A 60,948-nucleotide genomic window follows, 5' to 3' on the forward strand; every position below is an offset into this window, starting at 1 on the left:
TATGTATTTTACTGTATATAAATTATAAGTCAATAAAGAAGTGAAAATTAAACCTGTTGCTAAGAATGATTATCTCTTCACTGTGATTCACACCCTCCAACTGATCAATTTGGGATGAAGGTTTGACAAGCACCTACTGTATACAGATTCTTGCACTAATCACTGGTGTAGCAAAAGGGGAGGGGGTGGGAGTGCAGGGGAGCCACCCTGGGCCCTAGTTCCCAAGGAGACTTCTCCAGCTCCAGAATCAATACCTGGAAGTCCTCAAGTCACAGCCACTGAGCCAAATTGGACCCAAAACTAACAGCTCCTTATTTAAGAGACTTTTTGACACCTGGGAAGCCATGTTAACCCGTCATGTTTCCACAGAGGCAGCTGTTGCCTGGTTCCTTCGAGAACTAGCCAGCCACCAGATCTGCTCAGCTGCTGGCAAATTCCACCAGGGCAAACAAGAGGGAAACGGGAAAGCCGACGCAGAAAGTCTTAATGAGATATTAAACTGTGCAATCCTGACCTTAAAGACTCCCTCTACTCAAGCAAAAGAAGCTGAAAAACAAATTACGCCCACATTCCAGCAGTTAGGTTTTCCATGGTATGCGGAATTAACGGAGCTGTTAGCACCTTGGCACAGAAATGAGAAATGCCCCCCCAGGTGGCTCCCACTCCTTTCTTTCCTGATTTTGGCAACGCCGATGAGATGCAGTCAGACCCCACCGCAGAAGCATCATAAACAGGAGCAAAATCTACGTGTTCCTCCCCAGGGAAAATTGTGCCATTTCACTTGGGGATCCTAGGTTTTTTGCAATTGAAAAAAACAAATGTTCTTTTCATAAAATCGCTGACATTCTAGAAAAGGTAAACCCGAGGCATGCCTGCCACCCATCTTCCACCCGGAGTCCTTAGCAGATGTTCTTCATTGAATGTTGTTCACCATTTGTCATTGAGCCCAGTTCTAGAAGCAGTGATGTGTTGGAGCCGCTGGGACCAGCTCATGAGAGCCGACGGTTAAATTTCAGAAACCTTGGGACTTCCCTGGTGGTCCAGTAGTTAAGACTCTGAGCCCCCAATGCAGGGGGCATGGGTTTGATCCCTGGTCAGGGAACTAAGATCCCGCATGCTGTGTGGAGCAACCAAAACATAAAAAAAAAAAAAAAAAAATTCAGGAATCTTGCTAGCTGCTTGTTAAGCATATTCATTATTAAAACTTAAATGATATAAGTTTATACTTAAACGAATTACATTAAAAGAAAAAGTAATGGGTACTCAAAATTCATCCCTTCCTAATTGTCTTATCACATTTTATTATTATCTATGTGCCTGAGGTTACTTACAAATATGGTATCTGCAATACTACATGATGGCGTTCTACTGTACATCTCTTCCAAACTCTGTGTTGACAGATATAGTATCCGTAGCTTGAAATATGTCACCATAATAGTATTTACATCAGAGAAACCAGCAAATCCTACAAGTCAAGGCATCCTCCCCACTCCCCTGGCAAGAGCCAGTTGTTAAACATCTACCAGCACACCACCATTGGATGTCAACGTCAGATGATGAGAGACCCCCGAGGAGGCAGACTGAGCCAACCAAATTCCTGCTGCCTGTGATGGGGGAAGGAGTGTTGGTCACCATGCCTTTCCTTTAGCATGGAAAGATACAACTCTGAGCACTCATAGAGGAAATCGAAGCAAAGATGGAGAGAGTCCTTAGATCCAGCCATGCCTGAAAGCCAGCCAGATCTGCTACATTTCTTACTAATGTGAAACTTGCCTAGGGCCTTTGTGTTCTCACTCTCACAAAGACACACAGCTTAGCCCAGGAGGGGACAGGTAATTGTTTGCCCTGGAGTCTTCCATGAGAGTGCCAGAAGGAGTCAGCCAAGGACCACGGGCCAAGGTCAGTCAAAATCAGAAGCAAACATGGGGTGTAGCAGCTGGAGAGGCTGGTCAGAAGGAGGGCATTTGGGAAGCCGTGAAACTGGAGAGGGGTGCAGGCAGGGGTGTGAGGCTCCCGGGAGCTGATCTGGGAGTTCTTGCTGGGCAGTCTGGCTTGGCTACAAGGGGTAGCAGAGGCTAAAACATGGGCAGAGAGCAGGCCCAGGTCTCAAAGAACTTGCTCACAGAATTGTAACGGAGATAGTTTTTTCTTAATTTCAGGCAGTGAAACACACAAAGGGGAAACATCCCCACAGTCGGGGCCAAACAAGGGCACTATGGATAAGTGTAGGAGCCTGAAAGTCTGCCTGAGTCAGCGACTCCAACAAGTGCTTACCTCTCACAGCTTCTTCCCTTTTGTTTTTCCCCCTTACTTATTTTGACTTAAAATCCTGCTTTAAAATACTGGAGCCCGATCTTCGCCATGCATCAGAATCACCCAGGTACCTTTCCTAAAACGCAGATTTGGGGGCTGTGCCCCTTGGAAATGTGGTTGAGAGATTCCAGAATTAGGCCAGGAATTAGCCAGGATATGAGTCCCTCGGGTAAAATTTCTCATTTTATTGTCAGTTTTTTCCATAATGGCACCCCTGGCAAAAGCAGCATAAGTGAATCTGTTTGGGTGGAACGAAGGTGGAGGGGTGCCTTTGGGCTGAGTGGCAGGCAGGACTGGCCGCGGAATTTGCAGGGCCTGGCATAAAGTAAAATGCAGGGCCCCGGGCTTCCCTGGTGGCGCAGTGGGTGAGAGTCCACCTGCCGATGCAGGGGACACGGGCTCGTGCCCCGGTCCGGGAAGATCCCACATGCCGCGGAGCGGCTGGGCCCGTGAGCCATGGCCGCTAAGCCTGCGCGTCCGGAGCCTGTGCTCTGTAACGGGGGAGGCCACAACAGTGAGAGGCCTGCATACCGCAGGAAAAAAAAAAAATGGAGGGCCCCTTGTTCAAAAATTATTAAGGAGTTCAAGATGATGACAGCAGAAGTGTTAAACCAAGCATGGACCCTTCTGAGCAGGGGCCCTCAGTGAGTGCCCCTGAAAACAGCCCTGGTAGCAGGGCACCATTTGCCTGTGGGGTTCCTGTGTCATCTAAGTATTTGTGTTACTGACCAGGGTTCTTGGCCTCCTTAATCAATAGAAATTGGTCAGAGACCAGACAAGAAATTCAGGCAAGGCTTTATTGGGGCCCCTGCTGCAGCAGGAAAGATCGAGAACAAGTAACAGGTTTCCTTGCTCACTCACTCCTCAGACGGGGGCAAGCTGGTTCCTTACATGGGGTGAGGGTAGCGGTGTGTCCAGGGGTCGGGCCAGAAGGGCGACTCAGGTGGTTTGCCCACCTCTATGGTGGTGTTGTGTGCAGGGGGCATGCACAGTACCCTGCTTTTTCTCCTGACACCCTGCTTTTGCTCCTGGCTCTTCAGAAGTGGCAGTTGTGTTTTTCGTCTTTTTGTATCTTGTTGTCCATAATTGCCCCCAACTGTGCATGTGGGCAGTTATTTTTAGTCCCTTAGAGTTTCTTTGTATTTTGTTGCTGAAGGAGACATTTTTCCAGGTGCAAGCATTGCAGCAAAGGGCCCCAGGTCCCAGGTCCTGGCCTGTTTCATTCGTACCCCAGGGGCTGCCCACTGGCTTTCAAGGACAAAGGCTCCAGGCAAAAGACAGTGAGTCTCCAAGCCCTGTGCCTTGACTTTGGAGAAAAGCCATGGTCCTACAGCATCTGACAGAGCAGATCTTCAGAGTTTGGGGAAGTTCCACTTCCTCCCAGGTCCCAGAGGCCCCAGAGCTCTGGCTGGGCCCCTGCTGGAATCCGGAACAGACACAGAAATGTCTCAGGGAGATGGGAACAGAGGTGGGGGGAGAGGACCCTGCATCTGGCAGCCCAGGTAGAAAGGAAGACACAGATAAACATCCACAGAGGGTCAAACGTGCTCGGCTTCAGGCCTGACTCACCCTTTCCACTCTCTGATCCTGTCTTGAGACGAGACTAAACCATTGGGGTGACCAACTCATCCCAGTTTGCCTGGAACTTTCCTAGTTTTAACAACGCAAGTCCTGTGACCTGGTTAGCCTCGGTGAACCGGGTTGGCTAATCAGCCTCTGTAAATCAAAGTCACAAAAAATGCCCACAGGGGTCCTGTATGCAAGGGCTCGGGTATTCCTGTGGGCAGGTGTCCTCCAAAACTCATTGGCTTAGTTCCCACAATCTGATGCAGCAGGTCAACAGCTTCCCTACCTGCAGGTTCATATTTCCTCCTTGTTCACCAGGATTTTCCATCACTCACAATCAGATCCAGCAAGGACAGCTTACTAACTGTGGCTATGGGCAGTGACTGGTAGCAGCTGCTTTGGGTTTTTCCACCCAAAACAATCCCATGCTTTGAGCAGTGGTCTCCATCTCTGAGGACACATTAGAATCCCCTGGAGGACTGGACTTCAGTGTTGTTCATACCTCCAAGGTTGGGGCTTACTTGGTGGCTCAGTGGTTAAGAATCTGCCTACCAATGCAGGGGACACGGGTTTGAGCCCTGGTCCGGGAAGATTCCACATGCTGTGGAGCAACTAAACCTGTGAGCCACAACTACTGAGCCCGCGTGCCACAACTACTGAAGCCCGTATGCCTAGAGCCCGTGCTCTGCAACAAGAGAAGCCACCACAATAAGAAGCCCGTGCACCGCAACGAAGAGTAGCGCCTGCTCACTGCAACTAGAGAAAGCCCACACTCAGCAACGAAGACCCAGCGCAGCCAAAAATAAATAAATAAATAAATAGATAAATAAATAGATAAATAAATAAATTTAAGGGGAAAAAAAAGCTCTAAGGTTATTCTGATGCATAGCCAGGGTTAAAGACCCACAGCACTAAGACCTAGAACACTGGGCACTTAATTTCCCCTCTCTAGGGAACCCTCTTGCAATGTTGGTGGGAATGTAAATTGATACAGTCACTATGGAGAACTGTATGGAGGTTCCTTAAAAAACTACAAATAGAACTACCATATGACCCAGCAATCCCACTACTGGGCATAGACCCTGAGAAAACTATAATTCAAAAAGAGTCATGTGCCACAATGTTCACTGCAGCTCTATTTACAATAGCCAGGACATGGAAGCAACCTAAGTGTCCATCAACAGATGAATGGATAAAGAAGATGTGGCACATATATATACAATGGAATATTCCTCAGCCATAAAAAGAAATGAAATTGAGTTATTTGTAGTGAGGTGGATGGACCTAGAGTCTGTTATACAGAGTGAAGTAAGTCAGAAAGAGAAAAACAAATACCATATGCTAATACATATGGAATCTAAAAAAAAAATGGTTCTGAAGGACCTAGGGGCCGTACAGGAATAAAGACGCAGACATAGAGAATGGGCTTGAGGACACGGGGAGGGGGAAGGGTAAACTGGGATGAAGTGAGAGAGTGGCATGGACATATATATACACTACCAAACGTGAAATAGATAGCTAGTGGGAAGCAGCCGCATAGCACAGGGAGATCAGCTCGGTGCTTTGTGACCACCTAGAGGGGTGGGATAGGGAGGGTGGGAGGGAGGGAGGTGCAAGAGGGAGGAGATATGGGAACATATGTATATGTATAACTGATTCACTTTGTTATAAAGCAGAAACTAACACACCATTGTAAAGCAATTATACTCCAATAAAGATGTTAAAAAAAAAATTTCCCCTTTGTCCAGAACAGTTTTTTTCAGGACAGTCTTCACTCTGTGAGGGGTCTCCTTCAGCTCACTTTTCTGCAGCTGTGGAACGGGCCTGCACTCAGGCATAAGTCCTGGTTTAAGCAATATTTTTTTTAAACCAAAAAGAACATCTGCCCTATATTACATTTTCTAGATTATCAAAGCATTTGGCACTGTCCTTTCTGATAAATGCAGACATTTTATCTCCAGGTACCTGTCATTTAAAGATGAAAATCCTGAACTCCAGGGTTCATGGGCAATGACCAGGAAGATCTATTGATTGTCCAGTTGGAACATTCTTATTCTTTGGGTACTGTGAATCTGATGACCAACCATGTTCCCTTCCTTACATTGACTGCTAGGAAGCTCAGAGTGGCTTACTTTTGCAATTGCTTACATATTTTGTGTGTTAACTTTACTTCTGGTTTCATCTTACTCCCTAAGCTTACTTTTCCTTTGACCCAGTGTCCTTAGCTATTTATTCTGTCCTATTGATTTGAATGTACACTCAAGCCACCACAAATCCTTTCCAAAAAAGGAGACTAATATATTGATAAAAACAAAGTGCAGGGCTTCCCTGGTGGCGCAGTGGTTGAGAGTCTGCCTGCCGATGCAGTGGACACAGGTTCGTGCCCCAGTCTGGGAGGATCCCACATGCCGCGGAGCGGCTGGGCCCGTGAGCCATGGCCGCTGAGCCTGCGCGTCCGGAGCCTGTGCTCCGCAACGGGAGAGGCCGCAACAGTGAGAGGCCCGAGTACCGCAAAAACAAAAACAAACAAACAAAAAAAATCAAAGTGCAAATGGTAACTGCTATGATTAGGAAGAAGCAGGGCACGAAAAGTACTGCAGACTCTACAAGGCAGATCATGCTGACCCTCATGATGCAAGACTTCCAATCTCGGATGCATGCTTCTGCCCCACAGCCACCTCTACCTCGTGGAAAAAGTATTAGTGCTCAGACACCCAACCCAGGGAATTCCCCGCGGCCTTCTCTCTGAAACTGTCTCCTGGCCTCTCCACACAGTCCCAGCTGAGGAGCTGACAAATGCCTTCAACAGCACACTTATCCTTCCCAATCAAGGGCACAATTATCTTGATTGGTTCATAAGCTCAACTCTGTGCTCTGTAGGGGTGATATCACTGCTGGGTCAGAGTGCTACCAGAGTCAGTTGTTCTAATGAATTCATTTACAGAGTTGCTGCAGGGCCTTTTGAAATCACTATGCAAATGTCACTTAAAACTTGCAGCAATGTTTTGAGCCAAGAGCGTGGGCCTTTTTATTGGGAATGCAGGGTAGTCTTAAACACCTGAAGTAAAGCTCTTTGTGGCTGATGACTTGGTTCTCTGTGGGGTTATATTTGTAGAGGCCAGGAAGTTGGTTATTCCAAGAATGCTTTTGCTCAGAAGGCAGGGAGGCTGGGTGGGATATTTAAGGTTTCTTCATTTTCCTCCAGCTGTGTGACTATTGGGAGATTCTGTGTAAATGGCTCAGGCACAATCTCCATTTTATAATGCATGTTCAGTTTCCACCATAGTGCTGAAAAATCTCTGGAGAACATTTAATCCAGCCCTTTCCTTCCATGAATATATAGGGACTTGTCCAAGTTCACACAGAGAATAAGTTGCAGAATTTGGACTGGGATCCAACGTCCATCACACCTGTGACCACCCCAGAATCAGGTGCGTTACCTTCAGTTCTAAGGCAGAGGGATAAATTAGGAGTTTGAGATAGAAATGTATACACTATTATATATAAAACAGATAACCAACAAGGACCTACTGTATAGCACAGGGAACTACATTCAATATCTTATAATAACCTATAATGGATAAGAATATATATATTTATATATATGTATAACTGAACCATTATGCTGTACATCTGAAACTAGTACAACTTTGTAAATCAACTATATTTCAATAAAATTTTTAAAAAATAAAGTATTAAAAAAATTCAGTTCTAACTTCTTAAGACAAACTTCATAGACTTCCTCCAAGCCCTACCTCCAATCTATTCAATATTCAAGGTACATTCATGAAGACGTCCATCCTCCAAGCATTGCAGAGTTGCCTGGGGCATCTATGCCTCCAACCATCTGCATTAGCAGCCTTCTGAACACATAACTGAACACGAGTCCTGATGGAGGTTCCCACAGACCACGAGAGTTCTCTGTCAGGAATCCAGCCCTGCCTTCCCTCTACAGCCAGCAAAGGCCTACATTTCTATCTGCCCCACTCTTGCTTATTAGCAAAACACTTTTGTCAAGAGCCATCTCCAGCTTTGTATACACTCTCTTTCTCAGGGATCATGTCATGTTTTGCAAAGAGATTGCACAAGGTTTTCAAAAGGCTCCTTTAGAGATAGTCCCACCCTTGCAAATTGGGACACAGCACAGGGCATATCCAAGGGGTAAAGCCCAGCCACCATCTTGGGAACTGTTGTCCTCATGGCCTTCCTCCACCCACGTGTCCTACCACACGACACCCTCCCCTATCAGGTCTTTCACAGTGTTTGGGGAGAGTTGGGTGCTAAACTGACAGCATCTGGATCACATCAGATCTTTAAATGTCAGGCTAAATGTATTTCCTAGTCTTTCCCTGAGGGCTAAGATTGGACTACTCATAAATTCATCTCCTCTCTATCTGCATGGATTTTACACTGTAAACGTTCACAGATCAGCCATTTCCAATGCCTTCCCATCTCAAATGGCATATAAAAATGGAAGAGCTCAGGCTCAGCCAAGCTGCCAAGAAGTCACGAGCTGTAGGCATGTGACCCATTGTTTGGGTGCTCAAGATGATAGTAATGCTGGCTGGAGTTTATTTCACATAGCCACCCTGTTGTCTCTGGTTCTGGTCCAGCCTACAGAAGGGAGGAAGAAGCTTTGAAAAATGATAATAAACTATGAGGTCACAGACCAGAACATCCCAGCCCCACTGGACCCAGCCAAACCAAAACAGTCTTAGTGGCAACAGAAGCCCTGTGGGTCACTATGAGTCAGGGAATCATGGCTGGTAGTACCAACCAGACTGGGACTCACAAATTGGGGGATCCACTTAAGAGTCATGGCTTAGAATGGAAGAATCTCAACACCAGTCTCAGACTGCCTTCTATCCTAGGTTCTAATCTCTAGCACCTCAAGCAGTGCCCAGCACACAGCAGGTGGTCAATAACCCCAGCTGCCTTCCCTGTTGGGCTGTGATTCCAGAACCCAACACAGCACCCGGCATATAATAGGTAGTCAATAAATGTTGGTAGACTGATTTCATTCAGAGAAAATTTACTGGATGGACAGATGCATGGAAGGAAGGAAGAAAAGAAGGAAGAAGAAAGGAAGGGAGGGAGGGGGGAGGGAGAGAAGGAGGAAGGAAGGATGTTATTAAATCTCTGCCTAAAGCTAACAAGTCAAAAAGTTGGGCTCAGTTCCTCACAAGGCAATCCCTTCAGCTATTGGACATTTACACTAAATGTTATAAAGTCCTCCCGTTGATGGAGCCCAAATCTGCCATGTTGTAACTCACTCTTGGCAGTTCTAGTTTTCTCATCTATGTCTTCCTGGATCTTTCTAGAGCATCCTTCCCAAAAGGAATCAGACCTTCCCTTCTGCATTCTCTTTCTGTTAGCATTGGAAAACTAGCAAGAACCCACATAAGGTTTTAGCTGTAGAATCACAAGAAGGGAGGATCTTAAGAAATCAACAAGTCTTGTTTCCTCTTAGAATTTGTCTGGTTTGTTCTGGTTTTGTTCTGGTTCCCCGGGCAGCTGTGGAATGATTTCTTTGGAAAGACCTAGGTCTGCCAAGCTTGTTCCTGACACCAAGAGCAAACTTCCCTATACCAAGATAGTGACCACAGAGCACTGAAGCCCATGGACATTTTGATGACTTCATGATGTATCAATTAGCTAGACTGATCTACATTTCCCAGAATGCTCATTTTTACACATTTTCAGTGGGGTTGGTTATATTGTTTTCCCCAGTTCAGATATTTGAATGGATTCTCCAGACTCCACAGAGTATACTTATGTTAAGACTTTTATTTAAAGGCGAAAGATCCAGTGGAGGGAGAGAAAGAGAATGCAGGGGAACAGTGTAGTTTCTGAGAGACAGAATTTGTGCATCGGGGCCCAACATTTGTCCACAGAGACCACACTGAATCTCTGGATTCAACAGCCAAGATCTGTGTGAGGAACCTTGGCTTTAGGAGAACTCACTGAAAAGAGCCAGGTGGCTTTTACAGGAAAGTAGGATTTATTGGTGGGTGTGAGTAAGGAGAGGACACAGCCAGCCAAGGGGCTCTTTAAGTCATCCAGCCAGGCTTCTCAAACTGGGGAGGCCATTGCAAATCGCCAGTAAAGAAGATAACCCTGAGGTTTGCCCGGAGAGTTTCAGACCTCAGACAGCATACCACATATCCCATTGCCTTTATCTTGGTCATACATCAAAAGTCAGACACTCAGGCACCCCCAGAAGTGAAGACAGAGCTGTTCTAGTATCTCCACAGTGGGGCACAAGAGTGACTCTTGGGAAATCTGGAAGGGCAGAAGGGAAGCAACAGACATTATGTAGCTCATACTACACAATGTTGCTGATCTGCTGACTCACCTCATTGGCCGGAAGCGGTAGGACTTGCCCTGAATCCTCCTTCAGCTGTTCTGCTCCTGTGTCTGGGCCAGGGGTCTGCGTTTAGCTCCAGACCAAAGGACCCTGGCTTCTGCAGGATACTCATACCACTTACATAGAGGCAGCAAGGATGGACATGGGTTTTAGTCCACCTCACACTGGGGTTCCAGCTTGGTCTTGATTTCCCCCACTTTGTATCTATCTTTCCTTCGTAGCTGCCTGTCTTGTGGACTTCAGGCTTCAGCATCAGATGTGAAGCCACCAGCTTTGCAGAGACCGCTTGCCAGCTCCCACGATGATGTGAGATCATATCTCTGTAACAAGTCATGTATCTCCCATTTATGTCTCTTGGTGGATCTGTTTCCCTGGCTGACTCCTGACCCCTGGCTGCCAGGTGCGCTGCCATTCCCTGGGAGCACAGCCATTGGCTTCTCCCTCCCTCTGTGTTGCAGAAAATGCCAGATGGTGGCCAATTCCCTGGGCCCTGTTTCCCCACACACTACCATTCGACTTGCAAGCTCCTCTGACAATCTCTAGTCTGTGTGCAGGTGGAAGGCTGGGCAGGCAGCCCTGTTCTTAGTGATGGAGTGGGCTGACCGGCTGTGCAGATGAGCAGATGCCAGACGAATAGCCCAGGAGGCTCAGCTAATTTCTCACGGGGGGAAAAATGCCAAAACAGTGACAAGAAATCGCTGGAGAGCTCCTGTAGCCACAAGGAATGGTGGTCCTTGGACTTCTAATAAACCTCGAAGCAGGAGAGTGAGGTGAGCTCACCGGACAGACTACAGGGACACCTAGCCACGTGGATGTCAGGGCAGACTTCTAGGCATCTCTTGGCACTCCCAGAAGGCTTAGCATGCACAGGAGATGACGATCCATTTTCTCCAGGCTCATACCCAACAGGTGGGGTTTTGCACACCTTCTATCAGAGAGATTGCAGACTGGTGGTCCGTGGGCTGAAGTTGGCCTGCCGCCATGTTTTGTTTGGCCTTCACGGTGTATTTGAAGGTTTTTAAATTCACTGCCAGCTTTTACAAATTTAGGATTTCACATTTAAAAAAATCTGAATTTCCCACTTTTCTTGAAAAACCAGAAGATTTGGCAAGTCTCGGCCTATTTTCCTGCATGGCAAAAATTGGCCATAGCTGAGGAACAGCTCTTCTTGTTAGACAGGGAGAGAAACTCTCGGCTCCTGCAGTCCCCCTCAGCCTACTGCTCTTGCTTATATTACCTGCCTGGCTTCTGGAGGCGTCTGAGTTTACAAGCCCTGGCCATGCCATCTGCAGCAGATGCTTGGATCCTCTCCCACTGTAGTAGAAACCGAGGCTGGACTTCAATCACCAGTGTCTGTACCTCTCTGCCTGAGGACTTCCTTTGGCATTCAGTGCCTCTGTCTGCTCCCCAGCATGCCCTGAGTGCCCCTCCCCAGCAGACCTCGGCTGATGGGGGGTTGGTGCATAAATACCCCAACCCTGAGGCATGCTCTACTGTGGCTCCCAAACAACCCCAATGATATTAAGCTCTAGGTACCCACAGTAATAGCTGTCCTGATGACATGCTCTTCAAAGACTGCCTTCCCTTCCCTATCTCTCTTCCCCCTCCCCTCCATGAATAAACTACTTGTTCAGTTTTTTTATACAGTAACAAGACTTCGTAGGAGTGATGTTCTACAAAGTTGCTATGAATACTGAATTAGCAAATACAGAACCACTGCTCCCTGGTCTTCTGGTCAACCAATCAATACATAACCTTGTTTTATATGTTTATGTTCAAAGACACCTTAATATATACTGTGGATTCATTAACATTGAACTCACGGCCAACAGCACTAGAAGTTACGCTGGAAAGAAGCTCATCTAACACATGCATTTTCCCCGTAAGGCTCATCACAGCCTTCTGCGCTTACGACCCTAGACAGCACTTCAGCACTAGGCTTGGGGGCCATTTTAAGCAGCAAAATCACCAACACAAAGCACAAAAAATGTGTAAACATAGCACTAGATAGAACAGGATACTTGTTTATAATACGAGAGCTGGAACAAGGTCAGAGTGTCACCTGTGTGACCTTAGCTGGGAATGTGCACATCACATAAGTCAACATTTTTGCCACTCTGCACTCGTCCACCAATGATTGTGAAAGTGACACAAGTATTAATTTCAAGGTTACAAATAAATTGTAGCAAGTAGGCAAATTCACAAAACCAGAACGCATCAGGATCAACTACACCCCAGAGCCCGCTACTAGGGGACTCCAAATGAAGACAACATCACAGAAGTGCTTTCCTCCTCAAGTAATTCAGAGGCAACTAAAAACCCTGGAAGAAATATAAAACAATAGTTTCAGGAATTGTCAGTTAGATAACAGGGAGAGTGATCCCTGAGAGAGGGGAAACAAATGAGGTGAGACCTGTGAGTGTGTTGCCTGGAGACCATTTCCAGGCTACAGTGTAGGAAGGGGATCCCAGGTGGAGCAGGGTGTGGCCCTGGCTTGAGGAGATAGAACTGGGAGACTGAGGAGGCCAAGGGGGTTAGAGCATGCAAAGCAGAGACCTGGGGAGCAGAGAGCTACACACAGAGAGCTCTGGAGATGGGCAAGGATCCCAAGTCTTCACAGGAGTTCTGATCAGAACATGCCTGTGGGTAAACAACTCAAGGCCAGAGAAAGAACCACCCAAAGGAGCAGAGGGAAGAGTCCTCAGAGCTCACACAGGGCGGGGAATAGTCAGCGGCAAGAGTGGAAACGCGCCATTCATGGGGCGTCAGGCCGAGTACTCAGAAGGTCTTGCTTCAGTAAGTGGGGGAAAATTGGCCCTTAGCTAAAGACTGCTCAAAGATCAGACCATTTGACCTTCCAGAAAAAAAGCTCAACAATATTTATAGAAATACGAACATATCCAATATCCAACAAGATAAAATTCACAGCATCTGGCGTCAAATTGAAAATGACTAGGCGTGCAAAGAACCAGTGAAAGGTGACCCGTAATGAGGAGGAAAATGAATAGAAACAGATCAAGAAGTGACACGGATGAGGATGTTACTCATCGAGTATTGAGAAGAGCCATGGAGACACGGAGAAAGCAGAGGGGAAGCAGACAAACAATGCCACATGTGGAAGGAGGGGTTCTGATGGGAAGAGGTGGGTGGGGGGCTCTCCCTGAATAGGCGATCTTGGAGTTGACATCAAAGTGGAGAAGTGAGCCATATGGCTGGACTTCTGGGGAAAGAGCCATCCAGCAGAAGGAAGGCCAGGTAAAGGCCCTGAGGTGGGATGAGGCTGGCAAGTTGGAGGCCAGTGTTACCCGAGAGGGTGGAGGAGGGCGCTCTGCCCGAGGGTGGAGGCTGTGCACCCTTAGGTCTCCGAAAGCTTCCTGGAATCAAAACTCTCCATCCTATCATCCTCGTTAACCCCCAGATGTCCTTACATTCTAAACCCCATCTCCCAGAACGTCTGCCTCTTAAACCTGGAAGTCATACAATTCCCACCCCCCCAGCACATCCTGATGTGGGATATGGAAAATACAGTCCAATCTGGCAGTTCCTATGAGCTGTCCATTGGGCGCCGTGCTGGGCTGTCAAAACAATCGTTTAGGACCTACTCTTTCACCTCTGACTCTGAGTGGCTTCAGGGAAAACAAATGTGAACACACACACACACACACACACACACACAGGCTGGAAGCAGCAACTGAATCCAAAGGAAAAACATTTTTTTCCCATGAGATGTTTATGCTCACAATTTAAGATTAAAATCAAGTCAGAAACAATGAGCAATTCATCCAGGAACCCTGCAGTGACAGCCCTCCCCACCCCACTCCTGGTTCCTCTTCAGACATCAGGATGGTGGCATCTCATGGTGCCAGCTACCCACCCTCCATCAATCCGGTCCACCTGACGCCTGAGGCCTCTGAACTCGCTGGCTCCCCTCCTCTCTCCCGTCTCCTTCACTCCCTCCAGGATCTTCAGGTATCATCTATGTGCTGCTGGCGTCTGGCTGTTTATCTTCAGGCCAGACCTGTCCTCTGACCTCCAGCTATCATATATCCCCACGTATCCATATATCCAGCTGCCCACCCTTCCCCTCCCCTTGGCTGTTGAAACGCCATCTCCAACTATGCGTGTCCCCAATGGAACCACTGCTTTCACTGCCCTCTCCATGCTCCCAGGCTTCCCCATCCTCCTTGACGGCAACTTGATTCTTCCAACTGCTCAGACCAAAAACTTGTAATCATCCTTGACTCATCTTTCTCTCACACTGGACGTTAATTCACCAACCAATCGTATAGGTTCTTCCTTAAAATACTTTCAGAAGCCAAGCACTGCCACCTCCAGGGATGCCCTTATCATGTCTCACCGCAGTAACACCTCAGTTGGTCTCCCTGCTTCTGCCCTGTTCTCCCCGACTGTCTAACCTCAGCATAGCAGCCAGAGTGGACCAGTTAACGTCCGAGTTGACTGTGTCTGTCTTCTGCTTACAACCCTCCAAGGGCTCTCATCTTACTCAAAGGAAAAGCCAAAATCCCGACCTTAGCCCCCCGAGGGCCTAAGTAATCCCCCCTCTTGCCTCTCTCATTCCATTCCCACCCTGCCCACTCTGTTCCAGCCACACGGGCCCTCTGCGGGTCCTCAGAAGGCCAGGCATGCTCTTGGTCTCAAGACCTTTGTACCTGCTGTGCTGTCTGCCCCAAATGCTCACCCCACTGAGCTGCCCAGTCCTCCTTGTTCACAAATGCTTCTGAGAGCCCTTCCCTCACTCAGTGTCAATTGTCAATGCCAGCCCCTGTTCCCCAGCCCCCTTCCCTGCTTTATTTTTCTCCTTAGCCCTTATCACTGTCTCTCCCACTGTATATTTTATTTTTTTATTATTAATTTTCAAAATATTTATTTATTTATTTGGTTGCACCAGGTCCTAGCTGCGGCAGGCAGCCTCCTTAGTTGTGGCTTTTAGGCTCCTTAGTTGAGGCATGGATGTGGGATCTAGTTCCCTGACCAGGGATCGAACCCAGGCCCCCTGCATTGGGAGTGTGGCGTCTTAACCATTGTGCCGCCAGGGAAGTGCCTCCCACTGTATATTTTAATTATCTGTCTGTCTGTTTGTCTTTCCCACTAGGATGTAAGTTCCACACATTTTGCTGTTTTATTCGTTGCTATACCCCCAGTCTCCAGGATAGTTTTGGCACATAGTGGGTGCTCATCAATAGTCACTGGTTGAACGAAGGACATTTACAACTGAAGGAGCATGCCCCTCTTCTTCTGACCGCCAAGCCCTCCCCCACCCCCACCACCCCACCCCCACCCCCCCACTCCCCCCCCCCCACCCATCAACCTGCTCAGAGGCCAGTGCAGAGCAGGCATTCAGGTGCTGTTGTGGGCAGGAGGGGCTTGTGACAAGAGCATCTCCCCCAGCTCCACTCCTTTTCAGAAGGTTGAGGACGGTGGTCCTCAGACCTGTGGGAGGCTGAGTGTGTAAATAGCCAGTGAGCTCCCTGCATTTCCATCCCAGGTACAGCCTTCTGGAAGTTAGGAGGGAATACTCTTTCCCGCCCCTTTGGGTGGGGAAAGAAGCCTTCCTGTGAAGGAGATTCAAATCAGAACTCCTGGGATGTTCCTGTTGGGTTTGGTCCTGGCGGTGACGGCGTTTGTTTTCCCCGGAGTCGTGTTCCTCTGGTTGCACAAAGCCTGGGAACAGTGAGGGCGTTAGGACCATGAGCAAGGCGCACGCCTGCGGCGTCTGGCGGAGCTTCTCGGGCTGGCTGAGCGGGGAGCTATGTGTGAAAGGAAATTAGGCTGCTGCCGGCTTCACATCTGTTGAGCTGACCCGACTTGCAGGGTCCAAAAGAGGACGGCTGTCAACTTTGCCAGACTGAGGACCCACCGGCTACCCCCAGACATCTCATAGCAGCCTGACAATTCGTGCAAGGGGGGGAAGCGAAACACGTGGGACTAGACCCCTGAGCAGAAAGGAATCATTATTTTTCCCAAAGAGGAAAAGGGCATCAAAGGGTTGGGGTGGAGGGAGGCGCAAACAGTTCAGTCTGAAGTCCCTGTGAACGGGCTTTTGGAAGGCAAGTAAAGACGTCCGCTCAGAGAGGACCTGGGCTGCTTGGGTCCGTGGCTTTCTGATTGTAAGTGGAAGCCGGTCTTACACACCCTGCTGGCAAATGTCAGCCGGGGAAAAAAGGAGCAGGTTAAGTGACCGGCAAAAAAACCTTCCAGGTGGACCCAGGAAGCCAGGTTCTGCTGCCAGCTTGGAGGAAGCCGGAGCAGGAGGAAACAGTGAATTTGAACATGACCTGTTGCGTTTGGCAAGTTCCAGCCACATGCTGCTAAGGAAGCGATGCAGGCGTGGACCTTGCAGGCTGCAATTCCTGCTGCTGGGATGTGTGTTGCTGATGCTGGCCGTGCTGCACCCTCCCCTGCCTACCCTGCCCCAGGCTGTCCCACCTCAGGTCGCCGAGCACGGCCCCGAAGCCGGGTACCGCCTGGACTTTGGGGAAAATCCCCAGGAATTGGTGCTGGAGTCCAAGGACGAGGACCAGGAATACGGCCCTCTGGAGGGCTTGCCGCCCTTCATCTCGCTGCGGGAGGATCAGCTCCTGGTGGCTGTGGCCTCTCCCAGGGCGAGAGGGAACCAGAGCCAGGGCAGGAGAGGTGGCAGCTACCAGCTCATCAAGCGGCTGAGCAGGAGGCCGGACGAGGACGCCCCAGAGAGGGACTGGGCGGCCGAGGAGGAGGATGCGGGGGCATCTGAAGAAGAGGCACTGACCTCGCTCAGCCTGGAGGAGGCGCTCAGTGCCCGCATCCCCCTGCAGAGGGCGCTGCCGGAGGTACGGCATCCGCTGTAAGTAGGCCCTTGCTTCCCCTTCCCCCGTTCCTGGAGGGCAACCAGCAAACTCAGGGATGCAGACGTTCTGCATTCTGCTTCCACTGCCTCGGGGCAGCGCTTCTCCACGTGTGGTCCCTGGACCAGCGGCGGCGGCAGCAGCAGCATGCCCTGAGGACGTGTTAGAGATGCAGAGGCAGAAACCCTGGGTGGGGTCCAGCGATCTGTCTTTAACCAGCCCTCCAGGGGAGAACCACCGTCCTAGAGACAGAAGAGGAGGAACCCTTCCTTGTCCCTTCTCTTCCCGTCCTGGGTTCTAGTCCTTCTGTCTCTGTGGATTGTCAGGTCAAACAGCTTTATCTCTATAACCCAGAGGGGCCTAGAGTGGATGTTCTCCAAGACACTTCCAGTTCCAGCACATTTTAATAGTATGATTGTTGGGTTTACTTTTATTTTGGATGAAGGTAACAATTGCAGCTAACCTTTATGTGGCTCTTGCCATGTGCCTGACTTTAATCAAAGAGCTTTTCATGTATTGACTCAAAAATCCTTACAACTTATAATGATGGGTGCTAGCACTACAATCATGCCTATTTTATGCGTATGAAAATGAGGCACAGAGGAGCCAAGTGACTTACCCACAGTCACACAGCTAGTAGGTGCCAAAGCAGGGATTTGCTCCAAATTGCCTGAGCCCCCCACTCTACGCCCCCTTCCTTAGTTGGCGAAACTAAGGGGACAGGTCCAGGACCCAGGATCTAGAACACTGCACTCAAGAAGCCTGACCTGGCAGGGTGCCCCCACCCCCAGGAGGTAAGCTGGGAAGTAGGATGACATAGGCTGTGCCCAGGGAAATGGTGGGCTCGTCCTGGACCCCCTGCCCTCCCCACCATTACCATGGCGGGTGCAGAGGAGGGGTCTCGTTACCAGCATCCAGGAGCAGTGCAGCTGGGTAGTTGGATGACTAGGTCCTTTCCCTATAAGCACTGCTCTTCCCAGAGCCCAGAGTCTCCCGGGAAGCAAACCCATCCTCCAGCCCTCTGGGTGGGAGGACTGGAGTGAAGCAGCAGCTGGGAGCAGGACCACATACTTCTCAGACTCCTGATGGGGCTCCTCTGAACCTGGCCACTCAGCCTCTCGCCCTCAGGGGCGTGCAGATGCAGTTGCCTGGAGGGTGAAGCCTCCTTAGACTGTGTACCTCAGAGTCTCACTCATGTCACCAAAGCCCCGGCCCTGATGCTCCGACTCCAGGTCTTGGCTGAAACAGCTCTTTTCAGGCAACTCCCAGACCCATCCAGGCCCCGCCCCCTCATCACAGGTTTGTGCTGTCTGCAGCCTTAAATTGTAACACTCATGACAACCGAAGCTAAATGGTCATTGATGTATCAGTTTATTCAGTGCCTGCTTCCCTTGCCATGCAGTGAACCTGTAGTCTCAGCACACAGTAAAGAAACGATTGCTGAATGAATCAATATATCATTTTCCAATTCTTTTGATACATCTTTTCATTGGCCTGGAGCAAGGATGTTTTACCAACCAGACACACGGCCTCGATCAAAAGTCTCTGGCTCCCAGGGGCTTCCCTGGTGGCGCAGTGGTTGAGAGTCCGCCTGCCGATGCAGGGGACACGGGTTCGTGCCCCGATCCCGGAAGATCCCGCGTGCCGCGGAGCGGCTGGGCCCGCGAGCCATGGCCGCGGAGCCTGTGTGTCCGGAGCCTGTGCTCCGCAACGGGAGAGGCCACAGCAGTGAGAGGCCCGCGTACAGAAAAAAAAAAAAAAAAAAAAAAAGTCTCTGGCTCCCAAAGCTGTGAGTGTGTGTGTGTGACTCTGTGTGTCCGCATCGTGCAAGTGTGGGTGCATTGTGTTGTGCGTGTGTCAAATGGATGCTGTGCATGTCTGTTGTGTGTAGTGTGTTAGTGGTGCCCGTGTGCCTGGTGCCTGTGTAGGCTGTGATGTGATGTGCACGGGTGCAAGCTGTGTGGTGTCTTTTCATGTGTGCATGCGTGTTGTTGATGTGTCAATGTTCATGTGTGTATGCATCGTGATGGCGTGACACGTGCACGTATCATGTATGTTGTGCACATGGCATTGTGCCTGTGTGTGTTGTTATGTGGTGCTTGGGCTGTATGTTTTTGTGGTACGTGTGTCATGACTGTGTGCACATGTGTGATATGTATGATATGCTTGTGTGTGTGGTGTGTTTTACCCATGCGTTGTGTGAGTGGTGTGAAGGGCATGGGTGTATTGTGTGTGTGTGGTTCATGTGTGTATGTTGTGTATGTTGTGCACGTGGCGTGATGGGCACGTGTGCATGTCTGCATGTGTGTGTGCTGTGATGTACGGCTTGTTTGGCATGTTTGTGTGGTCTGCATACATGCATATTTGTTGTGAGTGTGCTGCACATGTGCATTGTGTGGTGTGTGCTCCGTGTGTTATAAATGTGTTGTGCAAGGGGTGCGTGTGTACTTTTGCAAGTGTGTTGTCTCTGTTATGCTTGTGGTGTGAAGTGCATGGGTGAGTGTTGTGTATGTGTGTGCATGTGTTGGTACACTGTGTCATGTATGTGATGTGCACGTGTGTATGTGTGCATGCGCGTGTGTGCACCACTTCTGAGGGTGCCTCTTCCAGCCAGGGTGACCAACTAGTCTCAGTTTGCCGGGACTCTCCCATCGCAGTAACCCCTCGGTCCCAGGCTCACCGGGCTGGTAGGTCCCCCGCCCACAGCTTGGCTCTGTCCGGCAGGATGTGGCGCCCTCTTCTGGCCTCATCCTGTCCCTGCAGCCTGTGTGCCCCACCTGAGACCCCAGACTCCCCTCCCCCAGAAGCACACAGGCACTGGCGCCGCCCCTTCCTGGCAGGCTCCAGGATGCACAAGGGATTCTCTGCAAAGTAAGGCCACAACCCTCCCTCCAGGGTGCCAGGACTCTCCTTCTCCCATCACTCTATTTATTAAAAAAAAATTTTTTTTATTGGAGTATAATTGCTTTACGATGCTGTGTTTCTGCTGTACAGAAATCTGCTGTATGTATATACATACATACATACATACATATATCCCCTCCCTCTTGGACCTCCCTCCCCCCCATCCCACCCATCTAGGTCATCACAGAGCACCGAGCTGAGCTTCCTGTGCTTTATAGCATGTTCCTGCTAGCTAGCTATTTTACGCATGGTAGTGTATATATTTCAATCCTAATCTCCCAATTCATCCCACCCTCCCCTTCCCCCAACCCCATCGTGTCCACATGTCCGTTCTCTACCTCTCCGTCTCTATTCCTGCCCTACAAATAGGTTCATCTGTACCATTTTTCTAGATTTAAAACTGGGCCCAAATACAACGCATAAAAGAACAGCCATCTCTTAAGCACCTACCCTTTGTGTCTGAGGACACTCTTTATGCCCACCAGATTGCATAGAGCCTGTTTCTCAAATTTCAACACGTATGCAAATCGCCCCAGACATCTTGTGAAAATGCAGAGTATGCTGGTAGTTGGCCAGGGGTGCAGCCCCAGATGTGACATTTCTATCAGGTCCCAGCACTGATGGTCCAGAGACCACAGTTTTGAGCAGCAAGGGACTACATCACTGGTTCCCAAACGTATGTGCATATTAGATTCCTGCAGATTGTTTGTTTAAAACGTAGATTTTTCAGACTCCATCGCTAGAGACTATCGGTGGCTCTGAGTTGGAACCCAGCGATCTGAATTTTTACAAGCTGATACCAGACAGTTTGGGGAACCACTGGTATAGATGGCAAGTGGAGAGGTAGTAGGGTTCTGGAAGTTTCCATGGAGGAGGTAGTTCTGGGATTGGAGAATAGAGAAGAGAGGCAGAAAGGAACACAGTCCCCTTCATGGCCCAGGGTTTTACACTTAAACACAAATGTCAGGTCCGCTGTAGCTGGCTGCACGCTACCTGCTTGTGCCAACTTATAACTTGTGTTTACCGTTTGGCCCATGTTTCCCTGGTTTATATGCCTGCAACTGTGACTAAAGCATACACCCGTAGAACAGTGGACCTGGGGTTGAATTCTGGACACCACCCCTTACTGTGTGACCTTGTGTAATCACTCAACCTCTCTGAGCCTCGGTTTCTCCAACTGTAAAATGTCGATGAAAATAACACCCTTGCGTAGGGTTGTGGATCAAATGAGATGAAATGTGTGCTGATTCCCCCGCGCCAACCCGCCCCCCCACCCCCCAGTGTTCAAGTCCAAACAGAAGATGCCCTTATTGTATTCTCTAGCATAGGACCTAGGAGTGAGTTGGAAAGAGGGAGGAAGATTGGAGCGGGCAGCTGTGGGCCTCACACCACTGTCCTTTTTCTGACCCATGAGTTATTTTCTGCCCCTCCAGCTGCTAAGTCATCACAAATTTGGCAGCACATCGGAATTACCTGGGAAGTCCTAAGAAGGACTCCTGCGCGGGTCCCACTTTCAGGGATTCTTATTTAGTTGGTCTGGGGTGAGGCCTGGGTGTCCCCTGGTAGTTCCAATGTGCAGCCAGGGCTGAGAACCAGGGCTGCGAGGCACCAGGCACTCCCCCGCCAGTGGGGGGAGGTAGGAAGGAGCATCTCCTCCTCTGCTTACCCCCCACCCCCGACTCCTGCTCCAGAGGCCCCTTTGGCAGGAGCTTTGTTGTCAAGGAGGAGGGGTGCTGCAGTCCACAGGGTCAGGTCAGTTCCTGGTGGGCAGCGAGACACCCTAGGATGGCTTTGGCACCTGGGCTGCAAAAGAGAGGAGAGGCAGCTGACAGGGCATCATCAGTAAATCTGGGAGAGTGGGCATGCCCCTTGGGGAGGGGTTAGTAGCCTGGGGCAGAGACTGGGGGCTGGAGCCCAGCTCATCCCCCTCCATCAACAAGAGAGGGAAAACAACCCAGTATGTATGGGACTTGGCCAGCCAGGTGTCAAAGGGAACCCACAAGCACCAAGCCCCCGAGTCCAGCGTAGCCACGGCCGGGAGCGGCGCCTCCCTGGATCTCCACCCTGGACCCGGCCCCCATAGTGGGCTTGTGGTATAGACAGAGCTGAGTGTGACTCTTTGAGATCGAATGCACTTGTGGTGCCCAGTGCAGTGGGGTCTTGCCTTGTGCTTCGGGCCAGCCTCGGGGGTTAGATCAGAAGTGATCAACCTGCATCTTATCTTTTTTTAATTACTAGGGAAAGCTGGTGTTATTTACCGCAGTGCCACTCTAAGTGTGGGCCTCAGACCTGCAGCGTCAGAAATGCTGAGTCTCAGGCCCACTCAGACCTACTGCTTGAAAAATTCTGTTTTTAACAAGATCTGCAGGTGGTTTATGTCCGTGTTAAAGTTTGAGTAAGCTGATGAGGCCTACGGTTCACAGCCCTGCCTGCATGTGAGCGTTTTGTGAATCATCACGGCCAGACTCCCCACCCGCAGACCAACCAAGCAAAATACAGCTCACCGGGACTCGCTCTCTAAGTGATGCTTGTGTGCAGCCAGGCCGGGAGCTACTGATCTAGGTCCCCTTAGGTGAAAAGGAACAGAGACACTCATGTGACTGCAGGTGGCAGGGTTACTTCGAGTCTTCCCAGGGAAGTAAGGAGCAGGGACTGCCCGGGGAAGACTGCAGGCAGTGCAGGAAGGGGACTCACGGGTCACAGTGCTCCTGGGAATGTGCCTTCCTGATGTCCTCTGGCAGCTAGAGGCCCGGCACTCACTCCTGTTGCAACTTCCCTGCTGATGTCCTGCTGATGTCTTGTCCTCTACTCAAGCTGTCGTCTAGCACCCACCTGTATCAACATCACCTAGGAGCTTGCTCACTAGAGATGCAGACTCTCAGGCCCCACCCCAGACCTCCTGGACCCCAAATATGCATTTATGGAGATACAGGGTGATGTGAGTGCCTGTTAAGATCTGAGAAGCGCTGGGCTACCTCTTGGCTTCTGATGCCTCATCGTTGGCTTACTGCCCTTTCTGTGACCTGCTACCAGCTGCTGACCCTCGCCGTGTGTCTGAATATCACCTTGAGACCAAGGATCGATCTGGGGCATCTGGCCATTCTTGGGGCAGCTGTCCCTGTTAGGAGGAGATCTTGCACCAGGAGCCTTCAGTGTTCAGACCAGAGACTCCTAGTCGGTACCCATCTTTAGTCCAGGGCTAGGGAGCCAGGATCAGAGCAAAGCCAAGGATGCCTGGAGCCCCTCAGAAGGAGGCTGGGAGACTTCAGAGGACTCCCACAAAGCGAAGGGGATTGCATGCACCTTGTGTGACTTGTCTCCACCGTGGCGAGTGACAGGCTGGCAGCCTCAGCCTCACCTACAGGCTCCAGCCCTTCCACATTTCTTTCTCATCTGTAAGCTCCTTTGTCCATCCTTCTAAGGCATCGTCCGCAGGCTGTGTCCCCAGCCGCTCTATCCCCAGGTCTGGCCTGGAAATTGGTGTCCCCAAGGTGAACTCTACCAATTAGAGACACAATGGGCTGAACCTTGGGGTTTTCCCAGAATGCAGGAAATTGGTATTATTGTCCTGTGTCTACAGACAGCCAGCCTATACAGCCCTTGAGAGCAAGAACAGTGTCCACCTTCATTCATTGAATAATTATTTGTTTAGCGACTATTAAAAGTGAGAAGGTGAGCAAGCCCCGGCCCCACCCCCAAAGAGCTCAGGGTACACTGAGGGATGCAGACAAGTAACCAGCTGTTACATCGCTGGGCTCAGGGCTGAGACAGGGAAGCCCGTCTCAGTGGGGGGGCCTCTGCTGATTTGGTAGGAGCAGGGGGTCAGTCACTCCAAACCAGCTTTAGAAAACCCGGCAGAAACCTTTCTACTCTGGCCAGGCAAGGGAAGAGCAGGAGAGGGCTTGTGTCACAGCCAGGCCATCTGGTGCACTGCTGTGACTCATTCTCTTCAGAATCAGCCTCCAAATGCATGTTCTGAGTTCACGGGGACCCTGGAGCTGCATGAAGTGAGGGCGTGCATCTGTGTGTAAACACAGACGCAGGCTCTCCTGATCTTGGAGTGTGAAGACATAAAATTTGCACTCATTGAGCGGCTCTCCTGGGCCTGAATGATCCCTTTTAATCCAGGCAGCAGCCGTGGGCTGGAGAAAGGTCTCAGACTCCCTGTGCTGGCTAATTAAGGGATATAAATAAATAACAGAGCCAAGATTCAAAGCCACATTGATTTGATTCCAAAGCCCTGGGTCTTTCCTTCCCCACCTGCTGCCACTCAGAAGATGGACAAATAGGTCAGGGTGGGCTTTTGGACACTTGTGTGATGTATACAAACTGAGACAGTAAAGTATTCACCAGGTGTATGGTTGAAGGACAAAGAAAATGCCTCCATTATTTAATAATGAAAGCATGCATTTCTTCCTGGATCCCTTCATGAGTACCTGGTGACATTTGGACACTGCTTCACAATGTACAAAAGCTGTTTCTCTGCCCCGCCTCATTCACACCCCCCAGCAAAGCCGTGGCACAGACAGAGCAGGAAAAACATCCCCACTGGACAGAAAGAACCCAGGTCACCGGGGGAGGGAAGCGACTTGCCCAGGGCCCCTGCGTGGACCACTGACCTTTTGCTCTCTTGCTTGTTTACCTGCCTACTTTATTCCCTCAAAGGATTTGAAGATATATTAGGAAATAGAAAATTGCTATTAATATCATGTTTAGTCAAGATAAAGGGAAGTATACTTTAGAAAATCTTTCCTTCCTTTCCTGGTACAGGCCAAGCCCCTTCCCACCTCCAGGCCTTAGCAGAGGCTGTGACCTCTGCCAGGAACACCTCTCCCCACTCACACACCTTCTCTGACTGTGTCCCACCCACTCTCAGGTCCTGGCTTCAGTTGTTGAATAATTCTTCGGTTTTCTGTTTAATAGGATATAAACTCCACGATATCAGAGACTATCTGAGTTTGGGCTCCCCCAAAGCAGACCCTAAGGACAAAGAGTTGTTTTGCAGGTGATGCCTGGGAGCCCTGGTAGGGGACAGGGAGGGTGGAGCAGCCAATGAAAAGTGGGTTTGCAGGCAGTTACCTCTGCAGGCAGCTAGAGCTCAGCCCTGGGGGGAACCTGGGAGATAGCATCTCGTGGTTACCCACCCCCACCCTTAGGGTCTGGGTTGCTGGATATTAATACAACAACTCATTTTAGTCACTGACTGAGGGCAGCTCCCAGGGGTGGAGGGAGGTTACGCTCCACCTCTTCAGGCATCTGGTGCTTAAGGAGAGCATCTCTGGCAGTCAGAGAAAACGCTCGGGCAATTGGAAGTCAGGCTGTGCTGTATTATATGATATCCCCGAGGGGATATGGGCAGGGCACCACAGATTCTGCTTCAAGGATTTTATCTACTTAATTCATCTTCCAGTCCTCACACATAGTAGGTTGTCAGTCAATATCAGTTAAATGACTGGATGGAAAGATGGAAGATCAAGATCAAAGAGAAAATTAGAATGAAAATAAGCAACCAATGACTAAATATCCTACTTCCTTACTCTGAGCTTCCTGGCTGCCGAAGTGAAAAAGGAAACACGATAAGTATCATGATCCTTGTTGCTCAGGAAGAGGAAACACACCAGGTCCTCAGAGGAGGAAAAGCTTTTCCTGGCACTTCTATCTGACAGGAATTTCCCTCCAAAGTTGCATGGAGGGGATAGAAAGTGCTGGAGGAGACAATTCCCCTCCACAGGTGTTACAGAGACTGTAATGCAAAGCAGGTGTCCTGAAATGCCTTCATGTACTGTTCTCTGATCAAAGCTGAGAGCATGATGTCAAGCAGAACTCCACAGAAGCAAATTTCTAAGGCAGCCAAGACAGTGGGATCAAAGTAAGTTGCTTTCTAAGGACTTTACTGAATCAGTGTAGACAGTCCAGAGCTTGTGATGAAACCAATGGATTGCATGTTCTTCAAAAAACACCCCCCTCATCACAGTCACTGTGATTTGGACATCAGAACCCAAGCCTTATGACTCTGAATCCAGAACATTCTGTTAGCACTTCAGTCCAAGATGGGGATATGTATATACTGGTCAAGAGCACAAGGTTTAGAGTCACAATGACCATCAGCAATTTGCTGTGCAACTTTAAGCAAGTCACTTAAGCTCTCTGGGCTCTAATTTCCTCATCTTTAAAACGGGACTGTGTATCCATTATCTAGTGCTGCATACACACGACCTCAAAATTTAGTGGCTTAAAAATTGGACGTCATCTTCTAGACAAGGCAGTTGAGGAGGAGGGAGCGATTGGGAGGTGGGCTTGGCTTGGCGTGCACTCCGCACCTCGGGAACGTTATTGCGCGTGGAACGTCTGCTTTTGGCAGACTATTGCCCAGAAGAAAAGATGTTTGGTTTTCACAAGCCAAAGATGTACCGAAGTATAGAGGGCTGCTGTATTTGCAGAGCTAAATCCTCCAGTTCTCGATTCACTGACAGTAAACGCTATGAAAAGGACTTCCAGAGCTGTTTTGGGTTACATGAGACTCGTTCAGGAGACATCTGTAATGCCTGTGTCCTGCTTGTGAAAAGATGGAAGAAATTGCCAGCAGGATCAAAAAAAAACTGGAATCATGTGGTAGATGCAAGGGCAGGACCCAGTCTAAAGACTACCCTGAAACCAAAGAAAGTGAAAACTCTATCTGGAAACAGGATAAAAAGCAACCAGATCAGTAAACTGCAGAAGGAATTTAAACGTCACAATTCTGATGCTCACAGTACCACCTCAAGTGCCTCTCCAGCTCAATCTCCTTGTTATAGTAACCAGTCAGATGATGGCGCAGATACAGAGATGGCTTCTGGCTCTAACAGAACGCCAGTGTTTTCCTTTTTAGATCTCACATACTGGAAAAGACAGAAAATATGCTGTGGCATTATCTATAAAGGCCGTTTTGGGGAAGTCCTCATCGACACACATCTATTCAAGCCTTGCTGCAGCAATAAGAAAGCAGCTGCTGAGAAGCCGGAGGTGCAGGGGCCAGAGCCTCTGCCCATCTCCACTCAGGAGTGGTGACTGAGGTTGATGTAGAAGGGGAACAAAAAAATGAGTTAAATTTTGGAAAACACCAACAAAATGACCTTCCTATTTTTAACTTGGATACCTGTTATTCTGCCAAAAGTTGATTTCTAGAATAGTTTTGAGTGGGTTATTTTCCCTCCAGTTCCACAAAGTCTGAAGCCAGTATCTAGCTTACTAAAAGAAAAAAAAGAAGTGTACATAATATTTAAGATGCTGAGTATTTCATAGGAAAGCTGAATGCTGCTGTAAAGTGCTCTTTAAGGCTTTTTTAAAAAAAAAAAATCCCCTTCTAATGAATGAAATTAGGGGAATTTCAGGGGACAGAGATGGGATTTGTTGTATGATAAACGTATGTAGTTTTAGTCTTTCTATATTGAGAAGCAGTGGTTGGGGCATTTTTTAAGATGGCTGGCTACACTTGTTTTCCTTCGTTATAATAAATTTGTCATAACTCAGTAAACACAGACTTGCCCCTAGAGGTAGTTGTTAATAACTTTGAAACATTAAGGCGTTGCCAAGGTTCTGATGATTCAAACCTGTACTACTGAATATTAAGCAGGACGGACTAAGCTCTCTAGTGCGAATATCTTGAAGGAGTAATTTCTAAATATACAGAGGTAACTTGACTGTATATGTTGCATCCTGTGTCACCTCCCTCCATATTGATATTTGATAAAGTTTTTAATTTATATGAAACTTCTAAAGCATAATCAAAGTTCCTCTTGGGGAAATGTCACATCTTTAGGATAGGCAATCCTATATGAATAGTACCAAAGCATTACCCCTTGGTAGAGAATGCACTCTATTAAAAACGTTAAATTATCTGAAAAATAAAATGTGCAAGTCTTCAGGATGGCACATGAAAAAAACAAAGGTTAATGCTTCTTGGGGCACATTTCTTAGAGGGCTTGCAAGTGTGTAAATAATTTATGTTACATGACTGGTGACTTCATTGAAAATCTGCACAATTCAGTTTTAGCTCTGGATTACTTCGGTTGACCTTTGTGAAGGTTTTATCTGTGTAGAATGGTTGTTTGACTTGTTTTAACCTATTAGGGTTTTGGGTTTTGGGTTTTTGTTTTTTGTTTTTCATTCAATATTAAAGTAAAATTCTACTAAAAGAAAAGAGGTGTGTGTTAATGCTGAGTGGGTTGGTTTTGGTTTGGTTTCTTTTAGTCAGGCTTTCTGAACATTGAGGTGTTAGATTATACATCCTAAACGTGGAGCTCTTCAATTGTAAAACCTTCATTAAAAGCCTTTTACTTGAACCCAAACCAAAGTACTATCTATTGCCTCTTTTCTAAAAGTTCAGGAAGAATATATCACCAGTTCAGACTTTTCATAATGCGGGAGGGTCATTTGCCTACCTTGTAATAACATGACTCAGTGCTTATTTTTAAAACTGGATTTTAAAGATTGGATAGTATAAGTAACAAGAAGGAGTGAGCCAATTTTTATGGGTACCCTATAGTTTTATAGTTCTTAATCTAAGCTTAAAATTTTATATTTCTTCCTTTGGAAAAAACTACAAGCCACCATATGCACAGACTACATAGTGAGTTGGGTCAGCTTTCCCACAGACTTTGAGGTGTATTACAAGAATCCCAGCCATTATCATCTTCCTCCTGAGTTATTTTGAAATGGTTTTTTTTTTCTCTCTTTTTATTTTGTACATTTTGGCTGCAGTATTGGTGGTAGAATATACTATAATATGGATCATCTCTACTTCTGTATTTATTTATTTATTACTAGACCTCAACCACAGTCTTCTTTTTCCCCTTCCACCTCTCTTTGCCTGTAGGATGTACTGTATGTAGTCATGCACTTTGTATTAATATATTAGAAATCTACAAATCTGTTTTGTACTTTTTATACTGTTGGATACTTATAATCAAGACTTTTACTAGGGTATTGAATAAATTTAGTCTTACTAGAAAAAAAAAAAAAATTGGACGTCATAAAATTTTTTAATTTTGTGCTTGAAGAAAGTGAAGACACAAACCCAGAAATGGTAGAAAATATTTGCAAATCATGTATCTGATTAGGGATTTGTATCAGAATATATAAAGAACCCTTACAATAACAATAAAAAGATATCCAACTTAAAAATAGGCAAAGGATTAGAATAGACATTTCTCCAAAGAATACATAGAAAATAGTGAAAAAGTACATGAAATGATGCTCAAATCATTAGTCAGTAGGGAAATGCAAATCAAAATCACAGTGAGGTACCATTTCACCCACACTGGAATGGCTAATAAAAACCCCAGATAATAACAAGTGTTGACAGGGATGTGAAGAAGTTGTTGGTGGAATGTAGAATGGTGCAGCTGCTTTGGAAAACAGTTTGGCAGTTCCTCAAAATATTAAACATAGATTTACCACATGACTCGGCAATGCCAGTCCTAGCTCTATACCCAAGAGAACTGAAAACATATGTTCACACAAAAACTTATACATGAATGTTCACAGCAGCATTACTCATAATAACCAAAAATGGAAAGACTCAAATGTCCGTCAACTGATGAATGGATAAATAAAATACAGTCTATTCAAACAATGGAACATTATTTTATTCAAACAATGGAACGTTATTCATCAGTAAAAAGGAATGAAGTACTGATACATGCTTCAACATGATGAACCTTGAAAACATTATATTAAGTGAAAGAAGCCAGACACAAAAGGCTCCATGTTATATGATTCCATTTATATGAAGTTTATAATCTTTAAGTAGTCCTCTAAAATAACTCTACTTCTTATTCTCATTTTACAGAGGAAGAAACTGAGGCCTAGAGAGGTATTCAGGCCCTTGGGAGGCTTGTAAGAAATAATAATAGCTAGCATGTATTGAGCTGTTACTTATGAGTAAAGCACTGCTCTAAGTACTTTGTATGAATTAACTCATTTGATCCTTCCAACAAACCCATTTTACAGATGAAAAATACTGAGGTTAAGTAAAATGCATGCTCAAAAAGGACTTACTGGAATCAAAAGTATTTTGAAAAATAACAACTGATTACTACAGATGTGACTGGTTCTGGGGATCTGGAAATTGTTGAAAGGAAAGATGGTTATCAGAGAGCTTATGTCTCTTGTCCAAGTCACACAAGGACAGATCCAGGATTTGAACTCAATGCCAAAGCTTGATGACACATACGGACTCTTCCTAAGATGCCCTGAACTGTCACGGTGATTGAGCTCTCAGGGTATCACATGTCACACCCCCCTTCTCCATGCTGTGCTACCACATGGGCCCGTCTGCCCACCCCTATGAGACCCAGTGCTGATGACCACGGGCTGATGACCACGGACCGCAGAAGCCCAGGCATGTATCCAGAGCCCTTCCTTCCACGGGGGTCTACACAGCCTGCCCTGCCCACAGGCCCTTGCGCCTGCTCACCCCGCCCCCCAGAAACAAAAGAATCAATCCTGGTTCCTCTGAAGATCATTTCCCTGGCCCCGAGACACAGGCCTCGCCACACCTCTGTTGATGATACTTAGTGCTGCTCTCAGACCACGGTGTGAGCACTGGCCTTCCCGCAGGAGCCCACGCCGCTCAGCCCTGAAAGGCCACGGTACCGCCACGGCTATTTCCAGTTCACGGCTCCGGGCAGTTCTGCGGTTGCCTGAAGAGGTGTTCCGGCGCCACCTGTTTATGTCTTGGAGCCCGTGTGAGCATGTTTCCACGGGGCAGGTGAAGGGTCCTCTCGGAGCTGGTGCCAGGACACCTGCCTCCGTGGCTCAGGGAGGTACCGCCCTTGGCCTTGGAAGAGCTTCTAGAAGCCCATTTGCCTTTCAAAGTCCTCACAGCCTATTGAGCTCATCCCAGGCTTGCCTGTCATCTCTTCACCCACCTCTCTCACCAGGAAGAGAGAACACAGTTCTATCTATGCATAAAACCTAGAAAACCCTAGTGGAGGGAGAGGAGGGGAGTCCTCTGAGATTCCCTTTGAAACCCCTGCTCCCCTGGTTTGTCCTCTTCCCTTCCCCCTCTCCTATGCAAAGAAGAGCCAGAAACACAGAATTTCAAGGCTGGAAGAGCCTTCTTGATCCATCCTGTAGTGATAATACATCCTCTGATCATGGCAGCGAATACTTACCCAGCGCTCAGTGCCAGCACCATTCTTAGTGCTTCGTGGAAAAGCCATCTCATCTTCACAGCAGCCCTGCAACACGGGGGCTACTGTCACCCGCCTGCAGACACCGAGGCCCCAGGAAGCCACGTTACTTGTCCAGGGTCGTCTGCACAGCTAGAAAGTAGCGGGGCTCCCGCATCCACAGCTGAATCATCTCTGCAGGGAACGTCCTGTGAGGCCAAGGAGAGAAAGTCGGTTGCCCAGGGTCCCCAGCTCTGTAGCCCGGCAGGAAGCTCCCCCGTCTCCTGACTTGAGGAGCGTTAAATATTGAGTATATTACCCAAAGAAACTCAGCGAGTAGCAGGGGGGAGATTCAAATCAAAAGTTGTCTGATTCCGAAGTCCAAGCTCTTTTGACCACCATTCTACAAGGACACATGCGTGCACACAGACAAAGACACACGGACACACAGACACACAGACACAGAAGTGTTGTTTCCTGTCCACATATTCTATAGATTGGGGTGGAGAAGGGGTCAGGCCCCGGGGAAGGTATGGCTGTGTTCTGCCCTGAGGTGATGAGCTTCAGTCCCTCTGAATCTGCACCCATGGGCATCCCATCTGCAGGCCTCCTTGTCCCCAAACTCCTCTCCTGTCTGACTTGGAAAACAGCCAGCCTCCGAACAATCGCCCAAGTAACGTTTTTAGGTTTTCTGTACTCACTGAGTCCACTGAGGCAAGATATCTTTTCAACAGCCACTGGAGGTCCCCATCTCTAGAACCCCTGGATCTGCCAATATGTACAACCACACAGGAAATGGAGAACACACAAAGGGAAATTTGAACCTGTTTGTGAGCAGATCTAGAGCAGTTCTGGGGGCAGAGTGGAACTTCTCGAACTCGGATAGACTGCAGGAGGAAAGCTCCACCAGGGCCTGGGGTGAGAGGAGGGGCTGTGGGGTGGGAGAGAGGGAGGGTAGAGGGGGTCGAAGACTCAGCCGAGAGTGCAGCATGCGCTGGGGCCTCTCCGTTATCGTCGCAAAACTTCATGGGAACTGGTTCCACTTTGGATGTGTTATTTGACCATCCCTGAAATCAAGCTGTAAAGGTTCATGTAAAATATAGTTCATTATTTTATTCATCTTAAGGATGCTTCTAAGGACACTGTCATCTCTTGAGGGACTTCTTTCTGAAGTCCATAGGAATTTCTTTTAGAAATTAATGCCAGGTATAAAAACTAGTAAAATCTAAATGAGATCTGTATTTGAGTTAATAGTATTGAACAATGTCAGGTTCCTGGTTTGGATCATTGTGGATCACTCGGCGAAGCTGCATGAAGATAACACGGGAACTCTCTGTACTATTTTTGCAACTTCTTTTGAGTCTTAAATGATTTCAAATGAAAAAGTTATAAATTGTAAAAAAAAAAAAAAAAACAGTCTAGGAAGAACATTGCTTTCCCTAAAATATCTGGTATGTAACTTTTCTGATGGTAATAATTCTATTGCAGAATAAACCTCCCATTTTATTTTGGCTACCAGGAAGCTCAGAGTCAAATTTTAAAATCTCTCTAGAAATACCAAGGCCTTTTTGACCTATGAATGTATGTTCTTTCTCCAGATGTTGACTTTCTACTTGTCAGCTAATGAAAAATGCACAACCTAAGAGTTGCCAGTTATGTTTTATTTGGGAACCTTACTGAGGACCATAGCCCGGGAGACAGGCTCTCAAATAGCTCTGAGGAACTGCTCCAAAGAGGTAGGGGAGGATATATAGGAGGTTTTGCTGAAAACAAACAAACAAACAAACCATGGAGTTGAACGTCAAAAGATAACTGCTAATCACAAAACACAGATATCTCAAGTTAATGATTTTAGTGCTTTTCTACATAAGGGAAGATGCAAAAGTCTGGGCTCATTGAAATTATTCCTTAGATAAGTATCTTAAGTATCCTCTTTTTCTGCATCCTGAATCCCCTCAGGGTGCATTGCGGGTGAGGGATGCACTGGCTGTTGGCTTGATGGCTACAACATTCTTTTCTTTTTACTGGAATGGCAGGCGACATTCTTTGTCCACACACTCTTGTTTCTATTTCCCTACTCTTGACTTTTCAGCCTTATTTTTTCTTTTACCATTCTTTTATGGTACATATTTCTTGAGAGTGACTTTAGATACTTTATGAAAAGAAATAGTGTATAAATACAGAAACAATAAGACGATTGTCACAGCTACCTTAAGAGATGTTCATGCGCTTTTTTGTTTAATTGTCTAAGATTTCTGTTTTACCATTAAGTTAAAGCACTTACCTAGTATCAATCCCCCACCACATAGGATTTTGCCCAGAAAGTCATGGGCAGGTTTCCAGAGTGTTGAGAGCTCCAGCTTTGGCTGGGACGCACCCGGCAGAGGGATGTCCAGCTGGTGAGAAGCTCGGGCTGACCCTTCAGGTGGCATCTCCCCGGAGCAGGGCCAGCCTCCTCTGATCATCCCTCTGTGTGAAGTCCCACCAGCACAGATGCCTTTAGATGCTGGAAGTTTGAGGTCCTTGAGACAACCCCAATTCAAATGCAAATACTCCTCTGAGGAGGGACCAGTGGTTTCAGCAGCTGCAACCTAGAAAGGAGCACTCTGGAAGTGCATTTTAGGAAAGTGCCTTTTGTGGGCAATGTGAGCCACACACTGCTCCATGGATCAGATTGCTATTAGAATTCATTCCACTGTGGATTCGCTCAGAACTCTCAACAGACCCCATGCACAAAAAATATAGAGCATCCCATTCACCTGGAGAGGAAAGTGGGACCTGACAGCCTCCGGGCAGAGGCCACACCACGCCCCACACCGCCCCACAGGTTAAAAGATAAAAGATATATATATATTTTTTTTCTCTTTTTATTTATTTATTTATTTATTTATTTATTTATTTTTATTATTAGTTTCTGCTTTATAACAAAGTGAATCAGTCATACATTCTAAAGGCAGCAAGAGAAAAACAAAGAGTTCCTTACAAGGGAACCCCCATAAGACTGTCAGTTGATTTCTCTACAGGAACGTTGCAGGCCAGAAGGGAATGGCAAGATACATTCAGAGTCCTCAAAGGGAAAAATCTGCAACCTAGGATACTCTTCCCAGCAATATTATCATTTAGAATTGAAAGAGAAAGAAAGAATTTCTCAGGCAAGCAAAAACTAAAAGAATACAGCAATACTAAACCTATCCTAAAGGAAATACTGAAAGATCTTCTCTAAATAGAAAAGAAGTAAGAATCTATAGGAAAGAGAAAATCACAGTTGGAAAGTAAATCATTTAAATAAGCCAGTACACAGATTTTTTAAAAATTAAAAATTTTCTGTTAAAGCAATTGTAACCACAATGAACGGCAAAAGAATGAAAATGAAGATGTAAAATCATAAAATGTGAAGGAGGAGAGTAAAGAAATATAGATTTTTTTTTCTAGAATGTGTTTGAGTCTATATGACTACCAGTCTAAAGCAATTAGATATAGGAAGATGAGTTAACATACTTGAAAAACAGGGTAACCACAAATCAAAAATATAAAATAGAGTCACAAAAACCAAAAAGAAAAGAACATAGCATAATACAAAGAAAATCATCAAACCAGAAACGGAAAAAGAAAAAGAAAGGGACAAAGAAGAAATTTAAAATCAATGGGAAAACAAGGTTAAAATTGGCAATAAATACATATCTATGAATAATTACCTTAAATGTCAATGGATTAAATGCTCCAATCAAAAGACACAGTTGGGCTTCCCTGGTGGCGCAGTGGTTGAGAGTCTGCCTGCCAATGCAGGGGACACGGGTTCGAGCCCTGGTCTGGGAAGATCCCACATGCCGCGGAGCAACTGGGCCCATGAGCCACAACTACTGAGCCTGCGCGTCTGGAGCCTGTGCTCTGCAACAAGAGAGGCCGCGATAGTGAGAGGACCGTGCACTGCAGTGAAGAGTGGCCCCCGCTTGCCACAATTAGAGAAAGCCCTCGCACAGAAACGAAGACCCAACACAGCAAAAATAAAAAAAAATAAAGACACACACTCGAAAAAGAAAAAAACACAGAGTGGCAGATTGGATTACAAAAAAAAAAAAAATCTACAGTATGCTGCCTACAAGAGACCCACTTTAGGGGAAAGGACATGCATAGATTGAAATATTGATTAACACGTATTATGTATCAGATGTTGTACTAGATTATAGGAATACAAAAATAAAGAAAATAGTGTCCCTACTCCTAAACTGATGATCTTTCATGTTCACAGGACACTTACTATGTACCTCATCCTGTTTAAGCCTCACAACAGCTCTAAGAGGTTGGTAATATTGTCATTCATTCCCACTTTACAGATTAGGACAGTCATCTGCTGAGAATGGTGGTAATACCTCTCAGCTGCTACGGGAGAGGCATGGGTTAACACTGTAAAGAAGCTCTTGGAGCCCGAGTCCTGGGAGATAGTGGACAGCACTTCTGTCAGGGTGTAATTGGTTCTCTTTATGTGGAAATTCTGAGAAAACCAGAGAGAGCCAGTGAGTTGGGAGGAGAGCCATCGGCTGAAGAAGCCCCAGCTAGGGCCTGCCTGTCCCCTCAGCGCCCTGCTTCTCTTCCCTGCAGGTGTCTGCAGCAGCATCCCAGAGACAGCCTGCCCACAGCCAGCGTCATCCTCTGTTTCCACGATGAGGCCTGGTCCACCCTCCTGAGAACTGTGCATAGCATCCTGGACACAGCGCCCAGGGCCTACCTGAAGGAGATCATCCTGGTGGACGACCTCAGCCAGCAAGGTGCCCGCGGGCTTCCTCCAGGTTCCCTGGGGAGGGCCTGGACCCTGGGGGGTTCCCGTGCACAGACTGGGGTTTGGAACCTGTGCAGGCAAGGTTCCCCAAAGCAGACCTGCAGATGGGTTGCAGCCGCAGGTAACTCATTAGTGAAGGGCCCCAGGGGCACTGCTTCTCTGTGAATACCAAAGACGTATTCTGCTGGTTGAATCTGCAGATGCAGAACCCTCAGATACAAAGGGCCGACTACACTGTCCTTTTATATAAGGCACTTGAACATCTGTAGATTTTGGTATCTACGGGGGGTCCTGGAACCAGTCCCCTCACCCAGATACTGGTTCTTCCCATCTCCACTAGTTTGCTTATCTGGGTGTACTCAGCATGCCCATACACATAGCGTTTCTGATCTTGAAAACAAAGCCTAACAAGCTTGTCTCATCCTGTCAACTCTATAGATTGTCATTCCTAAAAGAACGTTTAGACTTTTGGTATCAATTTCTTACCTCCCTTTTTCTCTTCGACCCACTGCATTGCCCAGTCACCGCTACCACTGCAGTGAGACTGCTTTGGCCAGTGCCACCAATGACCTACTGGCAGTCACATGAAATGGACGCTCTGTCTTTGACTTCCTTGACCACTGTGTCTTAGGTCAGGTACCCTAGAAGCAGAGCCTGAGATGGGGCATCATGTACATGTGATTTGGCGGGGGCGGTGCCCTCAGGGGAACACTGTAGGGGAGTGGGGAAAGCAGGAGAGGCAGAGGAAGGAGCTGAACTTAGATGTAGTGTCAGACGAAGTTCAGCCACAGCCTGATCCCAGGGGGAGCTCTGCAGTGTAAACTGCACCTCAGCATCTGTCTTGCCTTGAGGCAAGGGAGCGGGCCTGGTACCCCGGCAATGGCGGGTCATTGACTCTGGCACCTGGGGTGAGGGGCATCATTCTGCATGACTCCCTGCCACTTGCAGGACAGGTGGTTCCAATACTCTAGGGCACATCTTCAGGGAAGGCTGCTGATTGCCGTTAGCAGCCAACCCACAACAGCTGGGCACATGCAAAGCAAACCAAATCAGTAAAAGGGGTCTCAGGGCTTCTGAGTAGGGCACCAGCAGTATCTGCTTCAACCTCATTGCTGCATTTAGAGAATGTGAACGAGTTCTCTCCTCTCTTAGTTTTACGACACCATTCCTTTTGGTGTTTACTGGGGAGAATCCTGACCCACCGAAACTAACGAAGCATTTTACACCTTAACAACTACCACCATGTACGCGCTGCTTGGGACTCTTGTGCTCACCACTGCTCCCAAGATAGTCCTGTTGACAATGATCCTAGTGAGGGTCATCACAATCTCACAGGCTGTGGCATCTGTGACCCCACTGTCCCGTTGATTCCAGGACAGCTCAAGTCGGCTCTCAGCGAGTATGTGGCCCAGCTGGAGGGGGTGAAGCTGCTCAGGAGCAACAGGAGGCTGGGCACTGCCAGGGCCCGGATGCTGGGGGCCACCAGGGCCACCGGGGACGTGCTGGTCTTCATGGACGCCCACTGCGAGTGCCACCCGGGCTGGCTGGAGCCCCTCCTGGCCAGAATAGCTGGTGACAGGTAACTCACCCCCGGGGGCTGCAGAGCGGGAGGTGGGAGACGGGGAAACAGTCCACAGCCTCCGCCACTCAGAGAACACCCACCCACCACTGCCTGTGCTGACCGCCAGCTCTAGTGCCCAAGCCAAGGAGTAAGAGTCATGGCCAGAGAAAAAGGAAAATTTCCAAGGGGAAATGGGCAGCACCCTCTTAGAGGTATTCCTGGCTCCAGAGGCTGTCAAGAGGCTCAAGAGCTGTTTCCCACTTGAAGACTGGTCTGGGCTCCTGTCTTAGGAACACCTAGCTCTTAAGGTTACCTAGTTCTCAGCCGGGGCTGGGCCTGCTCCATAGGGAGAAGCAAGGTGGGGCAGGGAACAGAACATCTCCATTCGGGGGCATAAATGATGGAAGGCAGTCTGAGGAGTTGTGTGTGTGTGTGTGTGTGTGTATGTGTGTGTGTTGAAGAGGGGATCAAGATGCCTCCAGCCCTGCAGAGGCTGCAGCCTTCCTCCTGTCTGATGCTCACAGGAAACTCTCCAGCCTCCATCCTTCTCCACTCTCCTCAGCAGGCAGAGTCCTGGAAGGGCCAGCGTCAGTCTTGGGGTCGCACCTGAGCAGCAGAGCTCTGGGAAGAGGGAATTCAGAGCTTTTTGCTTCTCAGTATAAGATACTTCTCACAAACACGGAGAATTTGCGTGAACTTCCAAAATGACTTTATACATCGTAGAGCTGGAGGAACATCCAGGCCTGGGGAAAATAAAGAGGGGTGAGATGAACTAGGGTTCATTCTTCCTTGTGGTAAAAAGTTTGGTTGGTAAGTTTGCAACTGCAGGTAGCTTTTGGCTCTCTGGACAGTGGTGCCTTGGTTGACCTCACATATTTCAGTTAGCTGGTGTTTGTTGGTGGCTCCATTGAAACCCAAACGCTTGACCTCCTGGAGCTTAGAAACGCTTAAGAGAGGATCGATCTTGTGTCTGCCTGAGAGTTAAAACTCAGTTCACAAGTGACAGGATGATGGAGTGAGCCCTCTCCTAGCTCCTTCCAAGTCAGACAGGGAAGCTTTGCTATTTTGTTTTAAGTGAAGTCCAAGAACACCAGGTACATCTGTAGATTTGAAACACAAAGCTAAATATAAGTTATTTTTTTTAACCACCTTTTTTCGAGTCCCTAGACTGTAGTTACTTCCTAATTCAGCCCTGGTTGGGCAGCTGCTATGGTCCATGGGAATGAAAACCAAAACAAGGAAACATCTTTCACTTCATTCATTGACATTTTATTCTTTATCTCTATTCAAAATGTACTCAAAGAGGCTTATGATGAATCACTTATGTATCTGGCTAAAATAGAAGGGAAAGGAGATTTCAGAAAGGAAAAGATAGTGTTAGAAATCAGGGATAGGGACTTCCCTGGTGGCTCAGTGGTTAAGAACCCACCTGCCAATGCAGGGACACGGGTTCGAGCCCGGGTCTGGGAAGATCCCACATGTTGTGGGGTAACTAAGCTCGTGTGCCACAACTACTGAGCCTGTGCTCTAGAGACAACGAGCCACAGCTACCAAGCCCGCGCGCCACAACTACTGAAGCCCGCATGCCTAGAGCCCGTGCTCCGCAACAAGAGAAGCCACCGCAATGAGAAGCCTGCGCACTGCAACGAAGGGTAGCCCCTGCTCACCCCAACTAGAGAAAGCCCGTGCGCAGCAACAAAGACCCAACACAGCCAAAAATAAATAAATAATTTATTTAAAAAAAATACAGGGAAATCTGGCAAATTTAAGTTTAAAAAGACAAGAAAGAAATCGGGGATAATACAGTTATTAGAAGTGAGCTTTACGTAAGACTGAGCCTCCAGCAAGACAGAGTAAAAAGAGAAATTTGATGAATTTTAGGGTTTTCTGATGAAAAGGGATGTACACCTTTTATCAAGAAGGACACAGCTCAAAGGTCTGGGACGAATTGATTGTGTGGACGCTTGAATGCAGTTTCCTTTCTTGTCCTGTTACCATTACTAAGATGGCACAGACTTGATGGGGTTCTTTAGAATTCAGTCACACAGCTTCCCTGGCTCTTGATTCTGAAATTCCACAAAGTGCTTTGCCAGTGGCCAAATACATCTCGATTGCTCAGCTTATTCCACAGTAAGCGGAGACTTGGGAGGGTGCCCTCCTTCCTTCCTTGACCTTGCTTCTCACTTTTCTTAGGTCAATGCGAGGTGCCCCAAAATAGTGGAGGCCAGAGAGATTAAGTTCCCCTTACTTTCCAGAGGGAACGATGTGAAAAGTGCAGGAAAAGCATATCAAGATCCTTGCTGTAAATATGAACCCCATGACTCTTCATGCTGACGCCAGTCACTTGAGGCCACAGATTAAAGCAGATCATTGAATCCCAGGACCACCCTGGCCCTCTGCATAAGGGCTGGGCTTGTGCCAGCCCTGGCTGTCTCTGAGGTAGATGGAAATTGATGGGAGTATGAACAGCATGGCTGGCATCTCTTTTCCAGGAATCTTCCTTTTCTTAGACTGGTAGCTTCCAGCACCCCTGAGTTCAGGCCTGATTCATTGCATGGTACGGATTTTAAAAGAAACTATTGTGAGAGGCCAGAAAAAAAATGTGAGTGAGATACTGACTAGGTAGAGGGCAGCTCCTGCTACACCTAAGTGATTACTTGTTTAATTAAGAGGCAGAGTTTCCAACCTGTACCAGTTTCCCACATCACCCTCTCTGAGGTCACGTAATCCCAGGCTGTGCAAAAAAATTGGGATAAAATACAATTACCAAGAGCAACAGTAAATGAAAAAATCAACCTAGACTCACGACTTTGCTGAGAGACACCACGTACTCATACATACACACACTTTAACAATGAGGACCCTTTTGGGGCTTGACAATCCTGATTCCTCAAGCCAATGAAGTTTTATGATCCAGGGAGGAACAAGAACTAGACCCTAGAGCAGGGCCCCTCTGCAGCTGTGCACGATACTTTGTGTATGTGCATATGATTATTTTTCTGGGGAGGGGTCCATAGATTTCCCCTGATTCTCAAAGGGATCAAAGACCCCCAAAGAAGTCAAAAGCCACAGTCCTAGAGCATTACAGCTGAGAAAGACCTTTGTGAGAAGTAGTTCAACCTCTCATTTTACGAATGAGGAAGCTGAGGCCCAGAGATGTACAACAGCTATCTCAAGATCATACAGCACATTGGTGGCAGAGCTGAGCCTAGGTCCCTATTCCCCTGTGTCTCAGTTTTATCCTGAGAGGTTTTTAAAGAAAAGGGCAGGCATGCTTTTTAATGAAATGGGCCCCCGATTCCTTATGGAAAAATATATTTTCTAGGAGAGTACTGTTCAGTAGAAATAGAACATGAGCCACAGATATAATTTAAACATTTCTAGTAGTCCCATTACAAAAGAAAAAGAGACAGATGAAATTAATTTTAACAAAATATTTTAGTAAACTCAATATGTCCAGAATATTATCATTTCAATATGTAATCTGAGATTTGTACATCTTTTTTTTCAAACTAAGTCTTCTAAATCCAGTGCATATTTTACACTTACACCACATCTCAGTTCAGACAGATGCTATTTTACGTGCCCAGTAAACGTATGTGGCTGGTAGCTGCCATATTAGGCAGCATGTGTCTGGATTATGTTTCTGTCCCCCAGCAAGTGGAGGGTGTGTATCCCTTATCTGATTCCACGATTCTTTCCAGGAGCAGGGTGGTGTCTCCAGTCCTAGACGTGATTGACTGGAAGACTTTCCAGTATTACCCCTCCAAGGACCTTCAGCGTGGGGTATTGGACTGGAAGCTGGATTTCCACTGGGAGCCTTTGCCGGAGCGAGAGAGGAAGGCCCTCCTGTCCCCCATCAGCCCCATCAGGTGAAGCTCCTTCACTCAGCCTGCTTTGCTTTTACTTCCTCAGGGTGGACTCAGCACCAGACTGCCTGGGCTATTCCTTGTTCTCCTAGTTTCCTACAAGTTATTACTTTATCAGTAAATTGGGGATAGTAACGGGACTTACCTTATAAGGTTGTTGCGAGGTTTGAATGAGCTAATATATGAAAAACATTCAGAAAGTGCCAGACACGCAGCTATAGGTGTTATTATTCTTACATTGTTATATGAATGGAGTCCAGCGAAGCTTCCAGATACTGGGGTGGAAAGTGGAAGCACCTTATCTGGGGCCTCAACCCAGCTCTGTCTTACCAGGTAACACTGGAGTTTCCCTGCCTGGGGTGCTTTCTTGGTAAAAAGGAAGAATTCAGCCGGATGAAAGCTAGGACACCATAAGTCTCAAAATATGTCCAACTTTATGGTTTGCTTCTCATGTGTTTCATTTTTGGACAACTATTCTATTTAAGTCAATGTTCTAGATATCTTCTGCTTTATAACAAACCATCCAAACTTAAAGGCGTGAAACAGCTGTTTTATTAAGAGCATGGACTCTGGGTTGTGAATTCTGAAAGGGAGCATTGGCGTTGGCTGTCTCTGCTCCATGGTGTCTGGGCCCTCAGCAGGACTATCCTTTACTAGACTAGACTGGCTGGAAATGACTCAACAGCTCTGGGCAGGAATCCCCTGGAGTTTGATGCTGGCTGTCTCTGGGACCCAGCGGGACCTTCTTTCCCATTCTCTCCTTGAAGTCACTGAAGGCAGGTTAGTTGGGATTTCCTACACCCTGGCATTGGGTTCGTAGAGCAAGTATCCAAAAGAGCCAGGCAAAGCAAGTTGTATCCCCCTACCAATTAAAAAGATAATTTATTGAGGTGAAATTCATATAACATAAAATGAACCATTTCAAAGTGAACAATTCAGTAGCATTCAGTACATTCACAATATGGGGCAATCACCACCTCTTTTTAGTTCCAAAACATTTCCATTATTCCAAAGGAAAATCCCTTACTTAGTGTCTCCAGCTGTCCCCTCTCCCCAGCCTCTGGCAATGCCCAATCTACTGTCTGTCTCTATGGATTTATCAATTCTGGGTATTTCATATCAATGGAATCGTACAATAGTTAACCTTTATGTGTCTTCTCTCACTTACTGTGATGTCTTAGAGTATGTATCCCCTTTTATAACTAAGTCTCAGAAGTCACCTAAGGTCACTTCCTCCAAAGTCACAGGCCCACCCAGGTTCACAGGAAGGAGACTTGGACCCACCTCTCAGGGGGGTCAATGTCAGTGTCACGTTGTAAGAGCCCGTGGGATAAGGAATCTGCCACAGCTGACCTGCCAGTGCCAAGCAATTACCCAAGTTGTTTCCAAATGCCTAGTCCAGGGACACGAAGTGAAGGCATTGGGCACAAACAGGACTTCCAAGGGTCTGCCTGATGGTGTGCAACTCTAACAGCTGACATGTGATAAACCATGAGCTTACATACGCAAAAAATATTTTTTTATTTTCTACTAACCGGACTTAGGCAATTTCTATCTTGACCCCTGCTCCCTAATGGCAGAAACCTTCCAGACAAATAAGACAAATTCAGTGATAGCTTAGTCATCTCATCTTTATTTTTATTTTATTATTATTATTTTCTTTTGCGTTGTTACGCGGGCCTCTCACTGTTGTGGCCTCTGCCGTTGCGGAGCACAGGCTCCGGACGCGCAGGCTCAGCGGCCATGGCTCACGGGCCCAGCCGCTCCGTGGCATGTGGGATACTCCCGGACCGGGGCACGAACCCATGTCCCCTGCATCGGCAGGCGGACTCTCAACCACTGCGCCACCAGGGAAGCCCATAGAGCTCTCTTTTCATGAAATGCTGGGATTTCTGACATGCTTGCTTGGCTCCAGTCTTGAGATCTGTCTGAGCCCTGAGTCCACTCTCTGGGCCGCTGGAGCGCCCCCTACCTGCCATCCCCCCACCGCTCCCCAGATGCTCCAGGTTCTGAACCTTTCTACATAGTCTCACCTTCTCTCTCCAGGAGCCCTGTGGTGCCCGGCGGGGTCGTGGCCATGGACAGACATTACTTCCAAAACACTGGAGCGTATGACCCTCACATGTCACTGAGGGGTGGCGAAAACCTCGAACTGTCTCTCAAGGTACTTCCTGGGCCAAGGGAGGCCCAGGTGGGTTCTTTGGAGCCCTGTGTCCGGTCACAGCTTGGAGGTCAGGGCTAAGGCTTCGGGCAAATTACAGAGTCATTATACGTAGTGTGTCAAACCCTCATTTCTCCCCCTTTTTCATCTCTCTTGATTTCACTCCAGCCTGCTTCCTGAACTTGCCTGTCAAACCTGCCCTTAGGAAAGGGCGAGTTTTCAGTCATCTCCACCTGAGTGCAAAGCTTCCCATACATTCTCCATTCGCGGCACCCTTAGCATCTTGATAGTTTTCACAGCACCCATTGGCCAAAGCAAATACCAAGCAGTTCTGTGCATTGAGTAGTTTGGTCCAAACAACTTAATAAGTATTTGTCCGAACAGCTTAGCACCCACTGGACGCCAGACAGTTTCTCAAACCTTGGAATCAGATTGGACCCGCCACCCTCATTTCCTGTTCCATGTTGATTTTTAGCCTGATGCTTGCTTTTTCATGACAGCAACCACTGAAAACCCACCCCAACAAAGACATATACCATTAAAAGGGCAGTGATCTAAGGTTGAAACGATGAATTGCCTTGAACTTGTACTTTTCAGAACACAGGTGTCACTATGTTTCTCCTGAACAATGAAAATATCCCACGTGGCCTTTTGAGTTTGCTGCAGCACCCTGGGGTACCTTGGCACCCAGTTTGGGAACCCCATTGATTTGGGTTCTTGGTGTGTTTTGGTTCATGTACTGCCTATCCTAGGCATGTTTTCCCTTTCCTCTTTATTCCCAAGTGGGGAATAAAAGGCTTCCTGTCAAATGAACTTCAGGCATTTTGGAGTAGGAGGGAGTGAGTGGAGAGTAGAGAAATTTCCAGAAGTAGAAAGATTCTGTTTGAGGAAAGCTTGCTTTGACCTCCACACAGATGGTTTCTGGTGCCTTTGCAGCAGGAGACTTCACAAGCTTTTAGAAATCCCCTGGCCACTAGGTATACCCTTTTCCCCGAGGAAGCAGCCTTGGGAGAATCCAGGCGCTAACGGCATGGCTGCACCCTCTAAGTGCTGAATCTGGTCACGTGTTTCAGTAGGGGTGGGGAACCACAGGTCACTACCTGGGTGTGAGCCCCTCACACCACGGGTTCTGACCCAGGACAACCGCCCTCATTCTCCCCACCTTGTCCCTCCCCAGCCCAGAACCCTCAGATCTGGAAATTCTGCTCCATCCTGAGAACCAGAACCAGCTTTCTCTTTTGTGCTCATGATTTCCGGTGCATTTCGCCAGCCCCTCACTCCCCACGTTGCTGGACGGGAGTACAGAGGTGTTGATCTTCTCCTTTCACTGCAGACCTGGCTCTGTAGGGGCTCCGTCGAAATCCTTCCCTGCTCTCGGGTGGGGCATATCTACCAAAATCAGGATGCCCGCTCCCCTTTTGACTGGGAGGCCACCCTGCGGAACAAGATTCGCATTGCTGAGACCTGGCTGGGCGCGTTCAAAGAAACCTTCTACAGGCACAACCCAGAGGCCTTCTCCTTGAGCAAGGTAAGAGGAGAGCCCGGCAGGGTCTTCGGTGCCCACCCAGGGCCACCAGGTGGAGGCTGTGCAGGACCACCTCCCCTCCCACCTGGAAGGGCAGATAGAAGCTTCTGGCTAGTACTTCCATGAGTGGCCCCTGTCAGCTGGCTCCTCTACCTGGCGGGGTTGTCCTCTGTCTCTTCCAGCATCTCCCAGGGGCATCATGGCCTGGAACCCCCTGATGTCTGTAGGGGTTCTGTCATCACACCTAAGGGGTGTAATCCTTCATCCCGTGGCCGGAGGAGAGGCTGGGTGAGGAGTGAGCACTGCAGTGGACCTCCAAGGGCCCTTTCATCCCAGGCAAAGTGCTCAAGGCTGTGAAATTACCTCAGATGTGAAACAAGTATAACATTGATTTACAATGTTGTGTAAAATTACCCAAGACGTGAAACAAATATAAGTATTTTTTACTATAAAAAATAAACATAAAGGACATCCCCAAAAAGGCACAGAAAAATAAACATTTTAAACATTTAATGAAGTGTCCGCAAACAGTGCGTTTTCACCTGGTCCACTACCACTCAGCGCCATTCTGATGGCGTGACACGTAAATGCTATTTAATGTGGGACGTGGTTCACAGTGATGCTTGCTGTCCCCCTCCTTCAGCTTGCTCCCAGACACCTCTGTGCCTCCCAGCACATGAACTGTGATGTAAAACCAGCTTCCTCCGTCCTGCCGCCCGTGTCTCTCTCCTCCCCAGGCTGGGAAGCCGGACTGCACTGAACGCCAGCAGCTGCAAAGGAGGCTGGGCTGTCGGACCTTCCACTGGTTTCTGGCCAACATCTATCCCGAGCTGTACCCATCCGAACGCAGGCCCAGGTTCTCTGGAAAGGCAAGTCATGATAAAAACAAAGTGCAGAGAGAGAGGAAGAGAAGGGGTTGGGTGGTCTCCCAGCATAGGAACTGAAGTTCAGATGCTCTTCCATGACCCTGGCCACCCAGTCCCAGCTCAGCAGGGCCTCCTTGCGGGGGGTGGCTGTGCTGCCCCATAACCTGTCCCAGGGCCCCTTCACCAGGACAGGTGCTGTCACCTCCTTCAGGAGGCCTGTCCTTAGGGTCACTGGCTTCAGCTTGACCTCGATCATTTTTATGATCTGAGCATGGGACTTTGAGCTACACTGCAGAGAGTGAAGGAGTGCGCGACAGAGGGCGTCTTTGCAGCAGAGGGCGGGATTCACTTCCGTGTGAACGTTGCTTATAGCTCCACAACACCGGACTTGGCTTCTGTGCAGACTGCCGGACAGAAGGGGACGTCCTGGGCTGTGCCATGATTCTAGCTCCTTGCAGTGACAGCCAGCAGCAGCAGGTGGGTGGTCAGTGTTCTCAGACCTGCAAGGGGTCTTTGCTGGGATGGCCCTCCCTTCCCTTTGGGGCATCTCCTTTCAGTGATCCCACGTCCCTTGACTGTGCATGGTCCCCCACTCTGACGACCCATCCCCCAACCTGCTCCAACCCCAAGCCCAAATGTGGACCCATCAGAGAATATGAGCATCTGAGCTCGAGGGACATGGCGAGGCTGTTTAGCCAATGTTTTCATCTGACAGATGAGGAAACTGAGGCTTGGAGAGTGGCTAGCCCAGGGGCTTCAAACTCAGGTGTGTCTCCAGGGTTTAAGTGGATAAAGGAAATAAACACAGGGAGCTGGGCGGAGGCTGTTGTCACAGAGGAACACCTGCCCCAGCCTCAGTAAATGTCTTTTGTTTTGTATGAAAGCGGATCCAGTATTACAAGATCATCCAAAAATTTAAAAGACACTGGAAATCCAGAGTTTATGGAAAATATCCCCATTTTTTTCTTTTTCTTTTTTTTTTATCGAAGTATAGTTGATTTACAATGTTGTGTTAGTTTCTGGTGTACAGCACAGTGATTCAGTTATACATATATAAATATATATAAAATCTTTCTCAGATTCTTTTCCATTATACCTTATTACTGGATATTTAATATAGTTCCCTGTGCTATACAGTAGGACCTTGTTATTTATCTATTTTATGTATAGTAGTTTATATCTGCTAATCCCAAACTCCTAATTTATCCCTCCCCCCTTTTTCCCTTTGGAAACCATAAGTTTGTTTTCTATGTCTGAGTCTGTTCCTGTTCTGTAAATATACTAAGTGAAGTAAGTCAGACAGAGAAAGACAAATATCCTAAGATATCTCTTATATGTGGAATCTAAAAAAATGATACAAATGAACTTATTTACAAAATGGAAAAGCTCCCCATTTAAATTAAAAATCTATAATCAGAGGTCAAAGAAAACCTGTGTGCAGGCAAATTTCTACCAGGGCACCTTTCTGAAACATCTGGACCAGCTCAAGATCATTAGCCAACCAGAACCAGAGATGGAGAAAGTGGGTCACCGAGCGGGCACTATAGGCACAGAAACACTGAGGAATCGAGGGGACCCTGGAAAATGTTCCCCATTTGCAGCAGTGCCTCAAACCCATAGCTCGTGACTGTGTTCCTAAGACTCCAGGCCTCTGACGCTGTGTCCTGCCCAGAGTAGATATGCTATGTCTTTCGGGCATTTAATGGGGATCTATGGGGGCCAATACTTCTGGGCCAGAGGGGGAACTTTAGGGCATCACAGGAGCCTGGGGTGTGTGTGTGTGTGTGAAGTGGGGAGAGGGCTGGATCTGGGTAGACAAGCCTCATGGCCTCTGGTGACCCTCTGCCACACTTGCCAGAGGAGACCTTACACACAGATGGGGTCATCGAGTTTCAGAGCTGTGGCCTCATTCGGGACGTTTCCCACACACAGAGCGATGTGGTTTGTGAAACTCCTTCCACAGGGAGAAAGGCTTCCACTGCATGGTCAGGAGGAAGGCAGAGGGTGCAAGCGGCCCTGGGGATGGGTGGGAAAGAGCACACGAGCTCTCCTGGGGCGCACTGGATAGCAACTCCGCAGATTTCCCGGGACCTCACTCTGCAGCGTGGTTGGACCCTTCGGTACTGAGGAAGGGCGGGGTTGCCCTGTGACAACAAAAGTTTATGGCCCAAAGGGCGACACTGAAAGTGACTGGCAGGCACTGACCACAGGGAGACTCTCTCCTTGAGCCAGAGGTCCTGCTCGTGGGTACATATGGCCAGAAGGGACCTGAATCAGGTCTGAAATCCACGCTGAGTCAGGGGAAGAATCTAGAGACAGAGGGTCCTTCCAGCATCATGTGGGCTCCTTGGATATCAGGAAGGTCTCCTTCTATGTTAGGGTATTTCTTCTCTTCAAATATCCATCTCAGGAATAACTGCCCAGGTCGTGGGACGTCCCCATGACGCTGGATGAAGGTTGGCGTGTGTCCACTTCTTTTCACAACTTGGATGACAACCTGGAAAGTCTAGCCCACCCCCCAAACCTCTGTCTTTTCAGCCTGTGATGGGGTCTTTGCATAAGTTGTCCTACCCCAAAGGCCTGTATTAAAAAATAAACAACAAAGTGTAACTTCCTGGAGATATTGATCAAAGGAGCCAGGTGAGGCCCCAAGAGCCTGGGGTGAAAGGCAGAGCAAGTCTTGGAGGGTCCAGCCCTGCAGGCAGGACTGGCGAGGCTCTGGGACCCCAGGGGAAGGCCCTGGGCCTGGAGGACACCTGGGGAAGCAAGTGCTCAGTATCCATTTGTCCCCTTTCAGTTTTGCCCTTTACCAGTGTTCTAGAACACCCCAATAGGCACTCACACCTGGCACAGGAGGACAGAGAGAAAGCTCTGTGATGGTGGAAATAGCTCACCTTCTAGCTGTGTGACATCAGGTAGACCTCTTAACCTCTCTGAGTCTTGGTTTCCTCATCTGCAACTGGGGATAATGGTGCAAAAAGAATGTTACTTTTGGATTTATTTATTTATTTATAGTCTTGGTGGGGAGGTGGGGATTAGCAAGGGCTTCTGTATCCAGAAAAATTGTGAGCTTGCTAAGCTGAAAGCACCATATGCCATATAAAAAAGAAGAAACACCCTCTTTTATGCATAAGTAACTATGTTTTTAACAAAGGGAAATCTCCAGGGGCCCCGAATCCAGAGGCAACTGAAATAGAGTCATAGGGCCATGGTCAAGCTCTCCTGCAGGGTGAAGGGGACAGTTTCTGTCAAACCTCAGGAACCCAGAGGCGTTGGTTCCAAGCAGGAGATAGCGACAAAAGCCCATCTTCAGCCCATGACAGATGAGGGGTTGGAAATGGGACACCCATACAAAGCCAGCTTTGACCTTCACAGAGTAACCTATCTGTGAAAACCTGGACTAGAAAAGACTACCTACAGCCACCGGAAGATGACAAGGAAGCAGGTCTGTAGACAGGTCTTTGCGTTGGAGAAAATGACTCTTCCCTGAAAATTTTTAACCACAAGCTTGTGTCCAGCGTGGGTTTAGGGTTCAAATTTATAGGAACTGTGTTGTCTGGGAATCCTCAGGTGGGACTGGCTACCTAACTTCTTGGGCTCAGTGCAAATGAAGATGGTGAGACCTGTCACTCAACAATTATTAAGAATTCCTAGACAGTATCAGCATTAAATCAAATATATTAGACGAAGAACATTAAACCCTTCTAAGCATGAGGCCCCTGCAGTTACACAGGTCACATGCCCATGAAGCCAACCCCGTCTCCTAGCCACAAAGTTAGCATAAAACTTAGCTCAGGCTGCATTTGGCAGGAACAAATGGAAAATGGTTTTATCAGGATGTGTTTCCAACCTAGCCCCACGAGCTTCCCGCAGCTCTGCAAAGGAATGCATGATCCAGCCCTAAGGAACCCAGGAGGAAATGAAAACCATGAGCGAGAGTCAGCAGATACAAAAGACAGAAGGAAAATCACTTGCAGGGCCAGCACAGATGTGTCCAGAAAGAGATCAACTCGGGCCTCAGGAGTTTCCTCATCTGCCCTTCCAACTGTACTCTCACAAAACACACAGCATCCTTTATGGCCTCACCTATGATACAGTAAATAGAATAATGGAGGAACTTGCCAGAATGTATAAATATGAATGCAAAAGTAGATGGAATGTGGAGATTTCAGAGGCCAGGGCTAGTCCAGCATCATATTTGTGGACTTGACTATGAGATAGGGTCTTGCTGACCCCAGTAGAATCTGAAGGTTGCCCCCAGACCTCAGCCCTATTGCAATGAGCTCTCCTTCCTTTACCTCCAGCTTTGGAGAGGATCTCCTTCTAGCTGTGCTAACAGCCATTTCCCTCTGTCCCAGCACCTGGATCACATGGGCAGGAAGGAGATCCACTATGGCAGCCCCCAGCACCTGTGCTTCGATGTCAGGCGAGACCAGGTGATTCTGCAGAACTGCACCAAGGAAGGCCCTGACATCCATCAGCAGCACTGGGACTACCAGGAGGTAAGTAACCCAGCTAGGAAGGATTCAGCAGTGCTGCTGGCTGGTGCGTGTCTCAGGCTTTTCCAAGAGGTCAAGTATTACCATACAAGCCTGTGTCCCTGCTGTTGAACTGAGTGACTTGGCACTAAGGCCTCAGGGGGAGGTGAAGCCAACTTTGCAGCAAAGTTAACAACCAGCATCTTGAAATGTACTAATTTTCCAGGTTTCTGTATGGCTCTGGTCTTGATATGGTAGAGATAGGAGACAGACTCTTTTTTAAGGTTTATTAGCTTAGGTCACAAGTAGGACCATGGAGCGTGTTACAGAAGCAGTCAACCACATTGGTGGTGTGGTTTTAGGGGCAATGGAAAGGCCTGCCTCCTGTTCCACAACCAGATAGATGAGGATGTAGATCATTCTTTCTTCCTTTGCAAATTCCACTCTGAGCATTTCATCAGTTTAGTAAGACTTTGATTCCCATGACTCCAGAGAGAAGCTTGAGATCCTTCCCAGAGGTTATGCATCAATAAAGAGGAAATACGAGGAGGGTATGTATTTAGGGAGAGTGAGCCGTTTACAGGATTGGGATTGGAAGGTGACAGTAAGTATCAACAATAACTGTCCATACATAGTTTTTCCTTCACCTCAAATCCCTTCTGAAATGAGTTAGGGTACAAGTATACAAACAAACAGATTAATACACACATCTTTTAAACATGCCATTCTTCAACTTTTGCTTGGGAATAAGGGGGGGCTTAAATAACTAAGCAGAACTCCATGCATCGGTACTCTTTTTTTTTTTTTTTTTTTTTTTTTTTGCGTTACGGGGGCCTCTCACTGTTGTGGCCTCTCCTGTTGCGGAGCGCAGGCTCAGCGGCCATGGCTCACGGGCCCAGCCGCTCCGCGGCATGTGAGATCTTCCCAGACTGGGGCACGAACCCGTGTCCCCTGCATCAGCAGGCGGACTCTCAACCACTGCGCCACCAGGGAAGCCCCATGCATCGGTACTCTTAAAGCAGGCTGTGAAAGAGGAAAATCCTATAGTGTAAAACTTAAGCTGAACTCATGATAAACAGTTGAGAACAAAGCTCTTGGGGCTTTGGTGACAAGTGAACCTAGGACTCAGGGGGCCCACACATGCTCAAAGAATTCTTAGAAACCAAGTTAAGGCCCTTTATGAATGATCATAAAGGATCATTCTAAGCAAGTCCTCTGGATAAGATAGATTTAGAAACAGCATTTAAAAATAATATGTAAAAGATTAGTGACTAAGATACACCCAGCATCTTTCAGGCATTAAAAAATAAGTCTTTAAAAAAGTATACTTGCGCTTCCCTGGTGGCGCAGTGGTTGAGAGTCCGCCTGCCGATGCAGGGGACACAGGTTCGTGCCCCGGTCTGGGAAGATCCCACATGGCGCGGAGCGGCTGGGCCCATGAGCCATGGCTGCTGAGCCTGCGCATCCGGAGCCTATGCTCCGCCACGGGAGAGGCCACAATGGTGAGAGGCCCGCATACCGCAAAAAAAAAAAAAAAAAAGGATTCTCATTCAGCCATAAAAAGGAACAAGATACTGTTCTTAGCAGCAGTATTCACAATAGCCAATAGGTGGAAGCAACCCAAGGGTCCAGTGATTGATGAATGAATAAACAAAATGCGCTATATACATACAATGGAATATTTTCCCGCCTTAAGAAAGAAGGAAATCCTGTCATTTACTTCAACATGGATGAAACTTGAGGACATTATGCTAAGTGAAATAAGCCAGGCACAAAAAGACAAATACTGTATGATTAAACTTACATGACATATATAGAGAAGTCATATTCATACAAACAGAAAATAGAATGGTGGTTACCAGGCACGAGGGGAAGTGGGGAGAGGGAAGTTGTTATTTAATGGGTATAGAGTTTGTTTTGAATGAAGAAAAAGTTCTGGAGATCTGTTTCACAACAAAGTGAATATACTTAACATTACTAGCTTTTACACTTAAAAATGGTTAAGGTAGAAAATTTTATGTTACATATTTTTACCACTACAAAGAAAGAAAGAAAGAAAGAAATTAGGTACTATTTTGTGCTACAACATGGATGAAACTTGAAAATACCATGCAAAGTGAAAGAAGCCAGTCACAAAAGGCCCTATATTATATGATTCCATTTATATGAAATGTCAAGAAGAGACAAGTCCATAAACACAGAAACTAGATTAATGATTTCCAGTGGCTGGAAGGAAGCAGGAATGGGAAGTGACTGCTAATGGATAGTACATTTCTTTTTATAGTGATGAAATTTTCTGCAATTAGATAGAGGTGATGGTTGCATATACTTTGTGAATATACTAAAATCCGCTGAGTTGTATTTAGGGCATGTGAATTATATCTCTAAATAAATAAGTGGACATTATCAGCACTGTTGGTTAAGGTTGTTTAACTCTTCATAAAGAAATTGAATTTTTTCCTGAAAAGGGGATGGCTACATTCAGTATTAAGTTTGGTAGATTTTGAGCAGGAAGCAGCTATGGTCTTCCAAACATGGCTGACTCAGGCCTTCAGTGTATCCTTAGAGTCTTACTCTATACTGCAACTTGGTGGCAGCAGTACTAAACTGCAGGATTAACAGAGGGCAGAGATTAAATTAAATCCTTTTGAAAGCAGAAATTTACAAGTACAGTGATAACAATGAATGTCAACAATACAGTATAACGATTGAACATGATCTTTACACTGGCATTTTACTAGCCTGAACTCTCCAAGAAATGGCATAATTACCCAACCACAATAATAATAATTGAATTAATGACCCCAAGGCTCTGTATGGTATTTAAATTTTAAGGTTACCTAAATTATATTATATAGTAACAAAAATACTCCAATTCCTTACCAGGACAGTTCATATCACCTTTATTATTCTCTTAATGATTAGCACAAATCTTAGAAATTTCCTTCTTTGCTGACTGATTGTGGGGGACCAACTCGTTTCCTTTTTTTTTTTTTTTCCTTTTCTTCTCTCTTTTCAGAATGGAATGATTGTTCACATTCTTTCTGGGAAATGCATAGAAGCTGTGATGCAGGAAAATAATAAAGATTTGTATTTACGTGAGTGTGATGGAAAAGCCAGCCAGCTGTGGCGATTTGACAATGTCAGCACCGTGGATGAACAATGAATGCCACCATCAGAAGGAAAAGAGAAATGTGGCCATAGAGGTTCAACTCAAGGGAACAACAGGAGCATGTGCATATCATGAAGGAGACCCTTTGTGTTTGTGCAGTGATGATAGTAGAAACAAAAACTCCACAAATGAATATGGGAAGTCTTTCCTTCTCATACCTTACTACATTGACCACTGGCTGTTTTAGAAAAAGAAAAACATGGACCCATTGTCTCAATGTCTTCATCACTGGTAGATGATCATTACATGGTACATAAGATTCTTGGGGTTTTTTTTTCATTGAGCAGTAAATAATTGCTTTTATCTCTGACTAAGGAAAGAGGCCTGGCAACACCTTCAGGATACACAATTCTGATGGATCAATTTATTTCAAATGGCCTTATCTTGGATTGTCTGTGTCACCAGCCATGAAAATTAAAGCGTGAAGAAAGTGCAAAGTCCTGACATCCAAAAAACATTGCAATAGGCTTATGAGGACAAATTTCATGTTCATTGGTTGAGGCATAGCTCAGAGGAAGGAAGGGAAATAAGCTACTGAGAGAAAATAGGGTTGGAGAGAGCTTTGACCCAATTCTTCAGCTCAGCCTAGCAGCTGAAAAGAGTCAGTAGACCTGGAATAAGATGTTCTCATGTTAATGAGAATTTCCTCAGAACTTTCTATCTCCATTCACCCTGCCCTTGCTATTCTCAATCTAGATTAACCACAATCGGATTCTCATGCAATATTCTTTTCTTTAATCATTGGTGTTGGGTCAGCTTAGATTGAACACTCCTACTAACAGAAGTGTGTACAGTTGAGAAACTCTCCTGATGCCCTGTTACAGGGTTTGCACTGATTGGACCAAAATGAGCAACATTTGCAAAGAGGCAAATATCCCTGGGAGGGAAATGCCAGTGTCTGAGCCAAAATTTTTATGAGAGGAACTAGAGGTGGGTGTTAATGTCCATGAAGGTTGAAAGGGCTGTCTCTGAGCCAGTAGGAAATGTCTGGGACCCTCAAATATGCCCACACCTGAACATTCAGCCATAGAAGAACACATCTCCATCAGGGCAGAGCCCATGCTAGCAAAAGCTGAATGGCTCTCTTGTTGTGACTTGGCCCACCCAGTTGGGTTGTAAGAGTTGCTGAGTGGGGGTGGTTATGTGATTGAGAAGACATGGTGCTTGGTGGTGGACCCTGACACCCAAGGAGATGGGAAGAACCCCCAAGCGAACCAGTAGGATGTCGGGGGATTGAGGGGGGAGGAGAAGTGGACACTGGACAGGACCGGCACCCCTGAGGGGTGGCTGAGAGCGGGGAGGGGTTACCATGCCTGGAGGAACCTCGGGCTCAGATCAGGGGCCCAACATTTCCCCTGCCCAATCAGCCGGGGAAGTCTGCCAGGCTCTTGGGCTGGGTCCTATGGCCTCAGAAGTCCCCTCTGGGCTGAGTTGGTCCTGGGGGCATAGGACCAAGGCTGGGAGAGAACAGGAGAGGCAGATGGGAGGGACCCTCCAGGACCAGAGGAGCAGGAAAGGAGCAGAGAGGGTTTACCCCACCCACTGAGGCACAGGGAGCCTGCTGAGCTGCCAGGCCAGTCCCCCAACCTCCAAAGTCCCCTCTGGGTGTGTGGGTTCTGGGGGCATAGGAGGGAGGCTGGGGAGATCAGGAGAGGCAGGTGGGAGGAGCCCTCTGGGACTGGAGGAGTGGTAGAGGAGTGGAGGGCATTTTCCCCACCCACTCAAACCCAGGAAACCTGCTGGGTTCCCAGGTGAGGTCCCCCACCTTCTGAGACCAGAGGCAGGGGCACACCTGGGCCCTTCTGTTCTGTTGAGCCTAAGGCCCACCCACCACACCCCCTGCCTTTTCCAGCCCCATGGGTCCTAAGCATAGGCCCCACTCACTGCTCAAACCTCACCCCTGCTCAGGCCCTGCCCTCCACAGTGAAGGCCTTTCCCACCTTTTCTTTTTTCTCTTCCTCTTTTTTACTGTTGTGGTTCTGTTTTACTTTCCAGTTGTTGTTTCATCTATATTTTCATTTTTAGTCTAGGAAACTAACACAGCTGTTAGTTTCCTAGTCTAATTTTATTTTTTACTTTGTTATTGTTCTCCTTTTTTTTTTTTTTTTTTACTACCCCATGCAGCTTGCAGGATCTTGGTTCATGAGCCGGGGGTCAGACCAAAGCTCCTGTGGTGGGAGCTCCAAGTCTAAACCACTGGACTAACAGAGAACCTCAGAATCCAGGGAATATTCATTAGAGTGAGGTCCTCATCTCAGCACCGAGACCCAACTTTACCCAGCAGCCTACAAACTCCAGTGTTGGAAGCCTCAGGCCAAACAACCAGTAAGACAGGAGCACAACCCCACTCATAAGAAAAGAAAAAAAAAAATGAGATGGGAAAAAATATGTCACAGATGAAGGAACAAGGTAAAAATCTACAAGACCAAAAAAATGAAGAGGAAATAGTCAATCTACCTGAAAAAGAATTCAGAGTAATGTTGGGAAAGATGATCCAAAATCTCAGAAATAGAATGGAGGCACAGATTGAGAAGATAGAAGAAATATTTAACAAAGATCTAGAAGAACTAAAGAACAAACAAACAGAGATGAACAGCACAATAACTGAAATGAAAAATACACTAGAAGGAATCAATAACAGAATAACTGAGACAGAAGAATGAATAAGTGAGCTGGAAGACAGAATGATGGAAATAACTGCCGAGGAGCAGAATAAAGAAAAAAGACTGAAAAGAATTGAAGACAATCTCAGAGACCATTGGGAAAACACTAAATGCACCAACATTCGAATAATAGGGCTCCCAGAGGAAGAAGAGAAAAACAAAGGGTCTGAGAAAATATTTGAAGAGATTATAGTGGAAAACTTCCCTAACATGGGAAAGGAAATAGTCACCCAAGTCCAGGAAGCACAGAGAGTCCCATACAGGATAAACCCTAGGAGAAATACAAAAAGACACATATTAATCAAACTAACAAAAATTAAATTCAACGAAATAATATTAAAAGCAGCAAGGGAAAAACAAAAAATAACATACAAAGGAATCCCCATAAGGTTATCGCCTGACTTTTCAGCAGAAACTCTGCAGGCCAGAAGGGAGTGGCAGGATATACTTAAAGTGTTGAAAGAGAAAAACCTACAACCAACATTACTCTGCCCAGCAGGGATCTCATTCAGATTCAATGGAGAAATCAAAAGCTTTTCAGACCAGCAAAAGCTAAGAGAATTCAGCACCACCAAACCAGCTTTACAACAAATGTTAAAGAAACTTCTCTAGGCAGGAAACACAAGAGGAGAAAAAGACCCACAAAAACATACCCCAGACAATTAAGAAAATGGTAATAGGAACATACATATTGATAATAGCCTTGAATGTAAATGGATTAATTGCCCCAACCAAAAGACAGAGACTGGCTGAATGGATACAAAAACAAGACCCATATATATGCTGTCTATAAGAGACCCACTTCAGAACTAGGGACACATATGACTGAAAGTGAAGGGATAGAAAAAGATATTCCATGCAATTGGAAATCAAAAGAAAACTGGAGTAGCAATACTCATATCAGATAAAATAGACTTTAAAATAAAGACTGCTACAAGAGATAAAGAAGGACACTACATGATGATCAAGGGATCAATCCAAGAAGAAGATATAACAATTATAAATATTTATGGACCCAACATAGGAGCACTTCAGTACATGAGGCAAATACTAACAACCATGAAAGGGGAAATTGACAGTAACACAATAATAGTAGGGGACTTTAACATCCCACTTACACCAATGGACAGATCATCCAAAGAGAAAATAAATAAGGAAACACAAGCTTTAAATGACACAATAGACCAGTTAGATTTAATTGATATTATGGAACATTCCACCCAAAAGTGGCACAATACACTTCTTTCTTTTCAAGTGCACATGGAAATTTCTTCAGGATAGATCACATCTTGGGTCACAAATCAAGCCTCAGAAAATTTAAGAAAATTGAAATCATATCAAGCAGCTTTTCTGACCACATTGCTATGAGATTGGAAACCAATTACAGGAAAAAAAACTGTAAAAACCACAAGTACATGGAGGCTAACAGTGCGCTACTAAATAACCAAGAGATCACTGGAGAAAGCAAAGAAGAAATTTAAAAAACGATAGAAACAAATGACAATGAAAACACAACAACCCCAAACCTATGGGAGGCAGCAAAAGCAATTCTAAGAGGGAAGTTTATAGCAATTCAATCTCACCTCAAGAAACAAGAAAAATATTAAATAAACAATCTAACTGTACACCTAAAGCAACTAGAGAAAGAAGAATAAAGAAAACCCAAAGTCAGTAGAAGGAAAGAAATCATAAATATCAGAGCAGAAATAAATGAAATAGAATACAAAGAAAACAGTAGCAAAGATCAATAAATCTAAAAGCTTGTTCTTTGAGAAGATAAACACAATTGATAAACCCTTAGCCAGCCTCATCAAGAAAAAAACAGAGAGGATGCAAATCAATAAAAACTGGAAATAAAAAAGGAAAAATCACAACTGACACCACAGAAATACAAAGGATTACAAAAGACTACTACAAACAACTATATGCTAATAAAATGGACAAACACGAAGAAATGGACAAATTCTTGGAAAGGTGCAATTTCCCAAGGCTGAACCAGGGAGAATTAGAAAATATAAACGGATCTATCACTAGTAATGAAATTGAAACTGTAATTAAAAATCTTCCAACAAACCAAAGTCCAGGACCAGATGGCTTCACAGATGAATCCTATTAAATATTTAGAGAAGAGCTAACACCACTCCTTCTCAAACTCATCCAAAAAATTGCAGAGGGAGGAACACTCCCAAATTCATTCTACAAAGCCACCATCACCCTGATACCAAAACCAGAAAAAGACATCACAAAAAAAGAAAATTATAGACCAATATCACTGATGAACATAGATGAAAAAATCCTGAACAAATACTAGCAAACAGAATCCAACAACATATTAAAAGGATCATACACCATGATCAAGTGGGGTTTATCCCAGGGATTCAAGGATTCTTCAATACACACAAATCAATCAATGTGATACACCATATTAACAAATTGAAGGAGAAAAATCATATGATCATCTCAATAGATGCAGAAAAAGCTTTTGACAAAATTCAATACCCATTTATGATAAAAACTATCCCAAAAATGGGAATAGAGGCAACCTACCTCAACATATTGAAGGCCATATATGACAAACCCACAACAAACATCATTCTCAATGGTGAAAAACTGAAAGCATTTCCACTTAGATCAGGAGCAAGACAAGGATGTCCACTCACCACTCTTATTCAACATGGTTTTGGAAAGCCTAGCCACTGCAATCAGAGAAGAAAAGGAAATAAAAGGAACACAAATTGGAAAAGAAGAAGCAAAACTGTCATTGTTTGCAGATGACATGATACTATATGTAGAAAATCCTAAAGATGCCACCAGAAAACTAATAGAACTAATCAATGAATTTGGTAAGGTTGCAGGATACAAAATTAACACACAGCAATCTCTTGCATTCCTATACACTAACAATGAAAAATGAGAAAGAGAATTGAAGGAAACAATCCCATTTACCATTGCAACAAAAAGAATAAAATACCTAGGAATAAACCTACCTAAGGAGATGAAAGATTTGTACTCAGAAAACTATAAAACACTGGTGAAAGGAATCAAAGATGACATAAACAGATGGAGAAATACACCATGTTCTTGGATTGGAAGAATCAATATTGTGAAAATGACTATACTACCCAAAGCAATCTACAGATTCAGTGCAATCCCTATCAAACTACCAATGGCATTCTTCACAGAATTAGAACAAAAAATTTTACACTTCGTATGGAAACACAGAAGACCCCAAAAAGCCAAAGCAGTATTGAGAAAGAAAAATGGAATGGAAGAATCAGTCTCCCTGACTTCAAACTATACTACAAAGCTACAGTAATCAAGGAAACATGGTACTGGCACAAAAACAGAAACATAGATCAATGGAACAGGATAGAAAGCCCAGAGATATACCCACGCACCTATGGTCAACTAATCTATGACAAAGGAGACAAGGATATACAAGAGAAAAAACACTCTCTTCAATAAGTGGTGCTGGGAAAACTGGACAGCTCCATGTAGAAGAAAGAAATTAGAACACTCCCTAACACCATACACAAAAATAAACTCAAAATGGATTAGAGACCTAAATGTAAGACCATACACTATAAAACTCTTAGAGAAAAACAAAGGAAGAACACTCTTTGACATAAATCACAGCAAGATCTTTTTTGATCCACCCCCTAGAGTAATGGAAATAAAAACAAAAATAAGCAAATGGGACCTAATGAAACTTAAAAGCTTTTGCAAAGCAAAGGAAACTACAAAGACGAAAAGACAACCCTCAGAATGGGAGAAAATGTTTGCAAACAAATCAATGGACAAAGGATTAATCTCCAAAATATATAAACAGCTCATGCAGCTCAATATTAAAAAAACAAACGACCCAATCAAAAAATGGATAGAAGACCTAAATAGACATTTCTCCAAAGAAGACATACAGATGACCAAGAAGCACATGAAAAGCTGCTCAATGTCACTAATTATTAGAGAAATGCAAATGAAAACCACAGTGAGGTATCACCTCACACCAGTTCGAATGGGCATCATGAGAAAATCTACGAACAACAAATGCTGGAGAGGGTGTGGAGAAAAGGGAACCCTCTTGCACTGTTGGTGGGAATGTAAATTGATACAACCACTATGGAGAACAGTATGGAGGTTCCTTAAAATACTAAAAATAGAATTACCATTATGACCCAGCAATCCCACTACTGGGCATATACCCTGAGAAAACCATAATTCAAAAAGACATGTACTACAGTGTTCATTGCAGCACTATTTACAATAGTCAGGACATGGAAACAACCTAAGTTGAATGAAACAACAGATGAAATAACAGATGAATGGATAAAGAAGATGTGGCATATATATACAATGGAATATTACTCAGCCATAAAAAGAAACAAAATTGAGTTATTTGTAGTGAAGTGGATGGACCTAGAGTCTGTTATACAAAGTGAAGTAAGTCAGAAAGAGAAATACAAATACTGTATGCTAACGCATATATGTGGAATCTGAAAAAACAAAACAGGTACTGATGAACCTAGTGGCCGGGCAGGAATAAAGACGTAAACATAGAGAATGGACTTGAGGACACAGGAGGTGGGGAGGGGGAAGCTGGGGCGAAGCGTATAAGTACATACACTACTGAATGTAAGATAGATAGCTAGTGGGAAGCAGCAGCATAGCACAGGGAGATCAGCTCGTTGCTTTGCAATGACCTAGAGTGGTGGGATAGGGAGGGTGGGA

General features: G+C 46.5%; 2 protein-coding genes across 2 annotated transcripts; both read left to right on the plus strand.

Moving 5' to 3' along the window:
* Positions 1-15,839: 15,839 nt before the first annotated feature.
* On the plus strand, positions 15,840-53,636 carry GALNT15 (polypeptide N-acetylgalactosaminyltransferase 15). The gene is made up of 10 exons (XM_060099464.1): positions 15,840-17,090; positions 35,748-35,914; positions 37,300-37,504; positions 41,191-41,358; positions 43,402-43,519; positions 44,850-45,044; positions 45,779-45,910; positions 46,280-46,384; positions 50,266-50,409; positions 53,405-53,636. Exons 1-10 carry the CDS (start codon positions 16,411-16,413, stop codon positions 53,549-53,551), a joined length of 2,061 nt encoding a protein of 686 aa, XP_059955447.1. The 5' UTR covers positions 15,840-16,410; the 3' UTR covers positions 53,552-53,636.
* Positions 26,253-28,952, plus strand: LOC132491286 (SIN3-HDAC complex-associated factor-like). Its single transcript, XM_060100163.1, has one exon. The coding sequence runs from the start codon at positions 26,377-26,379 to the stop codon at positions 27,040-27,042; it is 666 nt and encodes a 221-aa protein (XP_059956146.1). The 5' UTR covers positions 26,253-26,376; the 3' UTR covers positions 27,043-28,952.
* Positions 53,637-60,948: the final 7,312 nt, after the last annotated feature.

This window comes from Mesoplodon densirostris, chromosome 5 (genome assembly GCF_025265405.1).
Source record: "Mesoplodon densirostris isolate mMesDen1 chromosome 5, mMesDen1 primary haplotype, whole genome shotgun sequence".
Taxonomy (NCBI): Eukaryota; Metazoa; Chordata; class Mammalia; order Artiodactyla; family Ziphiidae; genus Mesoplodon; species Mesoplodon densirostris.

Coding starts and splice junctions, on each gene's coding strand:
- LOC132491286 (XM_060100163.1), top strand. CDS start 26,377: ATGTTTGGTTTTCACAAGCCAAAGATGTACCGAAGTATAGAGGGCTGC.
- GALNT15 (XM_060099464.1), top strand. CDS start 16,411: ATGTCAGCCGGGGAAAAAAGGAGCAGGTTAAGTGACCGGCAAAAAAAC. Junction 41,359..43,401: donor TCCCCCATCAGCCCCATCAG/GTGAAGCTCCTT, acceptor TTCTCTCTCCAG/GAGCCCTGTGGTGCCCGGCG. Junction 43,520..44,849: donor ACCTCGAACTGTCTCTCAAG/GTACTTCCTGGG, acceptor CTTTCACTGCAG/ACCTGGCTCTGTAGGGGCTC.